At 38.7% G+C, this 72,089-nt stretch overlaps 2 protein-coding genes and 1 long non-coding RNA gene across 8 annotated transcripts in view; all 3 read right to left on the bottom strand.

Annotated features, from left to right (window-relative positions):
- Positions 1-12,647: 12,647 nt before the first annotated feature.
- Positions 12,648-17,416, bottom strand: LOC148853079 (beta-amyrin 28-monooxygenase-like). The gene is made up of 3 exons (XM_088943571.1): positions 16,305-17,416; positions 14,052-14,239; positions 12,648-13,142 (listed from the first exon to the last, which is right to left on the bottom strand). The coding sequence occupies exons 1-3, from the start codon at positions 17,272-17,274 to the stop codon at positions 12,843-12,845; spliced, it is 1,458 nt and encodes a 485-aa protein (XP_088799697.1). The 5' UTR covers positions 17,275-17,416; the 3' UTR covers positions 12,648-12,842.
- Positions 17,417-51,204: 33,788 nt separating this feature from the next.
- LOC148853078 (uncharacterized) lies at positions 51,205-60,897 on the bottom strand. Its single transcript, XR_016098737.1, has 2 exons — positions 60,331-60,897; positions 51,205-51,594 (listed from the first exon to the last, which is right to left on the bottom strand). It is a non-coding gene; the product is annotated as an uncharacterized LOC148853078 (long non-coding RNA).
- A 10,970-nt stretch (positions 60,898-71,867) lies between these two features.
- The window catches only part of LOC148853077 (midasin-like), a 5,940-nt gene continuing 5,718 nt past the window's right edge, over positions 71,868-72,089 (bottom strand). For all 6 annotated transcript variants that reach the window (XM_088946694.1, XM_088946692.1, XM_088946695.1 and 3 more), the window contains one exon: positions 71,868-72,089. This exon is cut by the window's right edge. The gene's annotated coding sequence lies outside the window, so the exon portion shown is untranslated.

The following is a 72,089-nucleotide window of genomic DNA, read 5'->3' as shown; positions in this document are numbered from 1 at the left end:
CCTAGTTGCTAAACCCAGTTTGGCACCCCTCCTGCTGTATTATCATGCTCCCCATGCCTTAGCAAACCATAGGTCGCATTTTAACCCATTCTTTTCACTCTTAACAAACTCTATCCGCCCCTAGCTACTAAATCCTCACCTTCCATCACTTCTAATCTCCACCATCCATTTTAGGGCACTCTCTTTTTAGCATTCTAACCCTAGGAACCACCTAACTTCTAATCTTCACCATTCAACCTTTAGCCATTAAAACTCAGCTTACATAATATTGGGTGCCTTCTCCTTTTCTTCTTAGCCTTAGGATCACCCTAGAACCATACTAACCCTTCATTCTAAACCCTAGGGCACCCATATTTTTGCTAAAACCCAACTGCCCCCCCCCCCTCTTTCTCTCTATTCCCAGTTGTGTCCACTCTTCTCTATAAAAAGGACCCCAGGGGCCCTATAAAAGGGGTTGGTCAATTAACCCAGCTAACAAGGCTAAGGTTTCTTGAGGAGTTCAAGGGTTGTAGAAGGGGAGGACGTCCAATTCTTGTTAGGAATGGTTCCTGCAAGTGGTGTTTCTGGAAGCATGCCATTAAACACTTCGGAACACCAGTTTAAACATTTATAATTTTGTTCTGATTCTCAAACAACTACTAACACAGTAAAGTGATGAGAATGGATTGTATCCATAGGGAAGCAAGGGAAAAATAATTATGTACTTAGATTCGGGAGAGAGAACATAAAGGGGAGTTGCAGAAATATAAAATTAATTAATTAAAAAGAAAAAAATGGAATTCACTAAAACCAAATTCAAACAATACTGAGAATAACAAGTGCATAAAAATAAATAACAGAAACAAATAAATAAAAGGAACAAAATAAAAATGTCTAAGAATCCGATCAGAGGTAGTAGTCTCTAGATCTCTCTTTCGACCCTCGAACTTCTTGAGCTAAGCCTTTCGTTTTACCTGGTCGAATTTTAGATCTACAGAAAAGAAATAAAACACAAATTAAATCTAATAAAAATAAATTTGTAGGAAGGATAAAAAATTAAACTGGAAATTAAAGAATAGAAAGCAATTCTAAAACTGAAGAACAAAAATGGTTGGGATTCAAATCCAGATGTGGTAGTAGTGGTGTTGGCGAACTGGAAGTAGGAACCCCTCCTCTAGCCTAGGCATCCTCCCCTTCCTCTACCCTTGAACTTTTCAAGATCAGCCCTCCTTCTTGCCTGGGTGAATTGACTAACCCCTTCTACAGGGCCCCTACGACCCTTTTTATAGAGAATGGTGGACACAACTGAAAATAGGGAGAAAGATGGGGGCAACAGTTGTGATTTTGTAAAGTTAGGGATGCCCTAGGGTTTCTAATGGATGGCTAAGATGGTTTTGGGGTGATCCTATGTCTGAAAATGGAAGGAGAGGGCACCCAATATTATGTATGGGTGCCTAGAAATGGAGGGTGTAGATTAGAACATCTAGGGTTGAAGAGTTAAGATTAAAAGAATACGTGGTGCCCTAGGTTGAATGGTTGGGATATAGGATGGAGGGAGTGACTGAGATTTAATGGTGAGGATTAGCATAATAGGTGGCACCCTAGGGTTTAGAAGCTACAAAGGAGAGCCCTAAAATGGATGGTGGAGATTAGAAGGAGTGGATGATGGATATTTCACATATGGAGTGGCCAGGGTTAGCTAAGAAGGAAAATATTAGGTTAAAAAGGCTACCTAGGGTTTGCTAATGAGAGGGGAGCATGGTAATACAATAGGATGGGCGCCAACTAGGTTTAGCAGATAGGAGGCGCCCTCCTGTTCTCAGTTCTTTACAAAATCAGCCCTCCCTCAGTTGGACTTCACACCAGCTTCCCAAAAACAACATTTCATCCATGAAAACTTCCCAGTTTTCTACCAAATTTGCACAAAGACCCTCAGAGGTCACATAATTGATTTTAACTTGGAAAAGAGTGCACTTTGACTATTCTAAGGCTGAAAATACTCCTAAATTGATGCCCTTAAGGCATCAAAATGCAGGGTTATCACACCATACAACTTAACCATTGCTAGTCCCATAGCAATGCAACCTTAAAATTACACTAAGTATATAGATCTTTTTCATCTCAAGATCCTCCCTGACTGAATTATTCAAGCATCCTAATTCTAACATTCTCAAACTCTGTATAGATCGGTATTAGGCTTTAGGGGGTAAAACTGTCTTGTTTTGAATATTACAGAAACTTGGCTTAAAAAAAATATTATTTACCCTTTCATTTGCAAACTGTCTTGATAAGATGAGATTGATTTTAAAATTAGACAGGTATTCTTCTTATTATTTCTAAGAATGATTTTCTACCCCTGAACTTATTTTTATTGTAACATTTCACCATTTTATGCGAATATTGACACTTGACTTAGGTGAAGAGACCCGGTTACTATGTCTAGGGTAACATTGACCTTTTATCCCCTCCTTTTTTTTTTTTTGCAACACTGTTCAGGGTAGTCTACTGTCTCTTAACAATTTGAATAATTTTGTCTAATTTCTCAATCTTTCTCTTCCTATCTTAACAAGGGCAAACTTGGGAGTATTTTTCAATTTCCAAACAGTTTCGACAAAATTCAAACAAGACCAATTTTGACTCCTATCGCTTGCTACCAACTTCTACAGAATTCAATATTCTTTTATTAGTTTCCTTAATTTTTTCTATTTGTGAATCTCTTTTAATGGAAAATTTTAAAAATTTCAATGAAACTTTAATTCTCCATCTTTAAAGGCTTAGCTTCATAATTCTTTTTTCTCTCTCTTTCCTCACCCCCAACTTAAATGCCATTGTCCCCAATAGCATGACGAGAATGATGCAAAGAAGATTTGGGCCAAATGGAACAGCGAGTAGGGTTTTCCTGAGGGGTTCAAGGTATGCTACCTGGTCTTGAATCAAGAAAAGAAACAACAATTCTAACACTACAGACAAAAATCAACTGAAAACTACATTGGGTTGCCTCCCAACCAGCACTAAGTTTAACGTCTTTAGCTGGACACATTCATGCACTGTTCCCATCTATACTCCCCGACTCACTTTCATCTTACAACAGACAGGGTTCAGATTGGGCTAACCATGGGGTAGGTAGGGCATCTAAAAGATCATCAATTATATCCACCTTGCACTCATCTTCCCCTAGGTTTAGATACTTAGAGGAACTAAAAATCTTTAACCGAACTTTCTGCTCCCCAAATGAAATGTCCATTTCTCCCGATTTATAATTAGTGTTTGCATTGGCTGTTGCTAGAAACGGACATCTTAAGATTATCGGGATGTAGTTCAGTTCCTCAGTTGGATCATATCTGGGATGATAAAATCCACTGGGAACTGACAATCCTCTACCCTGACAATGACATCCTCAATAACACTTCGAGGAGTCTTGACTAACCAATCAACGAGTTGCAGAATTATTGGGGTAGGATCTAACTCGTTGATCCTGAACCTGTCATGAATGGACGAAAGCATATTTATACTGAACCCTAGATCCAATAAGGCCCGATCGAAGGTGATTTCAGAGATGACACAACTTATGAGAGGAGCACTAGGGTCTTTCATTTTTTTGGGGAAGTTGGTTTAGGAGAACTGCACTAACATTTGCTGAGAGCATCATTTTTTGTGGGATCGATCATGGCTCCATCATTTGAGTACACAACTCTTTCAAGAACTTGGCATAGGTTGTGATATGTTGGATCACGTCGAGGAGAGAGAAGTTAATATGGACTTCCCGGCTCTCCTCGTTGCGGGTCTCATTTTTCTTTTGTACTGGCTCAGCTGTGAGTGCAGTTGGAAAGGTGACTACAGGTTGGTTCACTATGGGCTCTTCTTCTAAAGTTTCCTTTCATTCTTCTTCTCCCCCCAACTTAGGGTTTCTTGCTCCTTTTCACTAACTCTCTCACATGAGTCCTCTAAAATCCTCCCACTCCTTAAGGTTGTAATAGCCTTGGTATTTTCAAGTTGAGGGTCCTTAGGAGGTGGTTGAATCTGCTTTGGAGGAAAATCCAATTGCTGATTTCTAGGGTTCGCAACCAGTTGACTTGGCAGTTGCCCTACTCCTCTCCTCTTCTTGGCTTCGTCTAGCTGTCCTATTCGGCTCTCTAATCTATCGATGGACTATTGCTGATTTAGGATCAACTGCTGAAGCTGCATGAATTGATCATCTACTGTACAGGTCTGAGGAGGTTGAGGGTAAGCCTGATACAGTTGGACCGGTTGGTTCCTAGGGTACACCTGCTAGAATGAACTTTGTACTTGTGGCGTCTAAAATTGCTGGGCCATGGAGTTAGATGGATGGTATTGTTGTTGGGACTATGTGTAGGTTTGACATGGTTGAACCGGTTGAGTCCCAGGGTAATCTTTGTACTCCCAATGGGTCTGGGTTTCAGACCATTGAGAGTGCCTTTCTGGCAAGGGAGTTTCTTGGGCTTGGGCCCTATAAGTGAAGTTGGGCTGATTTTCCCACCTAGGGTTGTATGGGCTAAAGAATGGGTTAGCATTGGGTTGGAAAGATCTATTGGCCGCATGTACTTGGTTTGGAATGACTGGTTGACATGGGTCTGTCGTAGGGCACTAGCTAACATGATGGGTCGGGCTTGCACAGATGGAACATGATGGATAGGCTGACAAGGTTGGGTATGGGCCACTTTGTTGATGATATTGCAAGGACTTGGTCAATTCTATGGGCCATCCCATTAATCTTGTCTAGTCGTCTAGACACATGGTTCCAATTTATTTGTAGCTTAGGTTGGAAGTAGTTTCTCATTCCACACACTCCGGCCATTGAATTCATTTTCTCTTATTTTGTTTTAACCCCCTTTTTCTTCTTCTTTTTTTGAAATTTGAAATTTAAATTTTGAATTTTAATTTCAAATTTATTTTGAAATTTAAATTTTGCAATTTAAACTCAAAGTTGAAATTCTTTTAAATTTTTTATTTTCTCTCTTTTTTATGTTTTTAAATTTGAACTTTAAATTTTTTAAATTTAAATTCAAATTTTGATTTTGAAACTTAAATTCCTGAAATTTAAATTTAAATTTGAATTTTTTTACTTTTTTAATCTTTTTAATTTTCTCTTTTTTTTTTAATTTAAAATTTAAATTCAAATTCGGATTTTGAAATTTAAATTCCTAAAATTTAAATTTAAAAAAAAATGCAAGCAAATCAACCACACAACCTAGGGCTGATCTATGGTTTTCTAAACTAGTGGTTCAACCAATGTGAATCCTTTTAGGTTCACTTGGAATTACACCATTTCCTTTGGTTAACTAGGTAAGAGGTGGGGATGTGGGAGGCTCTCCTTGCTCTTGTAAGGGCCTAATTAAGTAACCACAAAACCCGCTTAGGCATAGCCGTTTAACCTCTTTCCTTAGACACCAACCGTTGGTTATGAAATGTAATCACAAGTTTCCCTAAAATTCAATACACCTTTGAACCAAATGTGAGGCTTCCCTAAAGGATCTTTCTATCCAAATTTTAAATTAGGTTAGGGTGAACCACATGTGAAGGGTGGTGAATTTTGGGCCAAGGAAGGGTGATGAAATCCCCACCTTATCTTATTTAAGTTGGATGCCCTTAAAATGGATTAACGGAAAAGCAAAAATAAACACAACAAATGCAACTAATTACAATGCACAAACAAGTATTTCTAATATGCAATTCAACAATATAACATAAAAGAAAAAAATAAACTAAGCAAGAGAAGCAATTAAAATGATAAAAAGAAAGAAATTCTAACACATTCACAACTAATAATGATAATTTAACAATTAAATAAACCTATATGATGCATACTCTAGAATATGAAACTCTAAATGTTGAAATGCATAAATGATAAAAAGAAAGAAATCCTAACACATTCAAATTTGAAATTTAAATTCAAATTCAAAAATTTAAACAATTTCCTCTTTAACAATTAATTATTCAATTAAAGCACTAATAAAAAGATTTACAACTACCAAAATAAATTCAATAAAAAATTTGATATTCTAAAAATTAAATTGAAAAAAAAATAAACAAAAGAAAATTATGCAACAATAAATAAAATAAACAAAAATTTTCTTCTTCTATTTTTCTATCTGAAATGAAAGAAAAACACTAACCTAATAAAATAATATTTCAAACAAGAAATTAAAATGAAGAAAGAAAAATAGATCTAGAAACAAAACTGAAGAAAAAAATAATACAAAAAAAAATAAATCGGATCTAGGAAATAAATAATTAAAAATTCGAAAATCACTATTCATCTAAAAAAAAAGAGTTCAAAAATAAAAATAAAAAATCAAAAGTAAAATGGAACGACTACACCTAAAGTGCAATCCAATTTCTCTTCTCTTCTTTTTCGTCCCGTAGTCCCGCAACGCTCCGATACCCCACCTTTTCGCTATTCCATCCTATAGAATCAAAGAGAAACAAGAATTAAATTGAGATAACGGTTCAAGTAATAAAAAAAAAAAAGAAAAAATAATGAAATAGATCCGGATAAAGAAAATAAAAATTTTCTCCGTGCTTCCCCGGCAATGGCGCCAAAAACTTGGTGTGATCTGGAGTATGTCGTTAACCACTTTGGAACACCAGTTTAAACATTTATAATTTTATTATGATTCTCAAACAACTACTAATGCAGTAAAGTGATGAGAACGGGGTGTCGTATCCATAGGGAAGCAGGGAAAAAATAATTATGTACTTAGATCCGGGAGAGAGAACACAAAGGGGAATTGCAGAAATATAAAATTAATTAATTAAAAAGAAAAAAAATGGAATTTACTAAAACCAAATTCGAATAGTACTAAGAATAACATGTGCACAAAAATAAATAACATAAATAAATAAATAAAATGAATGAAATAAAAATGTCTGAGAATCCGATCAAAGGTAGTAATCTTCAAGTGTAGTCATTCCATTTTACTTTTTGAACTTTTAATTAATTTTTTTTCTAGATCCGATTTATTTTTGTAGTATTATTTTTCTTCCATTTTGTTTCTAGATCTATTTTTCTTTCTTTATTTTAATTTCTTCTTCAAATTTCTATCTTATTAGGTTACTGTTTTTCTTTTATCTCAAATAAAAAAACAAAAAAAATAGAAAAAAAATTCGTTTATTTTATTTTATTTTATTTATTGCCGCATAATTTTCTTTTGTTTATTTTATTTTCGTTTTGTTTTTAGAATAGCAATTTTTCTTGTTAGAATTTATTTTGGTAGTAGTTAATTTCATTCTTAGCATAATTATTTCTTTTATTTTTGGTTTTCTATAATTAGTTGTTGCATTATTTAATTCCCTTTTTTGTTATTTAATTGAATAATTAATCATTAAATAGGAAATTGTTTAAATTTTCGAATTTGAGTTTAAATTTTGTATTTAAATTTTAATTTTAATTTTAATTCAAATCTGAATTTTAATTTTAATTTTCAAAATTTAAATTTAAAATTTCAAATTAAAAAATAAATAATAAAAATCAAAAAATTAAAAAAATAATTAATATTTAAAAAAATTGCATTTGCATTCCTTCATTTAGGGTTACATATGCTAGAGCATGCATCATATAGGTTTATTTAATTGTTGAAACCATTTTGTTAGTTGTGAATGTGTTAGGTTTTATTTCTTTCTATTATTTTAATTGCTTCATTTGCATAGTTTATTTTATTCTTTTATGTTACATTGCTGAATTGCATTTTAGAGACAAATGTTCATGCGTTGTAGTTAGTTTCATTTGCTTTGTTTATTTTGTCTTCCCGTTAATCTACTTAAGGGCATTTCCATTTAAATAAGATAAGGTGGGGATTTCATCACCCTTCCTTGGCCCAAAAATCACCACCCTTCATGAGTGGTTCACCCTAACCCTAATTTAAAATTTGGATAGCAAGATCCTTTAGGGAAGCCTCACATTTGGTTCAAAGGTGTGTTGAATTTTAGGAAATCTTGTGATTACTTTCCATAACCGGCGGTTGGTGTCTAAGGAAAGAGGTTAAACGGCTACACCAAAGCGGGTTTTGTGGTTACTTCATTTGGTCCTTGCGAGAGCAAGGGGAGCCTCCCACATCCCCACCTCTTACCTGGCTAACCAAAGGAAATGGTGTAATTCCATGTGAACCTAAGATGATTCACATTGGTTGAACCATTAGTTTAGGAAGCCCTAGGTCAGCCCCTAGGTCATGTGGTTGATTTGCTTGCATTTTTTCTAAAATTTAAAAATTCAACTTTGAATTTGAATTTCAAAATCTGAATTTGAATTTAAATTTTCAAATTTAAAAAAAAAATAAAAATTAAAAAAATATAATAAAATTTAAAAAATCTAAATTTCAAAATCTAAATTTGAATTTGAATTTAAATTTCAAATTTGAAAAAAAAGAAAATTAAAAAAATCAAATTTGAATTTAAATTTCAAATTTCAAATAAAAAACATAAAAAAAGAAAATAAAAAATTTAAAAATTTAAATTTGAGTTTAAACTACAGAATTTAAATTTCAAAATCTAAATTCAAAATTTAAATTTCAAATTTCAAAAAAAAGAAGAGAAAGGGGATTAAAACAAAATAAGAGAAAATAAATTCAATGGTTGGAATTTGTGGAATGAGAAACTACTTCCAACCTGAGCCACAAATTGATTGGAACAACGTGTCTCGTCAACTAGACAAGATTAATGGTATGGCCAAAAGACTTGACGAAGTCCTTGCACGTTGTCAACAAAGTGGCCCATGCCCAACATTGTCAACAGAGTTTGAGAATTCTAGAATTAGGGTGTTTCACTAATTCTGTTAGGGATGATCTTGAGATGGGAAGGATCTCAATGATCAGTATAATTTTAAGGTTGCATTGCTAAGGGACTAGCAATGGTTAAGTTGGGGGTGTGATAACTCTGCATTTTGATGACTTAAGGGCATCATTTCAGGGGTATTTTCAGCCTTAGAATAGTCAAAGTATGCCATTTTCTCTGTTAAATTCGTTGTTGTAACCTCTGAGGGTCTCTATGCAAATTCTGGAGAAAACTGTGAAGTTTTCATGGCTGAAATGCAGATTTTGGGAAGCTGGTGTGAAGTCCAACTGAGAGAGGGGATGTTTTTTTGAAAAACTAGAAGCAGGAGGGCGCCTCCTAGCTGCTAAACCCAGTTTGACGCCCCTCCTACTGTATTAGCATGCTCCCCACGCCTTAGCAAACCCTAAAGCGCCTTTTAACCCATTCTTTTCACTCTTAACAAACCTTATCCGCCCCTAGTTGCTAAATCCTCACCTTCCATCACTTCTAATCTCCACCATCCATTCTAGGGCACTCTCTTTTTAGCATTCTAACCCTAGGAGCCACCTAGCTTCTAATCTTCACCATTCAGCATTTATCCATTAAATCTTAGCCTTACATAATATTGGGTGTCTTCTCCTTTTCTTCTCAGCCTTGGGATCACCCTAGAATCATACTAACTCTTCATTCTAAACCCTAGGGCACCCATATTTTTGCTAACACCCAGTTGCCGCCCCCCTCTTTCTCTCTATTCCCAGTTGTGTCCACCATTCTCTATAAAAAGGACCCCAGGGGCCCTGTAGAAGGGGTTGGTCAATTCACCCAGTTAACAAGGCTAAGGTTTCTTAAGGAGTTCAAGGGTTGTAGAAGGGGAGGATGCCTAGTTCTTGTCAGGAGGGGTTCCTGCAAGCTGTTCAACCATTCTACCACTATTGCCATTGGATCTGATCAACCATTCTTTTCTTTTCTTTATTTTCTTTTTTGATATTTTCATTCTACAATCTTTTTTATTTAATTCTTGTTTGTTTCTCTACTTTGCAGATTTGAATCCATTTGGTTCAAGGCTAAGGTGTCTCGAGGGGTTCGAGGGTTGTAGAAAGGACGAACGCCCGATTCTTGTCAAAAGGGGTTTCTCCAAGTGGTCTGGCCGATCTACAGCTACCACCACCGGATCCGAATGCTGGATCAACTTTGTTTATTCCTTTTATTTCTTTTATTGATTCCCATACTTCATTAAATTCTGAACATTTAATTTCAATAATAATAGATTTTATTTTTGTATTTTTTGCCATTCCCGATTGCATTATCTTGTTTGGATCTAAGTATATATTAATTTTTCATTTGCTTCCCTGTGGATACGACCCATTCTCACCAATTTACTATGTTAGTAGTTGTTTGAGAAATGGTAAAAATTATAAACGTTTAAACTGGTGTTCTAGGGTGTTTAACGACATGCTTCTAGACACACTAGTGCATCTACAAGGTCTATGTATATTTGATTGTAACCATTGTATGCATCTAGGGAGGAGAACAAATGGTTCCTGGCATCAATAAGAATATCCACATTCAGCAATGGGCATTCATCTTTGGGGCAGGCCCCACTTAGGTCCCTAAAGTCGACGCAACACCTAAGGTAGGGGTGAAAAAGGTTAGTGCACTAGTCCTTTACTGATATTCATGAGCTAATCTATTAGGAACTAGGTACTAACCTTAGTTGACCATTTTTCTTTTTGATTGGGACCACATTGGCTAACCATTGTAGGTAAGCAATTGGTTTGATGAAACCCACTTTCAGGAGTCGTCCAACCTCCTTTTTGATCTTCAAAGCTATCTCTGGCTTGAAAACTCTCTATGGTTGTTATACAGGTTTGAACTTCGGGTCGATGCAGAGCGAGTGCTTGACTAGTGCTAAGTCCAATCCAGGCATTTGATCGTACGACCAGGCAAACACACCCTGGAATTTTGTCGATATGAGAGAAAAATATAGTTTTTTTTGTGTTTGACATGTATTCTAGTTTTGCGATTGGAGAAAAGAAATTCTTTGTACCTCTTAAGAGATCCAACAACTTCTTTATTTGTTTAGGTTCTAATCTGGCCGACACATACAACGACCTTTTCTCTACTCCTTCAATGGCCATATTAATTTCTTTTATGGGTTCTTCCACAACGCCATTGGAGTCTTGCATGTGCCTAAAGGTGGGTCTCTATTCTATCGAATGGGATGCAAGTGGCTGGGATCCTGACAATGCGGCTTCTGTGCTTGGCTTTTATGCATTGGTGATATGTGGATGGGACCAATGCCAAGCTGTGTATCATGGGTTGCCCCAACAAGGCATGATATGCCATTCTTCCAGAAATCACTTGGAACTCTTGGTTGATGTAGAATGGCCCAATAGCCACCGACAACTCAATTGACCCCTCTATGATAGACGCGTTCCCATTAAGGTTCATGACTTTCATGGGCAACCCTTTAACGATCTACTTTTGTATGTTCATGAACTTCAAGGTCTGGAGGGAAATCAAATTTACGGAGCTTCCCTAATCAATCAACGAGCACTGCATCTCATATCCCCCTATTTTGGCCATGATGTATAGAAGCCGGTTTTGGTGGGGGTCTATGGCTAGCATGTCGTTCAGGTCAAACTCTATGTGGGACTTGTCCATGTGATGAGGTTCAAGCGACCTCCTAAAGGCCTCTATTAATGTCTTGATGGCAAGTCATCGCGTCGTGGCACTAGCCCCCTACTCACTGAGGAACTGTTGCAAATCTGGGCTTTGCTCGAACCATTGGATCAACATGTCTGGACGGTCACCCCCTGACATTCCTACCACATTTATACTACCCCCTTAGGGATGTGCAGGGAGGGTGTTGGTCTCTACTTGAATCGACTTCCTCTTGACAAATTCATCTAACTTTACGTTTTGCACGAAAAGTTATCGGAGGGTAAAACAATCCATTAAATCATGGTTAAATCGACTTCCTAGTCGTGCCTTTCTTTCTCAGGGTCAACTCCGGGTGGTGGTGGTGGCAAGCTGATTACACGATCTTCCACCAGCCTGTTCATGATCATAATAACTTCACTTTTGCTACAGGCACAAGGGGGAGGGGCTGGTGGTAGTGGGCAGCTCCATCGATCTGGGTGGTGGTCTAAGAAAGTGTTTTTTCACGCTTTCTCATTTCATATTATTGCTAGCAACAATTTGCTGATGTGGCATTGAAAATTGCCTAGGTGGTAACAATGGAACCAAACAACAAATAATTCCATTTTCTCAGAAAATGATAGACCATTGCAACATCGTTTTCTAACATAATGGCCATGGGGAAATGGCATTAGTTGCAAACAGGCACTAAGTGAGCCTAGACCTCCTGCAAGCAAAAACTCCACTCATATAGCGTCCATCTGCACATTGGGAATATCTCATGTACATGTATATTAAATTCAAGGGGAGATTTTCGCAAATGTGTAGTAGTTGGACGCACATGTATACTTTTACAAGGTGTGCAGAGTTTTTGCTTGTAGCAAATCCCATTGCGTATTAAGTGAGCAAGGGTCATATCTCCTACAATTAAAAACTTTGTTCACACATCATCTAGCCAAACATTGGAAATATCTCCCACACATGTTCCAAATTTAAAGCTGGATTCACTTGCTTTGAGAGTGTCTGAAGATTACTATTTGCTCTTTGACTTTGAGAGTGTCTGAAGATTAACTTTCTTTGAGAGTGTTTGCAGGCAAAGTCCCCCTTACCCAATGCACCAAAGAATTTAATAAGTTGTAAGCGGAGACACCAGCTTGGGATGTTTTCTCTTTGACTGTTTGATTAAAATACAAACAGGGAGTTAGACTGTTTGCACTCTCAAAGACAAACATGTTATAAATGGTCTTATAGAAACCATCATGTACACAAAATTATGACGTTGTATGGGGTCTTTTATTTCATTTTATTTATTGTACACTCATCAGTATTCCCCACAAGAAAAGAAAACAAAAACTAGACAATACAGACTTTGCCCTATTAAGGATAGGCAACAAGTACAAACATTTCAGAAAGAAAACAAAGAAATACAAAGCTCGATCAGCATCCTCTTCACCAACTTAAGCTTTGTGAGCGTGAAGGCGGATGGGAAGTCCTTGGGCAGGCATTGGCATTGGGTCGACGATGATCTTCTCGTTAGGCAGAATTTTATCCCACTTGAACCTCTTCACCACATTGTGCATGAACACAAGTATTTCTAATCGAGCATACTCTTTCCCTGGGCACATTCTGGGTCCTCCTCCGAATGGAACATATGTATAAGGAGCTGGTCCACTTCCATCGAACCTCGATGGGTCAAACTTCTCAGGCTCCGGGAAGTACTCTGGATTCCTGTGTGTGGAATTGGCAGCCCAGTATAACTGCAACCAAATTCAATACGATCATCACTACTAGCTAAGAGAGCTGATTTAATCAATTATACCGGTTTTGGTTTCATGATCTTGTCCCGATTAATAATTGGATCAAGATTAGTTCAGTCGTTTTCAATCAATTAAAACCCCTTTTTTTTTTTTCTATTTTCATTTTTTGTGTCATGGGTCTACACAACAGGGGTAGCCCATCTGCCATACCTATAATCCCCCAACCATGGTGGCAATGGGACTTGATCTCATCTCTCTACTACAACTATCCAGACAGTAAATAATTTTGATTATACTTTGGTCCTGTTCGCTTTTCGGTAATTTATTTATCCGGTAAATGCAATTACCTAGGTAAGTTTTTCTTAAGAAACACTTATCCGGGTAAGTGTATTTATCCATGTTCTTTTATTTCTCATGTAAATAAGGTAATGACCATTTTAATCATAAAAATCTATTATTAAAAAAGGCATTTTTTTCCCATTCAGGTGTTGACAACTTTCCCCCTAGGTGAGAAAGTTATTTACCCACCTAGGAGATGGGTGATATCCAAAAAAATAAACTTTTCCTAGTCCCCACATAAATCTGAAAAAAGAACATGAGATTCTTGATCAATGGGAAACAACTTTCCACCGTCTCAAAATCTGAAAAAAGAATGCTCCTTTTATATTTAAGTCATAAATTTTATAGACAGTATATAAGATAATTTTGGTTAAAATTACATGTTTTATCAATACAGTATAATCGACCCAATTATCCCGATTAATAACTGGTTCCATTTCTGGGCCTAATATTATGGAACGAGGTTCGAAACTGGTGCACCCTGTTCCAAACCAGACCCAACCATTGACAGCCCTAGAGTAATTCATTCAGAAATAATAAATCAGAATGCAAGCTTATTAGTTTATTTACCTTCCATCCCTTTGGAACGGAGAAACCTTGAAAGGTGAAATCCATAAGGGCCTCTCTGAAAGCTCCCTGAAGGGGTGGTGCAAGTCTCATCACTTCACTTGCCACATTCCATGAGTACCTCATCTTCTGCAAGTCATCCCAATTCAACCTCTCGCCGGGGACTTTAGACTTTGAGATCTCCATTTGCTCTGCGACCCAAATTAAAGAACAAACTGATTTAGACTTTACAACTCATGAACTCATTTTTCAAATCATTAATCATTCCATTTAACTTTCATGGGGATGGGAAATGCTGCGTAAAGGGTCTGCCTCCTTGCGATTCCTTTAACTAATCCATTGATTTAATGACAGAATCTATCAATCAAATTCAATTCCCTGGAATTCTTGTATTCAATTCCCAGTTCAGTAAAGGCTTGTCTATTTTCAATAAATAAATAAATAAATAAATAAAGGAGAAACAACAATTTGAGAAAAAGCTCTTAAGGCTGTGTTTGGTTGCAATGGATGCAAAATTATGGCAGTGTAAATGATTTGAGTATAAATTCTGACCTATTTTTGTTTCAAATTTTAGCCTACTTTGTTTAATGGCAGTACAAATGAAGTAAATTAAGACACAAAATAGAATAAAGTAAAATTCAAAACAAAATTAAATAAGAATTTGCATCTTTTACATTTGCACTCCCATGCATTTATTTGTACTAGTGCAAATAAATTTGCACTGGAACTAAATAAGGAAATTTTGAAGTTTGTTAAAGGATTTTCTTTTAACTTTCTATTTTTCTCTTATTTCCATCAAATCAGTCATAGCCTTAGGAAAAAAAAAAAAAACTTGAACATTTCCTGAAGCCCAATTTGTTTGTGTACTTAACTAATTAAGGCAAGCTCTTTAATTTTCTGCAATCAAAAGGTGAGAAAGTATTAACTAACAATTCAAATATCCTAAGGCTCAGTTTGGAAAGTATGTAAATACAAATATATGCAATACAAATACATTAAAAATAATATAAAATGCAACACTTTGCACTCTACATTTTATATTTGTACTCCTTCCAAACTGAGCCTAAGGCTCTATTTGGTTGCATAGCGAATTTCATGCATTGGTATAAATGATAAGAGTGTAAACTAACAGAGTATAAATCATAGTATTTGACCTTAATTGATCTATTTTCTTTTAATAGATAAAATAAAAGGCTATTTACCAAAACAAAAGGAAATATAGAATGTAAAATGATATGGTCATATGGAAGAGATAAGAAGAGGAAGGTTATTTCTTTTGGAAATAGGAAGCAAATTGATAGAATTTCAACTTTATATGCAAAGAAATTAAGGTAGTTAAATCAGTTTTTAGGCTCAGTTTGGAAGGAGTACAAATTCGGATACATACAGTGTAAATACATACAAAATATAACATCTACATATTTGTATTTGTACTCCTTCCGATTTGGAAAGAGTACAAATACAAAATACGCACAATATAAATACATCTAAGGCTCAGTTTAGAAAAAGTACAAATACAAATATATACAGTGCAAATACGGGTTTAGTAAAATACAAAGTTTTGCACTATCAATGGATATAAATGAAACAAAAAAAAAATGCAAATTTTATATGAGATCAGATCGCAAATGAAAATTTAAAGGGTAAATTACTTCAACCTCCCTGAAGTTTGATAATTGCAATCATCTCCCTTGAACTTTTTAATACAATTGCAAGTAGACCCCCTCTCTATTAGAATGCTCTAACAAGAGATAGAAAATGTCCAAAACACCCATGCAGACCAAAATGTTTATTTTCTAAATTTTCTCTTCATATTAATCAGTACCTCAAACCTTTCAATTTCTTTTCCAACTTTACCCTTTATATCAACAGTTCAAAGGTAAAACTATATAACTTTAAATTCTCTTATTCTTTTATTATTTATAAAGTTTCTATTGATTTTTTCTGTAAAATTCAATCTCAATAGTAACTGTATGGGTATTTGGGACATTTGTATGCCTCTTGTTGAAAGTTTCTAGCAACAGTAAAAAACTTGAAAGGAGGTTGCAGCAATTTACCCAAATTTAAAACCCGTTAACAAACGAGGCCTAAATAATTAATTGACTGAAGAGATCGCCGAATCCGTCATCAGAGCTTTTACCATTTTAAGTCGTAGCAGAAAGAAGCGGACGTACGATTGAAGGTTCATTAAAAGAAATAAATTTTTACGGGTGGAGAACTGGAGTCTGAGTTCAGTGAATTCTGAATAGATCTTACCTTTGTAGACTTCATTGTAGATTTCAGGAAGCTCTGCGAGATACTTCATGACGAAAGTAATGGCAGCGCTGGCCGTGTCGTGGCCGCCGATGAGTAAACCCAAGATCTTATCGGCGATGTCTCTTTCGTTCATGAAGTGACCGTCCTCGTCGGTGTAGAGGAGCATGTGAGACAGTATATCTTGCGTGGGCGAGGCCCTGTTCTCGGCCAGATCGATCTTTCGTTGCTTGATGATAGCCAGAAGCTCCTTCCTGATCTCGTTGGAAGCTTTGATTCCTTTGTTGAATGGTGTCCCGGGAAGATTGATGGGTATGGAAATGATACCAGACGCCAAGGCGTTGAACGGGTCGGCGAACTTAGCGACGTGATCGGGATCTTCGATGCTCAAGAAAAGTCGGCAAGCCAACCAGAAGGTGAAGCGCTTGGCCAGCGGGAACACAGCCACCTCGTCCCGGTCATCCCAGCCGGCCTTGAAGTGTCTCTGTGCGATTGTGTCCATGATCCCGATGTACCTATGCAGTGCTTCGGGTTTGAGGAACTGGGGAAGCAATTTTCGCATCTTTTTGGCTTCCTCTTTGGAGGAGGTCTGGGTGGAAGACGGGAATATCTTGTCGACGGAGCGTGGCCACCAGGCGGTGACAAGCTTGTTCTCGTTGGAGAACAAGAACTTGTTCCCGTTGGGGCCGCAGACTACTGCGGTGTTCTCGCCAAGCAACGAAGTCTTGAAGATTTCCTTGGAGAACTTGGCCATCCGGTCGAAGAAGAATTTCTCAGGGATACCTTTCCGCCCCAGAGAAAAGAATTCGATACTTTCGCCGACGAGCGGCAGGCCCATCCGGCCCGGCGGGAGCTTTTTGCCGGGTGCATGGGAGGTGTGGTTGTAGACCAGGAAACGAAGAGAAAGAGAAAGGAAGAGAACAACCAGGAGAAGCAAAGAGAGGAAGAGCAGCTCCATGTCGTTGCTGCTCATGTGGTGAGAGAGATGATGACTGACTGATGAGTGAGTACTCAAGCTTGAGAATTGAGATGTTCTCGGCAATTTGAAGGGGCTTAAATAGGCTCATGATCAGCTTTAAACAACCTTAATCTGTTCATCAAGTCAAACAAAGTGCACTTGAAAATATAAATCAATAAATATATATGTTGTCAGGACTGGTCTAATATAGTGATATGTGCTGGATTGGGGTGGCCTCTCATTTTAATTTCCTTCACTACTACTTTCTTTAATTTAATTTAATTTAACATTTTTCTTTGATTAAATGATTATAATCACTTTGGGATAGTGGTGAATTTTCAATTTTTCATATTCCAATAATGACCCCCCCCCTTTCTGCTAAGTTGAGTGTTGCAAAAAGTTAATATATCAAAATATTTATTGAGAAATTTCTATAAAATGGAAATTGTAATGAAAAAATAATCTATTAAAACGCAGAATTAAAACAAATATAAAAGCTCAGAATTAAATTGAACAAGATAGATCTTTACTAGCTAATTTGAAATATAAAAATCTTAACACGAAACTGCCACGTTAAGTAGTGACTACTGACCCAATGAAAGTATTTAATATTGTTAAAAAGACAACGTGTATATAATGGCAAATGCTACGATAAATCTCAGCCATGTAAAGCTTACTTTATATAGTCGCACATCCCATGAATTTAACAAATTACTTGCATCTTAGGGAGAAATTACCTTTTCCACCTTGCGTTTTGTAACAATACTTAAATCTCCCCTAATTGATCTCTATAAAAACTTCCATACTCCAACTATAATAATACTGGGTAGGGGTGATCATGGGCCGGGCTGGGCTTTGCACTTATCATCAATAGCTTAGGCCCGGGCCCAGCCCAATACGGGGTTCTGGGCCTGAAGCTTAAGATCTAGCCCAGGTCTAATACAGGCCCAAGCTGAGCTGGGCCTGATTCTGGGCCAATGTCTTTTATATATATAAAATATTATATTTATAATATTTTATGTTAAATGACATAGCATGCATATAAACTTATTTTATACATTATATAATATAAAATATGACATATAATATAAATTATACATGTCATATTATAATATTTATATATAAAATAATAATATAATATAAAATAACTTGTAAAAATATGTATACATTATATACAAAATGTGTAAGTTCAAATATATGCAGGTTGGGCTGGGCTTGAAATATTAAACCCAAACCCGGCCCTAAAATTTGTGGGCTTGATGTGGGCCCCAGCCCGAGCCGGGTCTGAACACAAAACCCAGGCCCAAGCCTGAAATTTTTGGGTTGGGCTGAAATGATCACCACTAATACTAGAAAGGCAAGATACCTAAACAAACTTGATATATTATGTATTATAAAAGTTATAATTAATCCATTAAATTAGTGCAGGTTTTGATTAGACAAAGTTCTTATATTATCAAACCTTTTTCGGCATTGTTCATTAGAGATAATTACTTAAACTATCTCTAAACTATCTGATAGTTACTTAAAAGTATCCCTCAAGTTTAAAACCCTACTTAAGTTATTTTTAAACTTTCAGAAATTCGAGATTTCCTAACAGGATGCCGCAAAATGGACAAAAAGTCTATTTTGCCCCTAAACTTAAGTTCCACTTTTGTTAACCAGTTTGGTTAAAAATCTTTTCTAAGCAAAATAGGAGAGGTTATTTCTCTAGTGTGGTGCCTTTAACCCTATCACGGCAAAATCAATTGCCACTAGCTTGGCAAACGATGAAACGGCTAGTTGTAAAATGTAAATTACTGCAAAGAAGAGTAATTTGTACTACATACGTCCCCAAAAATTAGCAAAACAAATAAGAAGAAGAAAAGAGGGAAGAGATGAAATGCTGAAATCTAGAGAAGAAGAAGAAAAAGAAAGAGCCTCCCAAGCCAGCTAGTTAGCCACCTGATTCTAAAATATGTTGATAATGAAGATCTCCATCAAAAAGATCTCTCCTCCGCAAGTAACTTGAGATAGTATCTTTCTACTTACAAGGAATATCCATCTTTCTTTTTGAGGTAAGAGATGACAAGAGACGATCTCCCTCTATGATGATAAGAAACTCCCTGTAGTAATTTGTAGCTTGGGCATGGGCTTCTCATACAGCCCAAGCTTTAGCTTGGTTGATGGAATAAGTGCCAAGTTTATATGCTTTGACCGCTAAAACCTTAATTATCAAGATAGTCCTGGACTATACAGGCCATTGAACATTTTCCATCACTATTACGGGAGACATTTTTAATATAACCATAGTTTAGAGCATTCCAACTAATTTGTTTCCAAAACTTGTGGAATGTGGTAAGTTACCTAAGAACAGGGGAGTCTTTTCCCTTGGTACCTGTAGAGTTGGAAACCCACTTAGATTAGCGCGGGTTCTATTAAAGATACCAAAGTTGTGACATTAAAAAGGTATAATTGGGTTCTATTACATGTAAATTTGTATTTTTTCTTTTTTTTTTTTCTAATCGAATTATTTCTTTCCATGAAAGAACTTTATTAGGACCAATATTTACTGAATCACCCAAAAGGTAATTCACTTTATTAAATGGGTCTCATTGTTCATTTCATCAACATCAACTGAGCAATAAAGGCGTACATGGAGGTTGAACTTAAACTTCCCTATCAGCTAAATCCATCCATTCAATCTAAAGATGACATTCATAATAAAGTCGTAACTGTAATTTCATGTCGGACCGAGTTTGCATTATGTTTGAAACTTGGAATGAGGTTTTTGTGCTAGGTCAAAGTATAAGGGAGAAGGTCAAATCGAATTTGGGAGATCAGAACTCGTAGGCCCAATGTACAGTTCAGCCCAGAGCATTTTTGTAAGTTTACAATTAAACTGCAACGTACTTTTCTAAACTGAATTCGGGCGAAATCATTAAAAAATCATGTTAGGGTGAAGACAAATCCGTACTAAACCCGGTCACTTCTCTCTGAGTCAAGTCGCGTAGGAAATAAAATCTGTACATGGTAATCATCCTACGTTCATATTAGACTTTATTGTCGATATATTCTAACATGGTGGCTGCCAGAAAAGTAAAACTGGGATAAATAATTTAATTTTCAAAGTGAATGTCAAGAGGGGTGATGAAGTCAGCAATATTTTGAGACATGACCTTACTTGCATTCACATCTCACCTACCCAAACTGGGGGGGGGGATCACTCGATCCACACTTGCACAGTTCAAACCAATACCGTTAGCAAGAAGTCTGTTCCTCCTTCAAACTAAAGTCCGTTCGAGACCGGAGACTGATGATCTCGGATTGGTGCCACAGGACCAAACATTGTATAGCATGGGTCCAACGTAAGATGTGTGAAAAGGAGTCAGACGACAAATCTCATGGATTTGAGTTGTGCAATATTATTTGTTTTCACTAGTTATTCATTTGGGTTAGGTAATGTCCATGGTGGAACCCACAGTTCGGACTGCTTTTCTGTTAAGCCAGTTCTGACCGATTTTATTGACTCCAAAAACAATCCTTAAAACTTTTGGTTTTGGTGAGTGATGAGCAGGGTGCACATAAGTCTCACTGACCACACGATATAGATCCTGCAGTTCCTATGGTGATAAGTCGCACATAAGACTCAATGACTTGGTCATTAATCAACAACTGAGGAGTGACTCAATTGTTAATATATATATACAAGTCATTGAGTCTTTGAAAAGGGGGTTATTAATGTGATGTGTATTAATTGGATGGAATCCGAATCTCATTCCTCATTTGAGGGAATCGTCATTTCCTCCCCTCTTGCGAATGAAATCCTCTTCCTGTTGATTTAAATTTTTATTTTCATTCATTTCTATTTGAACCAAAGAGACTATGAGAATATACTATTCCGATTCTAATTTCAGAGAATTTCGATTCCGATTCCAATTCCAATTGCAATTACGAATCAATTGAACCCTAAATACCAAAAAATAAAGAAAAAAAACTTACTCATTAACAATTTACTGGGATGATTGGTAAAATTCCCAGCAGCGTGTTCCTAGACCAGGTTGGAATTGGATGAGAGCACATTTGCTGCAATGCAACACTCAGTTACCAGCTCGGATCTCCTGCCCACAAGAACCCAACTCATAAGACACCAGATCTTTGTATTTCATTTGAAGGTTAGAAGGTTTTGTTGGATATATCACTAGTGTAGTTTTAGCACAAACTTTCTTTGTTGGATATCTGTTAAGGTTTTTAAAATCGAACCGGACAATGAATCGGTCAGGGGTTCAGTATCTGGGTTTAAGGTTCCCACCGTTCTGATAAAAATAAAATAAATAAAATAAAATAAAAAATGGTTAAACCGTTGGACAGTTCAAATGATTTAACTACCTGGGTCAACGGTTTATTGACCAAATCAATAGTTTTTGGCAAAATAATGGTTTTAGGGTATAACAGACTGGTTCCTGATTTTTCCAGTCTGACCATCCAGCCTGATCCAATTTTGAAAACCATGATATCTGTTACATGAATTGATTGAATGCCATATTCAACTAGGGTGGGCTTGGGTTTGAAAATTTTGATAAAATTTCAATTATCCCAGCCCGAAAGCCGGGCCCGATGCTGTTTAAATTTTTCAGATCGGGTGCCCAACTTGCACCCGTAGGTTCAACAGTTTGAGTGTTCTATTTATGCTGCGCTTTGCATCAAAATAAGATTTTTTTACTCCTTGTTCCTAATGATTCTACGGTACCATTCAGACTTTCAGATTGGTTCAAGTTTCATAAAATTGGTTAAATAAGATCTCTTTTTGTGAGTTGGCTATAGACTATATCCTAGTCTGATCCACCCACTTATAGTCCAACCAAAACCACTCATTTGAGTAACGGGTAGAAGATGGGTTCACTTTACCATTAGTTGGGTCATCTGATGAAATGGATTACACTGGGTTGGACCCATTGAGTGGATAGCGTATTTAAGTTTTCAACCTTACATCATTTTGCCAACTGAGTGGTGGTTTAATTGGTATGCATGTTAGCTGGTTTGTTCCATCATAAACATAAATTTGATTGAGCGAAGATTAGCTGAACATGATGGCTGTTCAGCGGGCTGTGGAATCAATGATAGGGTAATAAAATTTATGGATTTATTACTGACATGAAACTTTATTATTGGTTCCATAGCCCGCTAAACAGCCATCATGCTCAATTAATCCAAACTCGATTCGGACTCCCACAACCATTGACTTTGAGAAGAAGAATTATTAGTGGTATATATCTTATGTCGGTGTTCAAAGATAAAAATATAACAATATATACTCAAATTTAATTTTTAATTTTTATTTATATAATAGATTTTCATTTGTATTTCAAGGGAGAAAATGTGGTAAAAATGTTTAATCTTATTTTATCCCATTTTCAAAATAGAAATACAAAAAGCCAAATAGGTCACTATGATAACTTATTCCATTATCTGCTATCGTAATCAAAATGATTCAGTTTTGATTAATTTAGTTCTGAACCTAAAGAAGAGCGGCCGCAGGAATTGAGTATGTCAACATCCCATTTCTTATTTAATTGAAATATTGAATATTTTTATATATAATTCCTTTCTTTCTTTGCGAAAGAGGGACTCTTCTCACAATGACTCATACTTCAGCACGGACTCCGGATCTCCTGTCATAAGAATTCCGTTCACGTCTATCCACAATACATTATTTTCGTAAATTGAGAACAGAGTTTGTGTATGCGAGAAATCCAGACTCTTTAGCACATGCCAGAACGGTTGGGAGGATAGAATGGGCCTGCGCCAAGCACGATTTTTTTATGAAGGAAAAAATATGCATGTTATTATTATTATTATTATTATTATACATTGACATATAAAATTATAAATATTATTAATGTGGGCTGTGCCATGGACCATGTGGACCGGTGGGTCTCAACCCCCTGACCAGCCCAGACGGGTGGTGGGCTGTTGGTCAGACCATTGATCCATTGATCCGGTCAGGCGGACACAGTTCCGGGTCTGGTCAATCTTTAACCCATTATATTAGAAAAACATCATTGATTTGGAACCGGTGACCCATTTAACCTTCTCACTGGGTTACCGGTTTTTCTGTTTTTTTTGTAATTTTTATTACAAGGATTGATTCGTTGACGCAGACAGTTGATCCGGTGATAAATAAATAAAATAAATAAGACAAAGACGGAGCACGCTGTTCATATGCTTTTAGGTCAGATAGATAATGATGTTTGGTAAATAGACTCTATCGTTATTTTCAATAATTTATTATTATGCAGTGACTAGTGATGGTCGCCGGTGTGGAGCTGGGAAATTCCATTTGTAGTTCATGAGGAAGAAAGAATTAATTAATTAAATACTAGTTTGACCGATACTCTTTGTGGCTGGTCATGCACGAAAAGTGAAAATTATTTAATAAATAGAAAAAAAATTGAGAAATTCGCTCTGTCACTATTGAATGACTTGAGGTGAGAATAGGGGAAGGGCCTGTTTGTGAGGGCTGAAGTTTTGATTGATAGAAGACAGTTATTTGGGCTATATGGGCTCTTTAAGTGAAACCCACCTAAGGTTATGTTTGGTTTGATAGAAAACCTAGTCAATGACCCACTTGGGCCACTGATCTGAATTATTTCAACTTTTTTATTTAAAATTAGTAATTAATTTTGAAAGTTTGATTATAAAGGTCAGTTGTGGGTCCCGCTTTATTTGGATAAACTTTTGCCTTTTTAGCTTTGGCTATCAGAAAATAAAAATGAGTCAAAATGGTATTTTGAACATTTGGTATAAGAATAGATTTTAAAAATATATTAAACTAAAGGCAAAACACAAAGTATGGGATCAGTATTTTGATAAATTTTGCTTAATACCCTAAACCGACCATCCAGTTCGAATGAATGGCTTATTCTGATTTAAAAAAAATAAAATAATTAAAATAAAATGGCCAAAAACTGTTGTTCAGGTTGATGGATTGACGGTTTGATTGTTCGAATCAGAGGGTTGCTGACCAAATCAACAGTTTTTGGCCTAAGAATGATTTAAAAGTGAAACAAAACCAATTATTTAACAGATTCCTGGGTCAACTGGTCTGATCTGGTTTTGAAAACCATGTTCTCAATGGAGCTCAAGAAACTGAAGTGGTTTAAGCATTCTCATCTAGGTGGAAATTACTTCTTTGGTACGATTCCCTATGTCTTCTCTAAGATTAGAACTAATGTCATGAGCAAGATCCCTCCAAAATTTGGGTCATTTGAAGCCACTGCAACTTTGACTCAAAATAATAGAGTATTTTTTTTCAAAAATATCTCAGGGGTCGGTTTTAGTTTTAAAAAAAACTAACGAGATGATACGCCCAATAAAGAACATATGTATTGTATCGAAACTTTGAACTACGGTTTTCGAACCACCGTTGGTCCAGACAGTCAGACTGTTTGGCCTGGGAATCATCTAGATAATCGGTTTTGTTTTACCCCAAACCCAGTCTCTGGTTAAAAATTGTTGAATTGGTCAATGATTCATTGACTCAGGCGGTCGAACCGTCAATCCATCAACCCGTTCAATGATTTTTGGTTTTTTTTTTTATTTTTTTAATTTTTATTGTCAGAACAAACCATCTGTTCAACTAAATGACTGAACCGTTAACCCAAAAACCAATGGCCAGAATGATTCCATTTCCGAATCGTTTTTTTATAACCATGCTTTGAACAACCTTGTTTCCATCAACCATGCATTGCCTTTGCTGCAACCACCAGATGAATCACGATTTGAGACTTTTTAACTACAACCACATTGTTGCAATTGATAGATGAATTGTGAACTTGTGATCATTATGTTGGTGGCTTGGGCAACAGCAGCGTATGTGGGTGCAAGCGTAGACTATGGCGTAGGCTGGTGCAAGATTCTTGGTTACTGTTTCGGTAATGACTTTGCTTTGGATGAAGTCATCACCAAAACATGCTTGTTGGAAATCAAGGGGTCTGTTCTTGGAAGTTGCTCTGCATTCTGTTTGTAGGCTTTTGATGCCATCTTTAATTCATTAACTGAATAAGAGAGACAGAGTCAGTGAATGACACATGCAAACATGTAGCGTAGAAATTGATAAACAGGGAGAAAATTGGAGAAGATAATAATATAATATTGATCATTTGATCTTGTGCTTTTTTTCGTGACTGTACACTGTTTATTTAGCAGTCTTTTTTATTATTGAAAAAAGTTATATTAATTTAGAGAAGTTCAATGTTTTAAGGGTAAATTGCTGAAATCTCTTTTTGATTGTTGCAAGTAGGTTTCCATTGTTAGAATCTTCTAAAAAAAAGCATGAAAATGTCTAAAATATTCATATAAGTACATTGACCAAAATGAAATTGTTTCATTTTGCAAATTTTCCCTTTAATATCAATCACTCACAAGTAAAGCTACAACTTTAAATCTTTTTTCTTTTCCCTTTTCATAAAGTTTGTATTGTTTTTCTTTTATTCTGTAGAAACCAGCCTTAATACTAATTGCATGGGTATTTTGTAGGGGTGTCCATGAAAAACCAAAAAACCGAACAGAATTGAGAAAACCGAACCGCAAAATGCGATTAACCGAACCAATCAATTTGGTTTCAGTTTGGAATTTTTGAAAAACTGAAGGACTGGCTCGATTTTCGATTAACCTACAAAAAAAACGATGGTTAACTGACATATATATATATATATGTCACATATTTTCTATATATAAATATACTATATATTATATATTTTTAAAATATTTATAATATATTATATATCATTTATAATTTATAATATAATATTATGCATATATTTATATAATATATATTATAAATATAAAAGAACCAAAAAACCGAAGAACCGAATCGGTCAAAAACCGAAACCAACAGACTGGTTAACTGGTGGTACTGGTTCTGTTTCGGTTTAGAGAAATGGAAAAACCAATACCACCGGTTTGGTTTGCAAAATATGCCCATGATTCGGTTAACTGAATCGTGGACACCCCTAGTATTTTGGACATTTTCATGCCTCTTTCTAGAGGATTCTAACAGAGGGGATCAACTTGCAATTGTGTCAAAAAGCTCAAAAAGGGTGATTGCAATTACCAAATCTCAAGGGAGGTTTTTGCAACAATCCAAAACTCTAAGGGAGGTGATTGCAATTACCAAATTTCAAGGGAGATTTTTGTAACAATCCAAAACTCTAAGGGAGGTTTTATCAATTTACTTATGTTTTAAAAACCAATATGGAACTGGAACCTCTTTGACCACTAGTTTCCAGGTCAGTGGTTCAACCATTTGATTCGAATGGATGACCCATTCCAATTTAAAAAAAATTAAAATTAAAAAAATTAAAATGAAAGGACTAAAACCATTGCCTGTGTCAATGGTTCAACTACCCGGGTCAACAAGTCATTGACCAAGTCAATCGTTTTGGCTAAAAAATGGATTAAGTGTGGAATAGAACTGGTTGCCTAAATGGTTTCCAGGCTGAACGGTCCAACCATTGGGTTAACAATGGTTCTAAAACCATGCAAAGGATAGACTTTGAAATGTAGGTGGTATTATACAATGAGAGATATAAAACTAAGTTATCTATGCAAAGAGATTCGTTGTGCCTAAATTGGTGCGCCCTTTAAGGAGTCCTAATGAGACTAGGGGTGTACAATCAGTCGGTATGGTTCGGTTCAGTTAGAACCGAAGGCCTAATGGACCATTTGGTTTGATTATCTCTCCCAACCAAACCGACCCTAACCGAATTTAATTTGGTTTGGTTCAATTTTTGGTTCGGTTTTAATGATTAACAAAAACTAGTTATTAATCTTTAGTCTAGGTTTTAATGAACAATTAATGCAACTACAATGAACAATTGAGTGACTAATTATTAAAACAACTAAACTCATTCTTCAAAAACAATTAATGAATAATTAATAATTAGTCTAGACTTTAATACTCTAGTTGTTTAGAATCACTAGGCTATTTAATTAATATTATTAATTAAAAGCTAGAATAGGCCCAACCTCCTAAAGCGCAATGGGGAATTGCAAATTGATCATTACTCATTGAAAAAGATAATAATTATTAATTAATAAGTATTGATGAGGGGTAATTTGGTCATTCGAATCACATTGCAACACGTGGCTTCTAAGTGATACCTTGGCACTATATAAGTAGATCGCCTCGGCAAGTTGGCTAGTAGCACCTCACCAAGGCCGACCTAAGGTACCCAAACCTGACCGACCTAAAGGACATTCGAGCAAGGAGCAACCTACCTCAGGAACCAACCAAGCCAGGAAAGGAACTACTGGTGACCTACAAGACATGCTCACTAACTTGTCACATAAGATCCGTTGCTAGACCGAGTTCTTCGAAATATTAATGAGTCGACTGTTAGGCTGACCTACCTACATCACGCACATTAAAGTCAATTGGACGGACCTTAGACCTCTACGTAGATTACATAACTGATGTCATTACTCTCTACCAGTTAGCTTAAAGGAAACAGCTCTACGAGAGTCTGGGACCCGTTACAAGAGGTCTCTAACCACTTGCATTTATATAAAGGTCTTATTTCCACTTCAAGAGATACACGTGATTAAGCTCTTACACTCTCTAATTTCCAACAAAGGAAATTTTCAATTCAACGTCCGAGTCACCTGCCATGTGAGAGCCGTCAGATAGTGCACCATCAATTGGCATCACCTATTGGAAATGCTACAAAAGGTTAAGTTCTCGCCTCTCAACAATTTTTAATTGCATCCATGGCTTCTTCAAGCAATTAACCATCCAACAACAACAACAATTAGGTCACTAGAGGACACGACCAACTCGGGCTAATCCCAGAAGTTCCTTTAGTGACAATTGGACAAATTAATGTACCTTTGACTCCACCAGGTGTCCCTTCCACTCTGAGCCCGACCTTTCCACCATCTCAGGTGAATGCGCATCCTCTTGTGGTCGAGCCCTCTGTGGCTCCTGTTGGAGTTTATGTATGCTAGTTCTATGACTTGGTGGAATGTGTTCGTGGATTGAGCAATCAAATAAGGGCCTGGGAAGATAAGTTTGCCATCATAATGGAGGGGGGCAACAATAACAACAATAACAATAATAGACTCAGCAACAGAACCAGTGAACACAACAGCAGCAGCCACAACAATGACAAAATGCCGAGTTAAACCCTAACCCGGCTCCTGTTCGGGTTCCTAGTTAGGTTCCTAACCAGGTTCTTGACCAAAACCTAAACCAGATCCTGGTGGAAAGCTGAGCTACCACACCCATTGGAAATAAAGCTGCCAGTTCATCTGAATGGTCCAAGAGGAGGCACCATAGACATATTCACCACGCCTCAAAGAAAAGTCAACTCGCTCCATCTGTAAGTGAGATGGACAAGAATAATGAAATCAAGGAAACCAGCTAGGCAAGCACCTCATCTAGGTGGCCAATATCTCGCACCTTGCCACTAGCCCTCAAGATACTCACAGCCCCACGGCCCAAAGACTTCAGGGCCCCTAGCCTCAAGTGCTACAACGGAACAACAGACCCTGTGGACCATGTTGATAGTTTCCAAGCCTTAATGCAACTACATGGGGCCGATGGCGCAAGCTTGTGCATAGCTTTCCCAACAACTCTCCAAGACACAACTCAGCTATGATACTCAGGATTGGCCTCCGGCTCCATAAAAAGCTGGGATTAGTTCACCAATCTATTTACCACTCACTTCGCCATCAGCAAAAGGTGTCCTAAATCTGCAATGACCAAATGAGACGTTCTATGAGTATATCAAAAGATTCAACCTGGAATGTCTCCAAATCCCCAACCTTGACCCGACAATATAGCTCACCACCATAGTGAACAGTGTCCACCACCCTGATTTGCATTGGGAGATCGAGCTGAACCCTCCCATTTCAATGGAGAAGTTCCTTTCCAAAGCAGACAAGTTCACTACAGCAGAAGAAGCAATAGGATCCCGGTTAGAGTTGTCCAGGAAAAGGAAACGAGAAGAAGAAGAAGCAGACAACAACAAGCAACAATGAAGGAGTAAGTCGCCAAAGCGAAGTCAGTCACCCCACAACAGGCAAAGCAAGTCACCAAGAAGAAAGAGCATGTCTCACCAATGGAGTTCAAGATCAAGCTAACAATCTAGAATCCCACCTGTACAAAATAGAAACTATACCGCCCTAAATGCAAAAAGGGGCAAAATTTTAATGCACATTAAAATAGCTGAATATGTAAAGTGGTCATTTTAAATGCAAAAACAGTTGTAGTAGGGTGTACAACCTAAGATATTTCATCAAAAGAGAAGAAACTGGCCGACCTACCGAGCAATGCAAGGAGGCACCTCAGATCAGTAGGGAGTAGGAAAGAGGCCAAGCTCCCCAAGACCAATAGCCAACAGAGCAGCATGTCCATGGAGTCATTAACATGATCACAGGAGGGTCAATTGTAACAGGGTGTACAACCTCAGTAGGAAGAAGCTCAGCTCGAGACCTCAAACATGACAGTGATAACCCGCCAAAGTGCCTCCGTAGAGAAGAAGTAATCTACTTACGAAAGATGACACTCGCGACATACAATATCCGCTCGATGGTGCTTTGGTTGTGAGATTAACAATACTTCGAAGTCAAAAGAATTCTGGTCGACTTTGAGAGCTCGGCCGACATCATCTTCCAAGAAGCGTTCAAGCGGATAGAGCTCGGAAAAATTGATCTATAGCCCACCGACGTACCCTTGGTTGGCTTCAACAGAGAGGTAGTCCGGCCCCTTGGTCGGGTGAGGTTTGATCATGACTTCCTTGCCGTTGCAACCCTCTCACCTTATAATGTCATCTTGGGCTGACCTATCCTGCACTCCCTCCAAGCTATAGTGTCGACCTACCACCTGGCGATAAAGTTTCCTACAACGATTTGAATATAGGTGGTATTATACATTGAGAGATATAAAACTAAGTTACTTATCTTTGCAAAGAGATTTGTTGTGACTAAATTGGTGCACTCTTTAAGGAGTCCTAGTGAGACTAGGGGTGTACAATCAGTCAGTTCGATTCGGTTCGGTTAGACCCAAAGACCTAACTAACCATTCGGTTTGACCATCTCTCCCAACCGAACCGAACTGGACTACAATTTAAAACTGAAATGACCCTAACCGAATTCAATTTGGTTTGGTTTTAATAATTAATAAACAACTAGTTATTAATCTTTAGTCTAGGTTTTAATGAACAATTAATGCAACTCCAATCATTTAATGCATAGTTGAATGACTAATTATTAAAACAACTACACTCACTCTTCACAAACAATTAATGAATAAGTAATAATTAGTCTAGACTTTAATACTCTAATTGTTTAGAATCTCTAGGCTATTTAATTAACTATTGCTAATTAACAGCTAAAATAGGCCCTACCTCCCAGCACAATGGGGAATTGTTAATTGATCATTACCCATTGAAAAAGATAATAATTATTAATTAATAATTATAAAGCATTGAATAGAATATTATATACTTAGGTAAATACAACCACTAATTCAGTTTTTGGTTCGGTTCAGTTGAAAAGCTCAACGAACCGAACCAAAACCGAAAACTGAATTTTAAAGAAAGAAAAACTGAACCAAATTGATATCTGAATTAACTGAATCGAACTAGCTTATTCAGTTTGGTTCAATTCGATTTTTGGTTTATCAATTAAATTTGAACACCCCTATTTGACACATGATGTGTATTGCATGGCTTAGTTGCACATTATCTATAGGAGATGGAGTCGGTACTGTTAAGTTTTATAAAAATAAGGTAAAAGAATGGAAAATATTTATAGTTTATTGGGGACTCCATAGCAGTCAGATCTTCTTCTTGTTCATAGTCTTTGCTCAAATTGACACTCCAAGGATAGGGATTGGTGTTATGACCCTGATTGTTCTTATTGCCCTAAGTTTGTCTTCAATATTTAGGCTTCTCTCTCACGTTAGACTACAACATATTTCTTGGATTGGTGGTGGCAATCTTCATCTTGATGGAGGTGTTTCCCTAAGGGTCTGCTTGATTGTTGAGAAAATTGGACTGAGAAAGGATGGGATGAGAAATATTGGGATGAGAAAAGGAAATTTTTTTGTGAAAAAATCCACTTTCTAGTGTTTGTTTTGCAAGGAATAGAATTTGATAAAAAATAGCTCACAATTGTTCAATGGAAATCAAATCAACCAACTTTGATAAAATTTCCACTCGGATCACTCCATTTATCCTTCACAATTGCTTCCGCACTAGAAATGTTGCTCAAAACTACCCAAATCCTTCATCCATGTTTCATCTACTCCATCTAACTTAGCACAAAAGAACTCCTTGAGTCTTTCAAGTTTCAGTCAGCAACGAACAGGTTTTCAAAGAAAATCACTGAAAAGTACACAAAAACTCCACTGTTCTCAATGATTTTTGACTCATTGAGATCGAGATTCTTGTCCAAGACACAAAATTGAAGTTAGTAAAAAAGAAAAAAGAGATGAAACCTAGGAAAAGCTGATTAGAAGATTAGTTGTAGAGAGCTTCACAGAGAAAGAATAACAGGACTTTGAGAACGGTTGAAGCATTGATTCCTATGGAGAGTCTAATTTTGGTCAATAGGGTCGTTTCATGATGTTGTGAACCTTGTTCCAGCAATCTTCTTTGTTTTGATAAATGGAACTCAGTCGTCAAAAACAAGGTACGCACAATCACAAACCAAGATGTCATGGACCAACAATCTGTCTCTTTTTCTTCTACTTGAACAACAATCCCTCCAGCAATGAAACCTCTTCAAAATGCCTTCACACCCGCTAAGGATTGGCCGTGGTTGCCTGGGTCATGGCAACCACGACAACCAAGTTCCCGTGAGTGCTCAAAGCTTTTGATTTATTTACTGATGGGAATGGAATCACGACAACCAAGTTCCCATATGCAATTAGGTTCAGCTGAGCACCATAGTTATTCACGGCCATGGCAAACGCAAAAACCGAGTTCCCACCTTGGGCACTTTAAGGGCATTTATTGAGAATGAATTGGAGGCATTGGAGACATCCTGGTATTGGCAGACGAGGTGAAGAGAAGAGGACGCATTGGAGACATTCTGGCATCAGTAGACGAGGTGAAGAGAAGAAGAGGAAGGGTTCGTTCACACCATGAGTTGCAAGGTCTGATGCAGTTCAAGGTAATTTTGGTTTGGTTGCAAAGATCCCTCCTTCTCTCCATCTCCCTCTTTCCGTCGCTGACGATCTTTAGCATGAGAATGAGGAGGAGCTTTCCGTTGCTGATGACAATTTTGTCCGCTGCGAGTCCTCAATTTCTACCGACGACAACGTTTAGCGTGAAAGTGAAGAGGAGCTTTCTATCACCAATGGCAATTTTGGCTGCTGCGAGTTCTCGATTTTTGCTGACGACGACCTTTGGCGTGAGATTGAAGAGGAGCTTTCCGTTGCCGACAAAGATTTTGGCTGCTACGAGTCCTCAATTTCTACCACCGGTGAGGAGTAGGCGAATGAGCGAACAGAGAGGAGGTTATGGTGGGGATGCTGGAGGAGGATGCGGTGATGATCGACAACGGTGGTGGAGGTGCTGATAATAAGAAGATGGTTAGTGGTGAAGAGAGAGAGAGGAGATGATCGACTTCTTGCTCTGACAAAGCCCGAGTAATTTTCTTAGCGTTTTCTTTTCTCACCGGGGTCGCACTGTTTTGGTGCGACCCCGCTCACTTAATTTTGGGATCCCGTGTCCCTCTTGTTTCTCATCCCAAGACACTGTTTACCAGTAAACAAACACAAGAGATGGAGAATAATTCGGGAATATTCCCTTTTCTCATCCCTTTCTCACCAATCAAACAAACCCTAAGTATAGTGTGGTGGGTGATGTACATTTCGATTCATCTTCTATTCTATTGTATTATCAAAACTAAAGGTAAAGAGAGGGAAATAATCTAATTAAAAGACATATTCAATCATGAAGTAAATTTTTATATATAAAAACAAGTATGATATCCAAATATATTCATCCAAATTTATTAAAATACAAGGAGAAATAAATAGAGAGCAAGGATCACATTCTCTCTATTTGAGGTTTAGGCCCTATATGATTTTACCTATTTAATTACTTATTTCAATAAGTACTTAAAAAAAGTGTTGAGACCATACATTAAGTGGAAAATAAGCACTTATTCCTGGCAAATAAGTTAGGAATAAGTGCTTATTTCAAAAAGAAGCCCTTGAAAAAAAAACGTAATTCAAAATTTTTGGGACAGTCTAGTCCTTGAATGTTTTTATAATACCCGAAATGGCCCCATGATGGAGAAACCCATTTTCCTTCTCAACACCTAGCTTTAGAATTCTTTAAAAATTTTACCCTACCAACAAGATTATCACTGGATGGTTTACTCTTTAAATTTTATCCATTAAAATTTAAAGAGAGGGAATGGGGAAGAAGCATTGGCATATTCAAGAACAATAGAAACGTCCTCCTATTTCTTGGACACTTCCTCTCTAAAAGGATTACTAGACCCTTCAATTGGTTCAGTCGTTTTAGGGATTTTTTTTCTCTTATCAATCAATAGATATTCAAGTCTAGAGCTTAACTCATTGAGTATATCTGATCTCGTTTCCACCGCAGGTGACATCATTGGCATTTGTTTTTTAGGGTGGAGAATCGAAATCCCTGAATTTGTTACCACAACTGGGGACACTTGGTGATGGAGGGTGATTTGGCCCGACCTCATAGCTCAGGTACACGTAGGCGTGACCTAGCTCAAACAGTGACTCAGCATGACAGCACAATGGACAAGAGCACAGCTCAGTGGGGAAGTCCCACCGAGTTCAACACGGCAACTCGGCAGGTAAACTACTCATCGAAAGCCACCTCGCCTGCACCTCCTCCCCGGGGTCAAGGGACTTCGGGGGGTCCCGAATTCGGGGCACCCTGACTGCTTTTGAGACCCGAGCTCCTCCTAATGGACCTCATGCCACTCCCAAGCAAGAACGCATTGATTCTTCTTTGGACACCCCGAGGCACAAAGACCTCGGGTCGGCTAGTTCGGCATAACCGGCTGCAGGCAGCCCATCACTTAAGGGATGGCCTAACTCAGGGCAATTCACTGGAGAACAACTCGGTATACCATAGGAGGGCTTCCTGCCCAACCGCCGTACCTAACAAACCTGCGAATTGCAGGCATGTCCCCTCGCCGTGCCTGCCACCTTTAGGAAAGCGTCCCACACATGACAGACACGTACCTTGCACGACGGCCCTGCGTGTGCCACCTCAGCCCTGCCTGTAGTGGCTATGGCAGACTGACAGTGGCAGTTATACCTGTCTTGTCAGAAGTCAGAGGGCCGCGAGCAACGGAATTCAGCTATAAGGAACTTACCCTCAAGGAACAAGGTATATGAAAATCACTAGCGCAGCCTACACTCTTAGCCTTCGTTCTCTCTTTGCTTCCTGTATGCAATACTAACTTAAGCATTGGAGCGTTCCTGCCGGGAAACCCCCTGGGAGTTCTTCCTCCTTCCTCTTGTTTCAGGTACATATCAGGAGCCACGTGAGCACTAGCTAGGAGTGATCGGATTGTGCTACATCATTTGGTGCCGTCTGTGGGAAACGGTTCAAAAAGCCTTTCTCTCTAAACTTTTTCAGTTCCTTCTTCTTCCTTGAAACAACCCAAAGCTCATGGCTTCCTCTAGCAACGTCAGACGAAGCATGAAGATAGATAACTCTAGGGAACAACCCCAGCTTCCTACTATCTGTATCGGACAGTTCACCGTCTCCCTCTCAGCATATGGAATCTCTAGCTTTAACATGCCTCTCACAATGGCACCTGTCATTGCCCCACTTCTTGCTACACTCGGAACAACATTCACCGAACCTTCAGTCGTGCCTCCGGCGACCAGCCCGAACCAACTGGAGGACCTATTGTAGTGCATGAGGGCCATGCAGGCCCAAATGCAACAGTTCCAACAGCTCCAGCTCTATCAACAGCACGTGCTGCACTAGGTCTCCTAGTACCAGTATCAGCAGCAATTCCCTCAACTGCCCCAACCTCAGCTTCAATAGCCTCAACTCCAGCCTCAACACCGGGTCTCGCAGCAAGCCAAGTCTCTCCGCCAGAGCGAGCACTCCGGTCAAGGTGAGGCCCCCCAAAATCTCCCAAAAAACCAAGCCTCCCCCCACGGTAGACTGGAGAGACCGGCTACCCCGATATCACCGCTGGTGGACAGGTCCGGAGGACCCCGGCCCGGTCGGTCAACATTGCCCCGATAGTCAAAGTTTGGAAACCCGATCCTTGTGATTCGGTTCGAAATCCTAGCAGCAGACTCCAGGTAGGCCCCTTCTGTCCGTAGCCATCACCAATGGACCGGGCTACCTTTGGCACAAACTGTTCTGGATAGCGCGAAAGTGAGCAGCACAAACGTCGAGCCCGTCAGGAAGCAAAGGCGTCGATGCCAAGCTCGCCGATCTGTCACCCGTGATTTGCCCGAGCTCATGGGCAAAGAAGAGGTAGGCTCGGCCAAAGCCAAAGCTCCCCTTCTCTCAGTTCCGTCCCCCCTGTCTTCTGAACTCCTGGCAGTCCCGATGCCCAAGGATTTCAAGCTCCCCCCTCTTGATAAGTATGACGGGTCATTCGACCCGAATGATCATGTAGACACCTTTCAGTCATAGATGCACCTAGCACAAGCCAGCGAGTCGTGCATGTGCATGACCTTCTCCCCTACATTCAGGGGAGCAGCCCGCACGTGGTACTGGAACTTGGCGCCCAGGTCAATAAGAAGTTGGGCGCAGTTCACCTAAGCCTTCACGTCGCACTTTGTCACCAACAAGCGGTGCTCGCGAACTGAAGAAAGCATCTTCAACATAGCACAAAGGGAGGGAGAGTCCATCAGGAGTTTTATCAAGTGGTTCAACGATGCTTGTATGCAGATACCACGCCTGGACCCCGTAGTACGCCTTGCAGAGGCCAAGAAGGGCATGAAGCACAAAGAGTTCAAGTGGCACATGGTCTTCAACCAACCCGCGACCATAACCGAGTTTCTAAAACTTGTGGATAAGTTCATAGCCACTGAAGAGGAGATCAACCAGAAGTGTGAGGGTGCACCCAAAAAAAGAAAAAGAGAAGAGCCTTCCAGTCAAGGGGACACCCGAAGAAAAAAGGAAACAATTCGGGGTGCGAAGCCGGGTCAATTGTTCCGAGCTCCTACACTGGACTGAGCTGGTTACACCCCACTGAACGCAAATCAGCCCAAAATCCTGATGGCGATCAAGGACGCCCCATACGTGAAGTGGCCACCCTATCTGAGGTGGAATCCCAATGAAAGAAATAAGAATTTGTATTGCAGTTTTCACAAAGACCATAGTCACTGTATCGAGAGTTGTAAAAACCTCTACGACGAGATAGAGAAGCTCATCCGTCATAGATATTTGAGAAACTTTGTGCAAAATAATAATAATAATAATAATAATAATAATAATAATAATAATAATAATAATAATAATAATAGAATAGGTCGGCAAGGGGAGCACGGTAGAGATGCTCCGGAGTCCAGCAGCAGGCCGGCTGAGCAACCGCAGAGGCAGCCTCAAGAGGAGAGGCCAGTTCGGGGGACCATCTACATGATAGTGGGAGGTTCGATCGTTGCAGGTTGCACCTCAGCAGCAGCTCAAACATCAGCTCGTGAGGCCGCTAGGGAAGAGCAGAACCCCCTGAAGCGGCCGAAGATGGGAGATCCAATTTTCTTCACAGAAGGCAATGCGTTGGGGGTCCACTACCCCCATGATGACACACTCATGATAAAGCTAAGGATCAACGACTTTGAGGTCAGGCGCATACTCGTGAACTTAGGCAGCTCGGCCGACATCTTCTTCAAAGCTGCGTTTGACCAGCTTCGGTTTCAAAGAAGCGATTTGAGGCCTATGGAGACCCCTTTAGTGGGATTCAGCAGAGAGGAAGTCCGCCCCCTTGGGAAAATAACAGTACTTGTAGAGATCGGCACATGGCCTTGTGTGGTGAGATTCGAACACAACTTCCTGGTGGTAGCGACCCCCTCTCCCTACAATGCCATAATAGGTCGACCGATCACCCATGTCCTACGGGTGGTGGTCTCCACTTACCACTTGGCTATGAAGTTCCCAACAGGTTTTGGTGTGGGAGTAGCGCAGGGCGACCAACTCGAGTTCCGCAAGTGCTATGTTGCCGCCCTAAAGGGGAAAACCAAAGTGGCCGATGACCTCGAACTGGAACGACCCATGGAGCAAGGCGAAGAGCGAGCCACACCCACGAAAGAAACAGTCGCGGTCCCGACCTCAACAGCAGACCCAGCTAGAACGCTTCAAATTGGTGCTTCCATCCAGGAGCACCTACGATCCGAACTAGTAAGTTTTTTACTTCAAATTTTAGATATTTTTGCATGGTCCGTGATATAAATGCCCGATATAGACCCCAAAATCATAACTCACCAACTGAACATTGATCCTGTAGTTAGGCCCATTAGATAGAAGAAACACAACCTAGCCCAGAACGGTGGAAAGTAGTCGACGAGGAAGTTGAGAAGCTCCACGCAGCGGACTTCATAAGAGAAGTCCACTACCCGAGCCGGGTAGCCAACCCCGTCCTGGTAAAGAAGGCCAACGGCAAGTGGCGCATGTGCGTCGACTACACCGACCTAAATTGGGCTTGCCCGAAAGACTGCTTCCCACTCTCCAGAATCGACCCTTTGGTGGACGCAACCTCAGGGCATGAGTTGCTAAGTTTCTTGGATGCCTATTTGGGCTATAACCAAATCAAGATGGACCCGGCGAACGAAAAAAAAATTGCCTTTATCACGGAGTTCGGCCTATACTGTTACAAGGTTATGCCCTTTAGGTTAAAAAACGCAGGGGCAACCTTTTAAAGGCTTGTAAATAAATTGTTTGCACCGTTAATCGGCATAAAAGTAGAATGCTATGTAGACGACATGGTCGTCAAAACTCAATTCTCACATGAATTAATAAAAAACTTGCATTCTATTTTTGAAAATTTGCATGAGTTTAACAAGAGATTAAATCCGAACAAGTGTGTGTTTGGTGTGACCTCAGGTAAATTCCTAGGATACATCATTAACCGGCGTGGCATTGAAGCCAACCCGGATAAAATTAAGGCCATTTTAGACATGAGACCACCCCGAAAGTTGAAGGAGGTTCAGAGGTTGAATGGCCACATAGCCGCCCTGAGCCACTTCATGTCTAAATCGGCAGGCCGCTGCCTACCATTCTTTAAGGCAATCAAGAGCAGAGGGTTCGAGTGGACCCGAGGCTATCAGCTCGTGTTTGACGAGCTCAAGAATTACCTCACTAGTGTGTCGATCTTAACCCAGCCCGAGGAGGGCGACGTTTTGGAACTGTACCTCTCGGCGAGCGACGAAGTGGTCAGTTTGGTACTAATAAAGGAAGTAGATCGGGTCCAATGACCCATCTATTATGTTAGTAAAGTATTGCAGGGAGCATAAATGAGATACCCGGAGATGGAGAAGCTAGCATACGCATTGATAATTGCAGTTCGGAAGCTCCGCCCGTACTTCCAAGCTCATACTGTTATCATCCTTACCAACAAACCTCTGAGGCAAGTCTTGCTTAAGCCTGAGGTCTCTGGTCGGTTGACGAAGTGGGCCATTCAGGTCAGCAAGTACGACCTCCAATACAAGCCGCGAACTTCCATTAAGGCCCAAGCCTTAGCAGATTTCATAGCTGAATGCACATTCAGCTCTGAAGTTCCCAATCCAGTTGAGCGCGAGGCTCCCACCTCGGGTGAGCCCGAAGCTCCCGGATTGGTCGAGTCCAAACCCCGTGAAGTAGTAGCTAGTGTGGCACCTCTCCTAGCTCGACCAACCGCGAGCTGGGATGAGGAGCCCTGGATCCTTCATGTAGATGGCTCCTCAAACCAACAGGGCAGCGGTGCTAGAATAGTTATGCACGGCCCGAGCGGCATAAAATTGGAGTACGTGCTACGCTTCGAGTTCAAGGCATCTAACAATGAAGTAGAATACGAGGCATTGATAGTTGGACTAGCTCTAACCAGAGAAGTAAAAGCCAAGCACATCATTATCTGCAGTGACTCCCAGCTTGTGGTCAACCAGGTCACCGGTGAGTATGAAGCTCACGAGTCAACCATGATCGCCTACTTAGCCAAAGTCAAAAAGGCCCTACTCAACTTCCAGTCACACTTTATTAGACAAATCCCTAGGTCAAAGAACACTAAGGCCGACGCCCTGTCCAAGTTATCCAGCACCAGCGACATCACCATGAGAACTGTATACATAGAGGACCTATCTCAGCCTAGCATTCTCAGGGGGGCAGAGGAGGTCGCTCCCGTCGTTCAAGCAGAGCCGAGCTGGATTGATCCACTCGCGAGCTTCTTACTACATAGGACCCTTCCTGCAGACCACAATGTAGCCAGAAGGGTGCAGCGCCAGGCAACCAAATATGTCATGATAGACGAACAACTATATCAGAGATCTTACACACTCCCCTACTTGCGCTGCTTGTGACCTACCAAAGCCAAGCTCATACTCCGCAATATCCATGAGGGTCTGTGCGGTGGGCACTTGGGGGGCAGAGCCCTCGCCCAAAAGGCACTTCGACAAGGGTACTATTGGCCAACAATGAAGGCAGACACTATTGAGCTCGTTAGAAAATGTGACAAATGCCAGAGACATGCCAATATTCACCACCAACCCGCTGCCGACCTCAGGTATCTCACTAGCCTATGGCCCTTTGCGCAGTGGGGCATCGATCTACTTGGGCCATTCCCGCCAGCAACGGGTGGAAGAAAGTTCTTAGTAGTGGCGGTGGACTATTTTACCAAGTGGGTAGAAGTCGAGCCCCTCGTGATGATCACAGCCCGAAATGTCCAAAACTTCTTTTGGAAGAACATCGTATGCTGCTTTGGACTACCTCGGGTATTGATTTCTGACAATGGCAAATAGTTCGAGGACATCAAATTTCAAGATTGGTGCCGAGACATGGGGATCCAATAGAACTTTAATTCGGTTGCGCACCCTCAAGCAAATGGTCAGTTAGAAGTAACGAACAGAGCCATCTTCCGCGGACTAAAGGCACGGATGGACCAAGCTAAAGGATTGTGGGCAGATGAGCTACCCAATGTCCTGTGGGCCTACCAAACCATGGAGAAGACCGCACGGGAGAAACACCCTTCAATCACACCTACGGCACCGAAGCAGTGATCCCCGCAGAGATCAAAGTACCTACACTACGACTAGAAGAATACAGTGATCATACAAACGAAGATGAGCTACGTACCAACCTCAATCTACTCGACGAAGTAAAGGACCTCGCGTACATTAGGACCGTAGCCTACCAGTAGAGAGTAGCTCGGTACTATAACGCCAGGGTCAAGAAGCGAAACCTCCACGTTAGCGACCTGGTCCTTCGTAAAGTTATGGTACCTTAGCCCGGTGCTGGCAAGCTCGGGTCCAACTGGGAAGGTCCTTACCGAGTGAAACGAGTGATCGGGGAAGGAACATACAAACTTGAGACCCTTGAAGGGAAACAAATACCTCGAGCATGGAATATTATCAACCTAAGACAATATTATTTGTAAGAATCAAGTAGGCCACGAGCCACTCCCCAAGCCTAAGGGCCAGAATACCGAGCTAACATGACATCGGCACATAAGACCCAGCCGCCACTTCGGCTTGGGTGAAATCTAGGAGCAGACTACGGGTCCCTTCTTAAGCCTAAGGGCCACAAGAAAACCCCAGCTGCCACTTTGGCATAGCAAACTGACAAAAACCTAGTTATCTCTAACCCTTAAGGGAAAGACAGCTCGGTTATGAACGCTACGGTGTCTATAACCTTGCTGCTCTTATTCAGCTCGGTAACCCAATAGCCCGGGGTAACCAGCGCTACCCAAAGTAACACAACTTTCACTCAGTCACCCTTACCGCCAACTTTGTGGCTTGATAGCTCGAGTAACTCATACATTAAATTGACCAGCTTGGATTCCGCTCACACTTAGAAGTATTTTTGCACTCAGAGATACTCGAAAGAAACTACGTTTCATTAAAAAGAGAGTTCAGGTACAAGAGTTTTTACCCAAGCTCAAAGGCTTAGGATGGTACATTCATAGTTTAGAAAGGGAAAAAATTAAGCTACAAACATAAGGAGCAAACTACTTCGGGGACTCGCCGCCTCTATTAGGGAACCCCTCGGGGACAGTGTCTGGACCGACGTCCTCTGCTCCATCTTCGGGACCTTAATCATCAGAATTAGGGTCGTCTTTTGATCGATGCACGATGTCGTTAGTGATCTGCGAAGTAGTGATGGCGCTTGTGTCTAGCTTGGGGTAGAAGTGCCTAATCAGCCACCGACTAAGCTTGAAGCCCTTATGGTGGGCCTCCGTTATCACATCGTCGAATCTCGAAGACTTGACGTAGTCAATGACGGCTTGGGTCTTGGCCTCCTTAAGAGCAACTTTGAAGATTGCAATCTTCTCCCTTATGTCCTCCTAGAGGTACCTCACTTCATGCTCCTGCTTCGCCTTCGCTTCCTTGAGGCCTTGCACCTTGAGCTTCAAGGCATCCCGCTCAGCCTTGAGGCTGCTCACCTCGAGCCCTAAGGCCTCCTAACCAACCTTAAGGCCGTTCACCTCGGCCCTCAACTTGTCCTTGTCTCAGGCCAACTCCCCCTTCTCTGCCATTAACACCTCGATGAAGCTCTTTTGAGCCAAGGCATCACTCTCTAGGCAGTGAACCTGACAATGAGCTGCCCTCAACTCAGTTTAGGCTACGCGAGACGAATCCTCAGCCTCCAGAGCCTGCCTCAGATGCCGATCTAATTGGAGGGTCAAGGTGTGAATGGCGATGTTCACCTGCAAAAGAGAAATCGGTCAAAAAAAGAGAGAGAGAGAAGGAAAAAGAGAAAAAGAAGAGAAACTCACCACCATAGTATGAGTGGCAGCTCGGGCGCCGAGCTGACCAGGAGTGAGTTCGGCCCACTCGCTAACCTCCCCCGGGTATGTAGCAAGCGTACTCTTCTTCAAGCTGCACTTGGGGTTCAAGACAGATTGGCTCCCCTGACCCTCCGAGCTGGAAGCCGTCATCTCCACATTGTGAGTGGAGCTCTAGGAGGTCTCGGCGGCATCTTTAGTAGGATGAGCCCCGATAGTAGCGGCTTTAGCCTCAGTGACGCTTTCCCTGGTAAGTTGGGTAGGCTTAGCAACGGGCTCCGCCGTCACCTTGGGCCCCTTGGGCACAACCCCCTCTTCCAAGTCTATGACGGGCACAGCTACCACCTCGGGCCCCGAGGCAGAGGACCATGGAAGTCGAGGCTCGGCTGGAACTAGCGGGGACCCAATGCGCGCCTTCTTTACCACGCGTTTCTTCCTCTTCATCTGGTGGAAGAGTCTCTGGTTGTCTATCTTTTCTGCCTCCATAGGACCTGCGGTGAAATACAACATCAGTAACTCAAAGGAATTATATGAGCAAAAAAGCCGAAGTGGGAAAAACCTAGCCGGACTCAAGCTCGCTCAGACGAGCTTCTCCTCATAGGTGAAGTCTTTATAATGCAACCCGATCTTAGCCAGTGACTGGAGCTCCTTCTTGGTCTTCCCATCCAGGATGACACTAGGGTCTTGAATGGCTATCCTCCAATTGGTGGGGAAGGGCCACCCCGTGCTACTCCAGACTACAAAGTAGTCCCGCTTCCAAGCTGGGACTTTGCTCGAGAGCTTGTGCATGAGTTTAAAACTCGGGTGGGGGGACAGGTAGTAAGACCACCTATGCCCGGGGAGAGCACCCAAAATGCTCTTCTTTATAGCCAAGATCGTACTAAGAACATCTAAATCTATAGAAAGGGAATGATCAAAACAAAGAGAAATGGACCCCACCACATTCCGTACGGTGTTCAGGTGGAGTTGGTCCAAGGTAATGTTAAAGTGTACCAACACCTCAACGATTAAAGGGTGAAGTGGAAGTCTGAGTCCGACTATCAGTTGCTCCCTGAAGATCACGATCTCGTTGGGACCGTGCTCCCATGGGAAGTTGCTGGTGGGAAGACTATATGAGTACTCGCTAGGGAGGCAAAACCTCTGTATGAGGTCCTGAAGCCTCTCCGAGGTCATTATGGAAGGCCCAAACTGATCTGGTTCCCAACCTTGGTGGGAGGTAGATGCCAGATGACCCGAAGCCACCCGTACTTTGGATGGCTGGGTAGCAGAGGGAACATCCCGAGCTGAGGTACCTACCTTAGGCTCGTCGATGAGACCAGACTAACAGAAAGAAGTGAACTAGAAGGGAAAAGGAAGCTCGGGAGGACTTACCAAAGACGCAATTGGACTGGAAGAACAGAACGAACTAGAGGACCCGAGCTAAGAAACCCCTAGCGTGAGCTCAAACGCTAACGATGAAGGCTTTGTGGTGGAGAAAATGGCCAAGGGACCCCCTATTTATAGCCGCAACCGCGGATTCTTCAAGGAAAAAATGATTTAGCACGTTTTTGACGTCCACGAAGTCCAAGTCGTGTGAAGTCCGCGCGTAACCCGAACGCGACCTGAATCTTTTTTCGTTCAAGCCAAGAGCTAGAGCGATACAGTTGGATGGAACGCGCGACAACGCAGTGCACCGACACCAAATCCTCCTGGCGCGTCATGACCTCCCCGCGTTGGGTCACCGCCGCCAGCGCAGGGAGTGGGGGGCAATTGATGGAGGGTGATTTGGCCCGACCTCGTAGCTTAGGTACATGTAGGCGTGACTTAGCTCAAACATTGACTCAGCATGACAACACAACGGACAAGAGCACAGCTCGGTGGGGAAGTCCCACCAGTTCAGCATGGCAACTCGGCAGGTAAACTACTCGCCAAAAGCCACCTCGCCCGCACCTCCTCACCGAGGTCAAGGGACTTTGGGGGGTCCCGAGTTCGGGGCACCCTGACCCCTTTTGAGACCCGAGCTCCTCCCAATGGACCTCGGGCCACTCCCAAGCAAGAACGCACTGATTCTTCTTTGGACGCCCCGAGGCACAAAGACCTCGGGTCGGCTAGCTCGGCATAACCGGCTGCAGGCAGCCCATCACTTAAGGGACGGCCCAGCTTAGGGCAATTCGCAAGAGAACAGCTCGGTATACCATAGGAGGGCTTCCTACTCAACCGTCGTACCTGACAAACCTGCGAATTGCAGGCATGTCCCCTCGCCGCGCCTGCCACCTTTAGGAAAGCATCCCACACCTAACAGACACGTACTTTACACGACGGCCCTGCACGTGCCACCTCAGCCTTGCCTATAGTGGCTATGGCAGACTGACATTGGTAGTTATACCTGCCCTGTCAGAAGTCAAAGGGTCGCGAGCAACGGAATTCAGCTATAAGGAACTTACCCTCAAGCAACAAGGTATGTGAAAATCACTAGTGCAACCTACACTCTTAGCCTTCGTTCTCTCTTTGCTTCCTGTACGCAATACTAACTTAAGCATCGGAGCATTCCCGTCGGGAAACCCCCTGGGAGTTCTTCCTCCTTCCTCTCGTTTCAGGTACATATCAGGAGCCACGCGAGCGCCAGCTAGGAGTGACCGGATTGTGCTACATCACTTGGTGATGTTCTTTGTAAGTGGGAAATTAAAATTCGTGATTCCTACAAAACTAGGTGCATTGAACACTGTTTCATCATCATCATCTTTCAAAGTTGATGAGAGCTTGCAGAGTCGGTGGTTGGCGATGGGAAGACAAGTCTTCAAAAAGGCAATTATGGTGACCATTGAGACTCACATGCTTCTTCTCAGCTATTGAAGAGAGAGGCTCCACTTTGCAAAAGTGACAGAAGAAATGAACAATGTTGTGTCTGTAGAGAAGATTGTCCACTTAATGTGTATGCTAGCCCACATGGCTAAAAATGTGTATGTAAAATAGGGGCTAAAATTATCATCTATGCTAAAATAAGCACTTATAGGGAAAGTGTCTCACCAAACATCCCCACCTCAATAAATACTTAAAATACCCAATAAGTGGTTTGGAAAATGGGTCGCCAAATAACATTAAGTGGTTCTCCAAATAAATACTTAGAATAACAAGCAACAAGTGCTTACTTCTCAAACCACTTAATCACCAAACATAGCCTTAGAGCCATGCTTTCACAACAATCACAATAGAGTTTGGAACGATCTTCAAAGTAAAATTCAAAACAAATTAAAATGTGGAGAACTCATTTCCAAGAAAGTGGATACTAAAAACAAATTAAACCTGAATTAGTGGCGTAGTACGGAAACAAAACACATTGCTTCAAAGAAAAGAGCAGAAGTCGAACTACCAAGAAGAAGAATTCTTCACTGAAAAATTAAGAAAAAATTCAATATCAAAAACTATCTTAGCCTTCCCCTAGCTACTCTTTATATAGTCATACACCCTTATGGCTCCTACGGGAAAGCTTCCTAATCTATGAAAACACTCCATAATAAAATCCTACTAAAGTCTTCAAAAATAAAGTCCTAATTAAGTAAAAATTTGGAAATCATGGTCTAATACTAATTTGGTAATTATGAACTAGAATATAAGCACTAGCTCGGTAAATTCAAACTAAGACAGAAATTCTGCGTTGTCGCTATCTTGGTAAATTTGAATTAAGATGGAAGTTACGTGCTGATGCTATCTTGGTAAATTTTAACTAAGATGGAAATTTTGTGCTGGGGCTAATTTGATAAATTCGAATCATAATAGAAGTTATGTGTTGGCGCTAACTTGGTAATTAATTATTCGGTTGGATTAATGATATCATCCAAGCTTCTTATGAGTCTTGGAGTGGTGCCAACTTGTATAGAACTTATTGGCCTTCTCTTATACTGCATTATCCTCCATGGGTTGGGGAGAATCCGCCATTGGATTCAAATCATCATCTAACTGATCACCAACATATGGTACCAAGTGTTTGACATTGAAAACATCATGGGTATGTATATGGCTGGGTAACTTTATTCCATAAGCATTCTCATTGATGACTTCAACTATCTCATATGGTCCAACCTTCCTTGGTTCCAGCTTTCCACATTGCCCAATTGATAGGCCTTATTCTATTAAAATGGCCCAAACATAGTCCCCCGCATCAAATACTACTTTCCTCCTATATGTACTAAGATGGGTCTTCAAAAACCAACTTTGTAAATGTTTACTTAGTTGGTCTAAATTACATACTACGTCATTCTCCCTGGTTGGAAAGAATCTAACCTTGAATTCAGGTTTCCATTTAAGAGGCTGTCAACATATGTTGTTGCATTTGCACCATGCTTCTTTGTTTCTAACCCTTTTATAGATAATTGGTGATGTAAGCCTCCAATACGAATTGAGATTTGTTCATTGTATATCTTAAATTTTAAAGTATATTTCTTATACTTCACTAGACATTAATCTTCTTTTATTAACCCTTTGAACATTGCAAGAGTGCTTGTTAATAAGGATCTTTGTAGACATGCATGTAAACAATGTGATCATAATCCCCAAAATGATAGGTATTATCTCTATCATATTAAAATTCATAATGAATGATGTCATATTCCTCCTTAGTAATTGGTTCTTCATCATAGATTGGAGGTTTGTTCCAATCAACAAATTTCTCTTCAAGAGATATTGTTGAGGATAATGACCACACCTCCTCTAGAACCTCTACACCTTTCAACTCAAACCCCTTATCAGTTAAAGCATATGCAAGACCTATCTCCTTTAAGGCACTTGTGAATTCAATAATGGCAAAAAGGCTAGAACCCTCCTCAGGTTTCGATTTAGATATAATCACTTTGATGGACATAAGGTCAGGATTTTCCCTTTAAGCTCAAGAGAGTAGGTGTTCTTCTGTCCACGGGCGCCCAAGTAGCAAATGGCAAGCATCTATGCATGCAACACCACACGACACATGATCATTATAATTATTACCAATAGAAAAGCTCACTAGACATTGTTGTGTGATTGAAGCATCATTCTTCCTTTTTAGCCATGCAAGCTTGTAGGGGTGAGGGTGTTGATTATTGCTAATAGAAAAGCTCATTAGGCATCGTTGTGTGGTTAAAACCCCATTCTTTCTTTTTAGCCATGCAAGCTTGTAGGGGTGAGGGTGTTGTTATGTTTTTAAGTTTAGCTTGCGAATGGCTACTTCCACTATAACTTTTTTACAACTTCCACTATCAATTACAAGACTTGCAACCTTCCCACCCATAGTACACATGGTGTGGAAAATATTATTTCTTTGCCAATCCAATGATTCATCCCTAGGAGTTAGGAATGATCATTGCATCACCAAAGCCTCTCCCACATCACCATACATCATTTATCCCTTTAAGGTTTCTTCATCATAAGGGTCAAACACAGGTGGGTTGAGTAGTCAAATCATTCCAATTGGGTTTCACTCTCATCTTCTACAAACATTGCCCCTTTTCTTTTATCACCCCCCACAGGTTTAACTGATTTATGGCTTGGTTCACCACACTTGGAACAATTCATTCCAGGTGAACCCACCTAGTTTTGATTAGGCCCACGTCCTTGGTTTTAGTTCAGTCTACGGGACTGCAGCTGAGTAGTTGAACTTAGAAGCGGGTTGGGATTACTATGTGGGGGTGGTTTGGCCACATAAGTTTGGATTTGACCCAATTGGTTAGGCCAGCTGCTTTGCTATTCTATGGTTAGAACATGTTGATGTGTCATAGAAACATCATAGCAGTCAAGTAGGCCTAATATATCCCAGATATTTGGTCTCAACCCACCTATATACCTAGCCACCGATTGGTCTTCAGTTTCAATATACTCATTTTGGGCCACTAATAAATGAAACTTCTTTGTATACTCATCTACTAGATCAATTTCTTGCTTTAGAATTTGCAATTTTTTATAAAGTAAACGAATATAATTATGGGGTGGAAATTCTAACCTCATTTTTGCCTTAAGTTTCTCCAATGTCTTAATATTTTTATTGCCTCTTCTCCATCGCATAACCTTCAATTGATGCCACAATGCTTCTATTCATCCTCTAAACTGAGTGATTATTAAAGACACGATCTTATTTTCCAAAACTTCCTTGAATTTAAGGACTTCTACCAAAAAGGTCCAATCCACGAATTCTTCTAGAGTCATGCCTCCCTGGAATTCCGGGATCTCACCCTTGAAATCTGCTTCCCACCGTCTCTAGTCACCATCCGCAACTATAACCAATATGGTTGCTTGCCTTGATGATGAAAGGAAACGTGTGGAGATACTTGTCTCGGAGTCATTGTCCCCTCGCAACAATTTCAACTCCTAAGCAAGTGCCTCAACTTGTCTTCTCAGCTCTGCTATCTCCCCTTGTGTTTTATTATTGAGTTTCTACTCCATGATGTGAGCTACTTGTTTCTTCTTAGGAACCATAATCCGAAGAAGGATCAAACATGAACTCTGATACCAAGTGTCGTAGTATAGAAATGGAACACATTGAAAAAAGATTCAAAGAAAAGAGAAGTCGAACTACTAGGAAGAAGAATTCTTCATTGAATAATTAAGAGAAAAATCAATATCAAAAACTGTCTTAGCCTTCCCCTAGCTACTCTTTATATGGGCATACACCCTTATGAATCCTACAAGAAAGCTTCCTAATCTATAAAAACACTCCATAATAAAATCATACTAAAACTCTTCGAAAAGAAAGTCCTAATTGAACAAAAATTTGGAAATCATGATTTAATACTAATTTGGTAATTATGAACTAGAATAGAAGTACTAGGTTGGTAAATTCGAACTAAGATAGAAATTTCGTGCTGATGCTATCTTGGTAAATTTGAACCAAGATGGAAATTTTGTGTTGGCGCTAACTTGGTAAATTCTATTCAAAATAGAAGTTTTGTGCTAGCACTAACTTGGTAATTGATTAGTCGGTTGGATTAGTAACATCATCCAAGCTTCTTATGAGTCTTGGAGTGGTCCCAACTTGTATAGAACTTATTGCCTTCTCCTATACTACATCATCCTCCCCGGGTTGGGGAAAATCCGTCCTCAAATTCAAATCATCATTTGATTGATCACCAACATATTGTACGAAGTGTTTAACATTGAAAACATCATGGGTACGTATATGGCTAAGTAGCTTTAGTCTATAAGCATTTTCATTGATGACTTCAACTATCTTGTATAGTCCAACCTTCCTTGGTGCCATCTTTCCACGTTGCCCAACCAGTAGGCATTCTTCTGTTAAAATGCCCCAAACATAGTCTCCTACATCAAATACTACTTTCCTCCTATATGTACTAAGATGGGTCTTCGAAAACCAACTTTGAAAATGTTTACTCAATTGGTTTGAATCCCATACTACATCAATTAGTTAGATCCAAAATGCATTTTAACAATAACCATATACAAATTGGATTTCCTTCCCACTACTCTCTATCCACACTCTACCCACTTTGGGTTACAGCCATACATCATCATCTTGTATTGTGGGATGTGGGCTATAGAATACTATAGGTAGAGAAAGTAGGAAATCTGGGTTCAACCACATATGAGGTGATTATTATGATAAATACTTTATTTTGAATTAAAACCAAAAACTTTTTGAGGATATTGACATCCCTCCCCCCTTAATCCTCAAGCGTGCTAAGAATGCTTAGTGGGGAAATTTTAGAATTTTTATAAAAAACCTCCATCATAGAGAAAAAAATTCTTGGAAACCTATTGTTCGGAAAAGCCCAAAAAGTAAAATAAATTTTGATACTTCTTGCATTAACAATGGGAATTGTTCAATGGAAGCTATTGCTAGGGACCAGCTTGGGAAAGTTACCAATATTAAAGCTCTTTGTCTAGAGCACTCAACAATAAACATGGCTGAAGCTTGGATTGCTTGCATTAACAATGGGAATTGTTAAATGCTAGCAATTTCTATGGACCACCTTAGAAATGTTATCAATGTTAAAGCTTTCTATCTACGACACTCAACAATAAGCATGGTTAGAGCTTGGCACATAACCTGGCCTTAAATTCTAGAGACCACTCATCATCATTGAGATCGCCTCAAGGCTTGTCATCTCTTGTTTGTAGAAAGTGTTGGACCCTCCGTGGAGACTAAAGAACACCATTGAAGACTATGGAGAGTTGAAGAACCACTTCGAGAAGGGCATTACCTATAGATTGTGTATCGCGAGACCAATCAAGTTGCTAACTGGTTAGCCCATGAAACTCATTCGTGTAGAGTAGTTTTTTTATAATCTCAACATCCAGGATCTGCCTTGGACATTGAGTTATATTTGTGCTAGCAATTTCTAGGGATGTGCTACCCCCCGTTTTGTGTAGTCCCTCCTATTTTATTAAAAAAAAAAAAGAAAAAAATAACAAACTATCGTGTAAATGGAACTAACCACCCCCACTTCTTTCATGGATATGTAGTCACATGTCTTAGAAGCTAACCCACTTTTCTATGAGAATACAAGATTCCACCTTTTTCGACGTTGTTTCTTGAAAGAAAAGGATAACACTTGTCTAAGAGAGAAGCTCTCCTGCTTAAGGGCTTTGTTTTAATATATACTAGCAAAGGGTTCCTGTGCTCAACACGGGTAAGAAGACTATCAATTGGTAAATTATTTATGTTTAACTAACCAAATTGTGTCAAATACATTTATAAAAATTATGCATATAATTTATGAACAATATACAAAATATCACCTTCACTCAACAAAAATTGCATGTGTTCATATTCAACACATGGAATCAAGAGGTTCCCCTTAGCCATTAGTTTTATTCTCTCCGTGTTTATTTTGTTGAGTGAAGGTGACATTTTGTTTATTTTTTATAAACTGTATGCATAACTTTTATATTTTATAAAAATATTTTTAACACAATTTGATTAGTTAAACATTGATAATCTACCAATTGACAGTCTTCTCATCCGTATTGAGTATGGGGCACCCTCCACTAGTCTTTTGACTAAAATGTAGGGGGTATTCAACAACGTGATTGATTTCTACCACATCAGCAAAAGCATGAAACAAAGAAAGCAAAACCAACCATGTTATTTATCAAGCTATATAATTTTCAGTCACTTCATCCCATCGTGATGTTCCACTTCTTCCATGAGCCTAATAGTAAAATAACATATTGTTCACCAAGCTATGTAATATTCAGTCATTTTATCCCATCATAATGAGCTAAACAGCAAAACTCCTATCAGCAAAATTAATCTTACAAGGAACCTTCTCTATAGCATTCATGTCACCATGAGAGGTTGGCCTCAGCCATTGTCATATGCCAGAGATTCACTTGACATGATCAAGAACATCCTGACCAAATTATTTCCTAATTCAAATTATTTCCTGCAATTTAGATATCAAAACTTGATAGCTTTGCTGATATGTTAACAAGATGTCCAGTTACCTATCCAACAAAACCAAGACCATGAAAATCCAATGTGGTTTTGGAAAGCTATAGCCCATATGTAAGAAGGTGTTGGTTTTATAGTTTAGTGGAAGTTCATTCCATTATATGATTAGGGATTAGATATTAATTGGATTTTTATTGCTTCTTCAATGGAAAATTTTCTATTTGAGATCCTATTTACAAGAAGTAAGGTGTAAAGTATTGGAATGGTCTTTGTTTATATTTATTTTAAAAGTCAATAGACCATAACTGATATAAAAATAACAACAATAGGATTTAAAAACTGATAAACCATTAGTACGGGTTTTCTCTAAAAATAATGATGAGAACTATTAACCAAATTAATCAGACAAGGTAGTGTCATTTCAGATTCATTCCAAGTTAGGGACTTTTGGAGGGAGAGAAATAAAATAAATTTTTTAATAGAAAGCAAAGAACTAATAGAAAGCTTGTGGTGAAGGATGACCATCCAATGATCATGTTGCAGAATTCAATGCTGAAATCACATGGGAGAAAATTTTGGGATTTCTCCTCTTGGATCAATTGGGTTTTGGACCATGAAAGATTTAATCTTTTGGGTCTAGATTTAATGCATTACCTGATTTTAAAATTCACAATTGCAGAATTTGATATGGTGTTCACACCCAATCCAAATCTTCCTCAAAGCACTGCAACCAGTTGAAGATGGTGAAACCTTGAACTTGTATTCTTAGATTCTTTCTCCAAAAGTTACAGCAGAAAAGGTCCAACCTTTCTGATGATTTTGGGCAAGATTTTTTACCTAAAACCAATCTGGAAGAGTGCTAGAAAGATTGAATAAAGGGGTCGGTCGAATGGGGTTCAAAACCCTAGTCAAAAGCTCTCACAAGGTGAACTGGAATTCAGCTAATAATGAGAGGATAGGATAGCTCCGACCCCTAGGTGTCCCAATCTATTTATAGACTTGTGGAGGGCCGCATGATCCCTCTCCTAATCTAGTTGTAACTCCTAACTTGTTTAGGATAAGATTAGAGAGAGTCCAACACTCTTAAGTCAGCCATTATAGTTGAAATCCATCTAGCTAGTGTAACTATTCAAATCCTAGTCTTACGAGACTTCTCTAGCACATAGTTTGACTGAGACTCTAATGTGAGACTTATAATTATCCATTATCACTCTGATAGTTCTATAAAAATTCTTATCCAATTGGAAAATTATCGTTTGTATGGTGTGGGATCCACGACTCAATGGGAGAGCCAATATGTCACGTGCTTTATTTAAGCTAATGGGGCCAAATACTTAAATTATATTAGCCTCATAGGCTAATTCAACCCATGCTGAAATGGGTTTAAGTAAAAAATGCCCATAAAGTGTCTAAACACTTAAACTACTCGGGACCTTACCATCCTAAAGGCCCATTATATGACAATTAAGTCAATGCAACCCAATTAATCACTTGCAATTAATCTTTCTACTAAAAATACATGACACCATATTAAGGGAAGGATTTTTTTCCTCTTTGTCCTTGTATCATGGTGTCCAACTTCCAACACCACTTGGACTCTTCATTGAGGATTTAGATAATTCTATAAATTTAGGAGTCCAAAGAGGAAATTGTACAAAGTATTCTCTATGTCATGACACAGTAACAGATCTTATCACATTGATCATCATTTGGCATACCATCCTTGAATGCACCAACATACCCAAATATTTGACCCCAAAAGGATCTCACCAATTAGTATATCAAAGAAATACAAGTTTGATACTCAATCTGATATCAATATCAAGTATAGAGATTAGGAGAAACACTAGTTATTCCACCTATCATAAAGTCTAGGAACATGTTGGGTTCAGTCCAATTCAATGTTTCTTATAAATACTTAGGCCACAAGCCAAGCAGCCAAGATCCACTTCTCCACAAACTTGGGTGGTGTGAGAATGACAACCTTGTAAGGATAGACTTCCCCAAGTGTATCCACTGGTGTAAAGATTTAAGCCCATATTAAATTAATTATTTGATCTCATACATAATACTAATATGAACCAAGGGTTATATAGAAAAACAACCCAAATGACACATGAAATGAATGTTCCTTTATTCATAATAAATTATGCAAAATACATCAATTGGAGTTGAGTGCATACACACTGTCTAGCATGTGGTTAATATTTATTTATTGTTATTGTATTAACCAATGGGGAATCCTAATTTTGAAGATATGGTTATATCACTTTCTAGAGGCAACTTTTATACTCTTTAGATTTAGATTTTTAAGATTTTTAGCTTTGGTGCCACTTCAACTAGATTTGCAGATCTTTTTTTCTATTAATAAAAGTTTCACTTTATCATTAAAAAAGCATTGATTTAAGAAGAGTTAGTCAAAAGGGGTTTGACGACAAAAGCATGGAGATGTAGATAGATCCAAGGTCTTAAAGAAATAAATTTAAGTGAAGCAAAAAAACTCTACCATCCAAGTGGTCAACACCAGATTTTTCTTGGTCCCTTCTCTAACCCACTTCTCACACTCTGGATTCCTAATCAAGCCTCACCAACTTCTTTACAATGTGCCAAAACCCTAAGAAACTAGATTTCAAGTCAAATACCCTTAAATCAACCATTAGATCTACAAGATTTTCTTTTAGTGATCACAATTATGCCACATCACCACGCTTGTCCCCCGATCATTTCACCACATGGAAAAAATAGTTGAACATCCAACCACACCAAATTTCGTCCCTAAACTCCTTGATTCGTTGCTCATCCATCAAAGTATCCTCTTCAATGTGTTTGATACTATGACACTTCCCGAGCCTAAAACCCACAATTCATACTTCCCTGATGTGATTAAACCTCCCAACAACCTCACAATTCAAATATGTACCACTCTACCAAATTTTAACTCAAAATCCCTGCCTTTTACCCTTCATTAAGCCAAGTATATTTTTTGGTAAATATCATTGATTAAAGCATACCAGCCATTGATCTTCATCATTCTAGCCTTTTTTGACTAATTAGACCTTACCACTATGTCTAGAAACCCAAAAATCCTGAGCATATCAAATTTCATGACCAAACTCATCCGTTTGACCATTAAACAAGCAAAATTTCATTTTAGGCATTGTCATTAATTGATAAACCATAAGCTAAGAACTTATCTGAACCAAATTTGGCAATCCACATAATTAATAAAAAATCCATCATTTTGGTTAGATCCAGGATGCCCCAAAATGGCTACCCACCAAATTTCATCTCAAAATTCTCCTATTTAACCCTCTATCGAGCTAAGATTCCATTTTGATAAATCTCATTGATTAAAAGCATACCATCCATAGATCTCCAAAATCCAAGCTATATTTGACCAATCAAACCATACCACTATGTTTAGAGACCCAAAAAAACCCTTGTACATCAAATTTCACAGCCTAACTCACCCGTTTAACCGTTAAACTAGGAAGATTTAATTTTGCCAGATTAGATTAAACTGACACATCAGCTATCCCAACCTGGGACCTCAAGAGGGTGGAAGATGAAATTAACCCCTTACTTGACCTTTTAAAACACCTAGACCAAAAAAATTAAAACAAGTAGACTTAAAAATCCCAAAAACCCAAAGATACCCCCACTTAACGTTAGGAAAAGACAAAATAGCATTTATAGGTAAGTCAAATTCATGTTTTTTTGCCATTAGCAGCCCCAAATATTAGACTACAATGCCCGGCACACCCCATCTCTCATTGGACACAAGAAACATGTAGAAATCCATCTTAAATCGAGGTAATATGTTGTAGAAATCCAATCTCTATTGAAACCCAAACTCTATAGTTGGGCAATTTTCATATCCTTTTCCCCCTTTTTCTCTATAAATAAAGACCCAACTCAAGCTTAAGGGGAGAGACCTAAAAGAGCATTTTCCAACCTTGGTAGTGCCCCCACTTACTTGAAATCCCAAAGCATTTGAAGCTCAGACCTCAAATCTGCCTCTCTATCCTCAACTTCAAGATTTGAAACTAAAAACACTCTATCTTGTCCAATATCTCATTCAAGCTTCATTTTAACTTTTTCTAGCTACTGAAAAACTCCCATCAAGGTTGCACATGACAGGTAAGTCTTTCATTCTACTATTTAAACTTGAATTCATAATCTATGTTTTTTTGTTCAGTTTTGGGTTGCTTAAAGTCCTAAAACCATAGGGAATTTGCATTCTCAATTTCCTCCAGATTGAGAAAAAGAGGTAGAGAGGCGAGGGTCTTAGGTAAATTAGTATCTAAACCTGACAACATCACCTGAAATCAATTTTGGGAAAATTTGTTAATGTTTCACTAGATTGCAGGAATTCTTATCAATCATTTTTACTAATTTTTATTAGAATTTGAGTCTAAACCATTCCCGCATTGAATTGCTATAGCAGTTTGGAGAAAGGGATGCCTAACAACTTCCCTTTCCCAATCCTTGGAACCCAAAAGCTCTTAGTTAAATGCCTTTCCTAGTAGAGAGTAGACTCACTATCAAGGTAATAAAATTAAACTTTCGAATGTGAAAATGAGGGCCCATTTTCACTAAAAATAGGTGGTGACTCCTTTTGTTTGAGTCAGCCATGAGCTTCCCGGAGCTTACAGTTGGTGACTCTACTAGGGAATACAATTTGGACCTTGACTATGAGTTGTTTAGGCCTAGTTTCGCACTTAAGCATTGCAAACAGTTAAGGTTAGAACTTAGAAAGTTAAAGTTACCAGTTCTGTGATTTGAACTAGAAGTACCCTAGAGAGAATTAGCACGATAAACCTTCCTAGCTATCCAAATTGCACCTTCCTAGAGCCCCATTGTAGCCTAGAAGTCTAAATCACACCTTCTTAGAGCCCTATTATAGTTCAAATGTCCAAAGTGCACCTTCTTAGATCCCATCGTAACCCAGAAGTTCAAATTGCACTTTCTTAGATCCCCATTGCAGCCCAAAAATCCAAATCACACCATTTTAGAGCCCCATCACAACTAAGATGTCCAAGATCACACCCTAGAATATTTCAATCGTGGATTAGAAGTCCATGGGTGGAGGTTTGAAGGCTAGCAACCTTGTTAGAACCTTTAAGTTTAGAACTCCCCTAACAACATCATGCATTGCACCTAAAATACCCATACTTAAAATCCTTATATAGGAGTAGGATAGAAGAACCTTAATGTAACTAGGACTAGAACATTAAGAGTGTTGCACCATGTGGTTGCCATCCTTAGAAGTAGGACCAAAATAAACCTTAAATCCCTTCAAGAAAAGAAAGAAGTTTAACTTAAAAGCATTGAAATACTTTTTAATCTATCAAAACTTACACTTAAGCTCAAATTCAAGTGATAATGATAATGACAATTCAATCAAATTTCATATCAAAATCCAGTACACAACCTTTATCTAAATCAAAATCCAATAAATTTTTAAAATCTAAAACTCTCTTTCAAAAGGCCATTTTTATATTTCATTCTATTTAATTTGCCTTAAGGCAAAGTAGATGCATGACTCTATGAGTCCAGCTCTTAAGAAGTAGCATCAAAAGGCCAATTTTGACCCCTTTTTATACTTCATCATGTGTCCATCTTAGGAATGGCAACGGGGTAGGTTTGGGGCGGGGATCATATTCTTCGTCCCCAACCCCGATTATAAAAGTAACCCCTGTCCCCATCCCTTATCCCAGCTAGGGATAAAATTTTTCCTCCATCCCCAATCCCCGAGGGGATGGATTCCCCGCGGGGACTCGAATCCCCGAAATTATTTTAGATAACAATATTTTTTTGAAAAAAATAAATAAAAATTTTAAATTATAAATATTTTTTTAAATATGTTTTGATATATATTATATAATATAGATAATATAAAAATATATATTTAATATATATAATATAAATAATATATATACATAATCAGCGTCACCCCTGGCCCCAACCCCGATCGAGGATTCCTACTAATCCTCGTCCCTATCCCTGCCTCATCAAAACAATCCCCATCCCCGCCCCCATTGGGTCGGGGAAGTCGAGTCCCCACCGGTGATGGAGAAAATTGCCATCTCCAAACCTTGAGAGGTAAAAAGGCCATCATCTTGACCCTCTTTCTTACCTAGAGTATTTAGTAGGTACACATATGGCAAGGGTCTAACCCTCCCTTGAACGATATCAAAAGATGATTTGCTTCTAAATCCTGGAGTGTTTAGTAGGTATGCATATGGTAAAGGGTCTAACCCCCCCTATTTAACTAATACCAAAAGATACTCCACTCCTTTACTTGTTGTAACATCAGAAAACCATTGTGGTCTCAAAATCCAGGAGTATTCAATGAGTACACATATGACTAAGGAACTAATCATCCTTTAACTGGTATTAAAAGATACTTCCATCTGCTTCATTGAAATGCGTGTATTTTTCTAATGACACCTCTTCTAGTCATGTTTACTATTTGGTTGGGCCCTAATTGTTTAAAATAAACCGAGAGTGTTACAATATTGGCTAACTCTCTTCTTTATTGATAGCAAATGGACCAAGCCTTCTTTGAATATTCAAGATGTTGTGCACTTCTTTGTAACTGGAATTGTGAAAAGGCATATGGCATCAGAGCCTTAGGAGGGTCATCTCAACGAGAGATGTTATGAACCTGTCATTGGTGCGGTTGGAGTGGCATTCGGTAAAGGCAGCCTTTGAGTTCTAGCATCGAAAAAATATGGTCTTCTCTTTTGGGAAAATTGAGATGTGCCCAACATTAAAAGAGGTGGCTTATCTTTTGAGAATGCCCATTGACGATGAGATTGCCTTTCCAATTTCCAAGCAAGGATACAAAGCTAGCCTCTGTCAATTCATAGTATGTAAGAAGCCCTAGATACAAATGGAAGATAAAGAATCCATCACAGTCCAATTCCTCCTAAATTGAAGCACCCAAGTCTTTAGTTCATATAAACCAAAAAATGATAGAGAGAGATAGAAAAATGCCCTATTCATGGCCATCATGGGTCATTTTCTCTTCCCACTTGACTAGAAAAGGATCCATGCAAGACTACTGGCAATATTACACCAAGGAAGCATTGTCGATGACCTTAGTCTCCATGATCTTAGGAGAAATATTATGAGGTCTAACCATGTTACAAACATTTAGAGAATGGTCATTCCATGGATCCCTTCAGATCTTGCAATTGTGAGCTTCAAGAAGCTCATGGCCATCTTAAAAAAGATGGAGTTGCCACCCATTTTTCAGATGAAATGGGCCCTTATTTTTATATTTGAAAATTTGATTTTATTGCCTTGACGATGACTCCATTCTCCATGGAAAAAGGCACACAAGCAAGAGATTTTGGGTCCCAAGGATTGGGAAAGGAAAGGTGTTAGGCACCCCTCTCTCCAAGTTGTTGTAGCAGTTCTCAATACGAGAGTTATTTAGGCTCAATTTCTAGTAAAATAACTAATGAAAAAGATTGCTCAGAACTCTTGAAATCTGGTGTGAGCGTCAGAAAACCGGCTAACTTGCCACTTGAGCTAGAAATGGAGGTGATGGGACCTCTGAAAATAGTATCAAGAGATTTGTTTTTTATTTGTAGTGACTCCAAAATCTAGGCACTAATTACACTAGTCCAGGTAAGACTCGGATGGGAGAGGGAAGGGATTAGGCACCCCTCTCCCGGGTCCAAAGGTGGGGCCTACATGGTATTCCATAACAAGTATGATCACAGATATGCAAATAAACAATTACTTAACTGACTAAGGGAACAATGGAACAAATAAAGAACAAAACATTACAAAGAGAATTTCCCTAATTTATTTTTGTTGTATTTTGTATTATTTATTTATTTTATTTTATGTTTCCTTTCTATTTTTATTTTTTGTTTTTATTACAAAGAGAACAAAACTTCATATTTTTTTGCTTTTTTCACATTTTTTGGGATCTTTTATATATACATATATTTTTTTTTTACTTTTTATTTTTATGTTTTTTATTTTTTTTCATTTTATTTTTTTTGTTACTGTTTCTATTTCAGTAATTTGTCCCTCCCCACTATGTTACCTAAATGAGTCCTACTTTGCACTTCTCCACCTGGCCTAATTTATTTATTTTGGTATTTTTTATTCTATTATTAATTTTTTTTTAATTGTTTTAGTTGGTTTTTCTAGACTAGTCTTCCCCTCATTTTGAATCCGCAAGTGGTAAGGTCATCTTTAATCTGCTATCCACTTCTATTCTCCACCTTCCTCCCTTTTTTATCTTTATTTTTATCATTTTTTTGTCATTTAGTTTTATTACTGGTTGATGTAAGAAGCTCCATGATAGCAAATGTCTGCTATAGCCTCCTTAGTTCAACAAAATGATTAACTGGTTCCAAAATCCTTCCCCTTAATATTGTGAAGCTAAAAATCAACAAATAATCCAATTATAACAGATTTAATCGGCTAGAATGAAGAAAAGAACAAGCAACCATAACAATTCATTGTAACGAAATGATTGAAAGAAAAGCTATCAAACAGAATTGATCCTTCAATGAGAGAAAAAGAAGATATAAGGAAACCAGTAGTATTATTATCTGCAATATATTCAGATAGAAAATCCTAACAGTGGCAAATCTTGGTAGGTTCCAAAGACTGTAAAGAAGCCCTTTCAGTAAAAGCTTCATTACCGGCTTCGAAAAGCATCCAGATGCATATTGCTTTGTAGCCAAATGATTAAAGAAAAGAAAAGGAAAGGAAAACAAGGGAAGAGAGAAAGAGAAAATGTATAGCAACAGTATTACCAGATCTGATTTTGGCCTGAACATAGTTGGCAAGGCAAAGGAACTTTGGCTAGGATTACGATCTGAAATTTACAACTACAACTGGAAGTGTGCGTCTAAGTCGACAGTTTCACCAGAAGAAGAGAAGAAGACGACTTCAAACAATCACAATTAATACTATTTTGCATGAACTGAAAAGAGGAATCCAATGACAATGGCTAGTGTTGATCCCGTTTGATCAGTAGGGAAGATGAGGACAGGGGTGTGGCAAGTGATTGGGGATTGGTTCTGTGGTCAGTGGGGTGATACGAACGAAGAATGAAGAGGGATGAGAGAATAGAGGGAAGTTAGGGATAGAGAAGGGTGATTTCCTTTGTCACTGTTCTACCTTCTTCTAGAGGAAGAAGATGGTGAATAATCCCTTCTCCCCATAGTGACCTTTTCGGATTTCAAAAAAAATAAAAGAAGAAGATGATGATGATGAGAGAAGGGGAAGAAATCGGACTGAGAGGGGGTGTCATCACTACCTCTGCTTTTCGATTCAAACGAGGAAGAAGAAGAACCATCCCATTCTTCGAATTCTTCTTATTAGGGCGAATCATTGTTCTGGTTAAATTTATGATGAGCATTAGGGGTATTTTCGTAATTTTGGAGAAGTATAAAGGTAATTTTGTACTTTGGGTTACAATCAGTCTAGGGGGTTGGACTGGGGTCCTGGTTCAATGATGGGTGGTTTTGGATCAAAAAGTAGAGGGTTCAGATGGGTCTGACCACAGAAATTGGATTTATGTGAGTAGGCTAGTGAAATTGAGCAAAATGGAATCTTTTTAGATAAAAGCGTAAATGAGGGTATCTTTGGCTAAAATTATACAAGGTAGGGTGGTAGTCTGAGGTGATTAGTGGGGTCAGATTGGCCTAAATGGGCCCAGATTAGGCAGATCTAGAAAGGGTTCAATTTAGTTAATTTGGGGCCTTAAAACAGAATCTTTGTGTGATCAAGGGGAAAACAGGTCTGTTTTGGATGAAGTTTCATAGGGTAGGATTTCTAGAAAGTCTGAGATGATTGGTGGTTGGATTTAGCCAACTGGGTCCAGATTGGGCATATTTGTAATTTGTTCAATTTAGGACCTTGAAATGGAATCTTGGTGCAATTGAAGGGTAGACGAAGGTATTTTGGGTTGAGATTTCACAAGTGGGTATTTGGGGTGTCTGGATATGATGATGAGGTTTGATCTATCTTTAGAGGGCCAAGGTCCTAAGAATTTAGGTCAACGAGATGTTAGGATGGAATCTTTGTTTAATGAACTAGCAAATGGGGAAATATTGATTTAAAACTTCATAGGCAGGTGTTTTGATGCATCCAGAGTTTAATGGTGTGGTTTGATTGGTACGTATGTGTTAGGATCAAGAGAATCTAAGTTCCAAGTGTTTAGGCTAAAGAAAGGTGTCTTGGGAGGTATCTTGGAATTTTTGCTTGATGGAAGGGTAAGCGGGGGAATCCTAAGCTAAACTTTTATGGGTAGGTGTCTTGGGAGATTTTGGGTTTGATGGTTGTATCTAATCTAATGGTTGAGGTGTAAGTGAGGGTTGATTAGGACCATCGAATAGGTTTAACAATGGATTTGAGGGTTCTCGAGGTGAATTTCAGGTTTTTGTGGTTTTGGGTGTTTCGGATGCATCGAAAGGGTCTGATCAAGGATTTGGGGTGAATTAGAGGTTCAAGTAGTGGACCGAGCAAAAATCAGGTGTTGACATCTGGTGAAAACATTCCAAACTTCACTCATAACTGATTTGAAGTGATGTTATCAGGTCTTAGGTACTGATTTCCCTAAGACCCTCACCTGTCTACCTCCTTTCTCAATCTAGAGAATACTGGGAATGCGAGTTCTCCATGGTTTCAAGACTCTAAGTAACTTAGAACTAAATAGTAGAAAGTGTAAAAACTGATATGATTTAAAGATTATATAGAAAAGAAAATGAAAAGATTGTATAGAAAAGAGAAGAAGAGAATGGTTGAAGAGAATGGAGAAAAGCCAAAACAAAATTAGGTCTGGCTGCCCCTTTCATTGTCTTATGTACTAAAAATAAAAAAAGGACACAATAATAAGTATACCCTTAGTAAGTCGACCACTACTAAAACATAAGAGAATACTCTCAACTAAACATAAACCAATGGACCTTGGGCCCAATAACTCTAACTAGACATTATAAATAAAACAAAAGATAAACTAATGGGCCTTGGCCCTAATTATTCTAACTAAACACTATAAATAAAAAACAAAGGATGCTACCAGCGCAATCTCAGCACTCCCCCTCAAGTTGGGAATAAATGTCACACATTCCCAACTTGTGTAGATTATGCTCAAGCTTGTTTCTTGCAATACCTTTTGTGAGAACATTAACTAGCTATAAGTCAAATATAACATATGATAAGCACAATTCTCCTAATGTCATTCGTTCTCTTATAAAGTGTCTATCTACGTCTATATGTTTTGTCCTATCATGCTTAATTGGGTTGTGGGCAATATTGATTTCTACTTGATTGTCATAGTATAGCATCATAGGTTCTTTTGTCATGACGTCAATCTCTCTTAATATAGATTGGGCCCAGAGGAGCTCTAAAACACCATGTGCCATGTCTCTATATTCAGCTTCTACACTTGACCTTACTATAACTGATTGTTTCTTGCTCTTTCATGAAACTATATTACCTCCAACAATAGTGCAAATTCTTGATGTAGATCTCCTGTCATCTAGGCATCTTGCCCAATCAACATCATTGTAAGCCTTTAACTTTAAATGTCCATAGTCAACAAGATGTCCCTTCAAATAGACAAATATCCTGTCAATAGCCTCCCAATGCTAAACTCGTGGAGTATTCACGTAATGACTTGCCACACTCATTGCATAAGAGGTATCTAGCCGTGTCATGTATAACTATAGAAACTGGCCCACCAATCTCTTATATCTCCTAGCATCCTTCAATGGATCACCATGTAAAGAATATATCCTATGATTTTGATCTTGCCCCAAGTTTTCATGTCTCTTGTACTAAGTCCGAAACACACTTCCTTTGTAAAATGAAGATCTATTCTTAGATTTTGCCACCTCATTGCCTAAAAAGTACTTCATCTCTCTGAGGTCCTTAATCTCAAATTCCTAATTCAGGTTTCTTTTCAAAGTATCAATCTCACTCAGATCATTTCCTATGATACATTGTCATCTACATACACTACCAACATGGATACCAATGATCCCCTCCTTTTCACAAACAAAGATTGAGTCTGAATATAGTCAAATACAATCAATGCACTTCTAAACCTATCAAACCAAGATTTGGGTCATTGGTCCAAAACCATATAAAGACTTATTTAGCCTATATACCTTTCCTTTAGCCACCTCGCTATAAAAACCAATTGGAAGGTCCATGTACACCTCCTCTAGCTTGCATGTTTCCATTAAGAAAAGCATTCTTTACATCAAGTTGGAGAATGGGACAAGAGTAGATAGCAACTAGTGATAGGAGAGTCCAAACAGAACCCATCTTTGCAATTGATGCAAAGGTCTCCAAGTAGTCTATCCCATAAGTCTAAGTGTACCCTTTTGCATCAAGCCTTGCCTTGTACCTTTCTATGTTTCCACCATCTTTGTACTTTACTATATAGACCTATATACATCCAATTGTCTCTTTGCCATCAAGTAAATCCACAATCTCTTATGTCTGATTTTTAATCAATGCTTTCATTTCCTCCAACATAGTTGTCTTCCACTCAAGTTTAGAGAGAGCCTCACTGGCATTCTTGGTTATAGACACAGAGTCAAGGGAAGAAAAAAATGCCCAATAAGAAAGAAATAACCTACTGCAAGAAAGGTAGTGTGAGATGCAATGAGCAGTACACTTCATCTTCCCTTTTTGGAGAGAAATAGGAAGATCTAAGTCATTTGTAATGGTGTTAGCAATAGGGGTGGTAGTATCAACAGGAACTGAACTATTAGAGGGAACAAGATGCATACATGGGTCTGTGTCAATTGAACTTGGAATCTCCGATAAGTCGATAAGGAGTGACATGGGTTCATCTACTATGGAATAAACCTCCATGTGTTGTCATGCATAACACTGAGAGTCAAAATGCATTAGAGATGGCAAAGTTGGCAGAGTAGGTGGATCAGACACTAGAGTGGACAATGGAATAGGAACAAGAAGTTGTATAGATTACGCACTTCCTTCCCCAAAACACTCCGCCTAAGAACTCCCCAATAAAAAAAGGTGTGGACTCAGAAAAGGTAACATCCATAGTAACATGTTGACTCCCTAAGACTAGATCATAACAACAATACCCCTTTTAATTGCTTGCATAGCCAAGGAAAAGACACTTCTTTGTCTTAGAATCTAGCTTTAAGCTATGAGGACCAAGAATATGTACAAAGCATACACATCCAAAAACCCTAAAAGGCACATGGAACATCTCTCCCTCAAGAAAAAGAAGGCTGAATGAAGTATTGTATCCAAGAACACGATAGGGTACCAATTAATTAAAAAACCTGTTGTAAGAACACCACCCTAAAAATGAATTGAAACTGCAGAGCTCACCATCATACCTTTTTCTTTTTCCATAATATGTTTGTTCTTCCTTTTTGCTATGCCATTCAGTTGTAGAGTGTATGCACAACTACTCTAGTGGGTTACCCCATGCTCCAATAAATATAATGCTAGGTTTTTCTCAAAATATTTCTTTCCATTATCCGATCTAAAAACTTTCATCCATACCCTAAACCGCATCAACACCATCTAATGGAACTATTGTACCAAAGAGGGTACCTCATCATGAGACCACATCAAATATATCCTAGAGTATCACGAGTAATCTTCCACAAACAAAAGAAAATATCAATAGCCGCCCATATAAGAAATATAATACTATCCCTACACATTAGTATGAAGAACATAAAAAATGGAAGAACATCTTTTATTGCTTGCTTTAAAAGAATGTCTACAATGTTTTCGAAACTAACAATCCTTCACTCTAAGCTAGTCAATCTAACAAACTCAGACAACTCTGGAAGGATAAATTAGACCAGTTGAATTTGTTGTTTTTGTTGGAAGGGTTAGGGTCCATCATATGGATAGCCGAACCATGCTAGATGGCTGGGAAATTTTTCAAAAATTTTCTAATCCTTCTGTGAATTGAGTTCCCTGTGTTTTGAAAAACCATTTTTTAGGATCAGTCTTTCACTAAACCTGACCATATTCGAATCCACACAAAGAGGGAGATTTATACCTGATACGGATACCATAAATGCAGATCTCAAAGTGGAAGTTCACACCCAAATCAGTCCTAAAATCAGCATCCACTAAAGATGGTGCAATGTATAGGTGAAGCTGATTCAACAATACAGTTTTCAACAAAACTACAACCCAACTGCTTAGATCGAATTGGGAAAAGTGAGCTTGAAAATCCTTTGAATTTTTCTTGCAAAAATAAGAAGAAAATTGATCTCTATTAGTCCTTAAAAGCCTAGGTTGTGATAGGATTTCTTGGAAGACAAAAGAGAATAAGAAAGAACAAGAGAGAGTGGTCTTCTAGTATGATCTGCCCTCTTCTTCTTTTATCTCCTTATGGAGAAATATCCTAATCAAATTAGGAGATTATTCAAATATAATTTGGATCTGTACTTTATTAAGAAATAAGCCTTATCCTCTTAAGAGGATGGGTTCTCCATACCCATTTCCAAACCTAGATTTGACCCAAAGTACATGGCAACTTAAATTCTCATGTGACGGTTTACTTAATCTTATTAATTATGGGCCTTAGGCATATTTTCTTCTAAAGCACATGACCCAAGATGTTGCATGGCCAACTTAGGCCTGATTTGTATTGAATGGGACCCCAAAATGACCTCACATAAGTCCACATAGGTTCGACCCAACCTCAATGAAAAGGCTTAGCAAAATTTACTGCTAAACGTAGTGAACCTTGAGCACATCACTATAGTCTCAATATGGGCCCAACATTTACACTTAAATGATTCTTGAAAATCCTATGAAGATCCAAGGATAATGAATTTAAGTAAGTGCAAACTCGTCATATCGAGAGCCCTAAGGTACTATGTTAGAGTCTTCCATTTTAAGATAATTCCCTCCCACTACTCTATGATGCCCTATCATGTCATAAAGGTATTCCACTATCACAGTGAAATGGATAGCCCAATTTTATGGTGCATCTTCACCTACTAATTCAGCTAATTTTCACGCTAATGATGGAAGGCCTTTAAAGATATCATCTTATGACATTTCCTATCTCATTGCACTTATATTAATCATGAGAGAACATGTATACCAGTTCCTAGGTTAGATTTAGGTCATACCATAATGGATCCCACTGACTTTCATAAAGTCAAATTCAAATGGACCCTTAATGGGATAGGGTTCCCATGAGTTTCCTTTAAAGATATCATGGTAATAATGACCATTCATCCATGATGTTCCTGGAGAACTACATAAGTGAAAGCATGGGCTAAGCACTTATGGCCCATGGACGAGTCACATCCATTTAGCACATATCATACATATACATAATTGATCCATATCAATTCAAAACTTTTAAAACCCATATCCATGTGGATTAATACATTATCAACCCATTAATGGACAAAGTTATCCAATAATTCTATCTTGCCACGAGGGCTAAATTGCAAAAGAATAATTTGGCCCATATACTCGTCCATGCTGAAATGGGCTAGTCTTGCTTTAATCTAACATAAAAGGGTTTTTCAAGTATAGGCCGAATTAGTCTATGAAATGGGCCATCAAACCTCTGGCCTAAAATCAATTTTGGGTCACTTAAGCAATGATCCAAGGGGCAATGATTAGACCCCAAAGAACCATAGGTTGGGCCCAACAAGATTGGACCACAACTAGGTCAAGTCGACCTAAGGTTTGATGTCCAAAACATGCATCAATTCATATAGGTAATGATCTAAAATTCTCAATTGTGATTCACAATCATATCAGAAAATAAATAGCATATAATAAAAAACAAATAGCCAGGGCTGATAGTGTGATGGTCCAAATCCAACCCAGACAAAAACTACATCCCTACGAAAATGCAATCTACATATCGATCTTTGTCTTCTCTGCACGCTTCACAATTTCTCTGATGCAAAAAGAAATAGAAAAACCCTAATGTCTACTACTTACAACAGAAAAACCTAATGCATTCATTCTAGAAAAGAAAAATAAATAATTACAGACTAAATAATGAGATTAATAAATCCGGTGTGCACAAATCTTGCCACCATCAAGATTTCAATCACCATCACACTTTTAACCTAAGAATTCAAAAATCCATAATAGAATAATTCTATAATATTTTAGAATATATATATATATAAATTTCAGGTCATTGGCCCACTTTGAGAACCAAATTCTTAGAGATTTCTACTGACTACTAAAATCGGATAGACTAGTTCTTATCGATTTGAGTTTTTGCTCAAATTTGGTTTGGTTCAGTCCAAGGGCTGAACCTATTGCTATGATATTGGAAGGGTTATAATCCATCATATGAATGGCTGAATCATGCAAGATGACTGAAAATTTTTTCAAAAATTTCCTAGTCATTTTGGGAATCGAATTCCCTAAGTTTCAAAAAACAGCATCTTTCAAGGTTGGTCTTGCACTAAACCGGACCAAATTTGAAACCAAAGAAAGTGGGAGATTTATACCTGAAACAGATACTACAAATGCAGATCCCAAGGTGGACGTTGACACTTAAATCAGTTCTAAAGCCGGCCTCCATTGAAGATAGCACAATATATAAGTGAAGCTAATTCAGTAACACAGTTTTCAACAAAACTGCAACCCAACTAATTTGATCGAACTGGGGAAGGTGAGCCTAAAATCCCTTTGAATTTTTCTTACAAAAACTAGAAGAAATCTGATCTCTATCTGTCCTTAAAAGCATAGGTCATGATAGGGTTTCTTGGAAGACAAAAGAGAAGAAGAGAGAACAAGAGAGAGTGGCCTTCTAGTTTGGTTTGCCCTCTTCTTCTTTTATCTCCTTATGGAGCAATCTCCTAATTAAATTAGGAGAATTATCCAAATCTAATTTGGATCTAGACTCTATTAAGAGATAAGCCTTATCATCTTAAGAGGATGTATCTTCCATACCCACTTCCAAACCTAGATTTGACCTAGTGCATCTTAAGTTGTCATGTGACAGATTACTTAGTCTTATTAATTATAGACCTTAGGCCCATTTCCTTCAAAGGCTCACGATCCAAGATGTTTCATGGCCAAATTAGGCCTATTTTGTATGGCATAGGACCCCACAATGACCTCACATAATTCCATATGGTTTCGGCCCAACCTCTATTAAAGGCTTAGCCGAATTTACTACTAAATGCAATGAACTCTTAAACACATCACTATGGGCCCAATATGGGCCCAACATTTACACCTAAATGATCATTGAATTCAGTCATCCTATTAAGACTGAAAGATAATGGACTTAAGTAGGATAAAGCCCATCAAGTAATCAGCCCTATAATGGTCTCTTATACTTAACCTCTGGCCCATAATGATCAAACACTACCTAGTAGGTAAGGACCTCTCCCCTGGTTGTAAGGTACAGTGTCACACTCTCTATTCAGATGGTTCCCTGGAAATAAAACCTTTTGCCAATATTTTCATAAAATTTTAATATATATCATAATTATATTTTTCAAAACACTATTGAAAGTCACTACTAACAATTTAGATTTCCATCAGAGTGAGTGTAAACCCTATCATTCACTTTGTCTGACAAAGGGACCAGTCCTATCACTATGATCACCCACTCAAAGTGAATTCTTAGACTCCCCCAACATACCTAGGTTTTGACTGTTGATGGATCTCACTAATTGGCATATCAAAGATGTCCAATCCAATATCTAATGCAATACCATAATCAAGTCTAGGGGTTATGTGTAACTTTCTAGTTTTTCCTATCAATCTCCAAGGTCTAAGGCATAACTGGAAAATGGTTCAGGTTCAGTGTTTTATGCAAACACACATTGCATGTGGTTCAGGTCTAACCTTAGTAGTTGAGACATCGGTGTCAACCTTAGCAGGGTAAAATCCCCAAGTCTATCCAACAGCTGAGAATATTCTAAACTAATACGAGTCTCATAATTGTCTAGTTTAAGGGGTAATTATACAAAAGCATACCTATATCAACATGAAACAATAATGTACTTTTATTCATTTACAATAAATGTATCTATACATCAATTTGATTGAAGCTAAAGGCATACACTATCTAACAATTTTGTTGAGAGTCTAGATTAACAAAAGACACTAAAAAAAGCAAAATTTTATTAAGTAGAAAACTAAGTATACTGAGCTCAAGGTTGTACTGGCCATCATCAATGAGGTATTGGATAACATACTCCAATTGCCAACATTCACTAGTCCCTTATCTTGGTTCTTGATGGTAGGCATAGTAAGCCATTTGGATGGGTCAAAATGGGACAATTGGCAAGGTAAAATGATAAATTCTTCACTTTTTTGTCTTCAATGGTTGAGGTGGTGGTGTAGGATTTGAGTTAAAGGGTGGCATAAAAGCTAGTGGTGTTGCTTTTGTGTGAGAGATTAGACAATCAACTTTGAAGGTTAACAGGTTTACTACTTTTTGAAGTTCCTCATTGCCTTGTTGGATTTTGAGTTAATCTCTAGGTAAATATGGTCATATTTCCTATTGGAAGCATTAGATTTTAGATTGAATGTAGACATGCATGGAATGAATGTTAGTGAAGCAATGCACAATGTAACGCAAAGGTGATGCAAGTAATACCTAGACTATATGAGTTGTTACCTACTTTTATAATTCTATGGGGGTATTAGGCTTTGATAACAAGTTCCTAATAGGTTGTTATAACAAGATCCTGAGAGGTTGGGAAATTTAAGAACCAGGTTCAGTGATGCAAAATGAAATGACATGCAATATGCTCATGCAAAGTGCGGATAAAAATAGCGACAAATCATGATAACACTAATTTGACCCTAGTATGCACCTAGGACTATCAAGATTACTATGGATCAGTTAACTAGATCTTAGATCCTAAGTGAGAATGGGTTGAAGTTAAACTTAAATTGGCAAGGGCATAAGACGTTATGGATGAAGTTGAGGTAATAGACTTGGTATGAAGTGATAGGTGTTGGTCAAAAGCCAGGCACCAATTCTATACTTGTGTAGTTGATTGTAGAGGTCCTAAGAAGGTTAGATATGTAAGTGATTAGATTGGACAACTTCCTTGGAGTGGGTCAAGGGAACCTACAGATGATGTAAAGAGATCTAAGGCCAACTAGACCAATTTTATGCAAGGAAAATGCCTTGAATTAGTCGACCTCTATTAAAAACCAAGCAAAACATTTAAAAAGTGAAAACTGAGGTTGAACTTGAAGGCAAACAATTCTGTTACTCAAAGAAACCATGACAAATCTTTTAGGATTTGATCAAACTTAATTTACTTTGTTGATTTTGGTTTTTATTGATAATTTTAATGGAATATTGATTTTTGGGAATTTTGACATAGGTGACATGACTTGGGATTATTACTACCTTGTGAGTTAAGAATTAACAATTTATCTTGGGAAAGAGACTTTATTTAACAATCCTTATAGTAGAGTTTGATGGTTTGAAAAACTCTATATTTTGATGATTTTATTTGATGAGGTTTTGGACCATTCTAGAAATAGATTCTTTTTCACTAGTTAGATGTTAAGGTTTAAGAGGGATGCTTTTTGATTGATGGGACAACCTTTTTGACTAGTTAGAAAAAGAGGGATTCTTTTTTACTCCAAGAAGATCAGGGTTCTGGGTATGAAAGGGAATATTTTTTAATATTGGTTAAAAGCGATTAATCCCATCAGTATGTCCATTTAATAGACACCCTTACATTGATGAAACAACCTTTTGATGTTGCTTTACAAGATTAAACTCATTGGGTCAAGCATCTACTCATTTTGGATTGGAGAAGAGCAAAGAGAATATTTGAGTTTGAAAGTTTATAAAGGAATGTAAGAAAGTCTTTTTGATACTGGCCGAAGAAGCATTATTCTCTACACAATATGTATATGTATTGGACATCCTTGATTTTTGGAGGTATTAAGGTCAAATTAACCTTTTGGTGCTTCTTCCCAAGAGTGAACTCATAGAGTTAAACATCTACTTGGCCTCACTACAAGAAAAATGGCTTTTAGTGGCAGTCCCTAAAATTGCTGCTAGACTTTACTGGCAGTCGGCAAAGTGCCGCTAAAAGAAGTGTCGCTACAAGTTTCTAGCGGCAGTTTTTGTAGTTGCCGGTATAAAAACAAAACTGCCGCTACAAAATACAAAACTACGCTTTTTTAGCGCGATTGCCGCTAAAAGTATACTTTTTTTTCAAACAACCCATTTTTTTATAATTTTCTTCAAACTACCTGTTTTCTTCATATTCATTTATACCGAAACAAAATACAAAAAAAAAAAAAACATCAATTACAATTAAATTAAAAAAAAAAACATTCTCCATTCAAAATATTTGAATCACATGCATTTTAATTTCAATTTGATAAATTCTTAGTTTGTACAAGAATTCAGTGGGATCTAAACCAATCTCTCTTTCAAAATTTCAGCATATTGTACAGATTAACGGTGTACACACAGTGAGCTTGTTATTAATTGGCAGTTCGATCACCAAAGACAGAAGTAACATTGCAGATTGTTAGATCAGTATCAATTGTTTCCATTTCTCCACGCTCT

This window comes from Nelumbo lutea, chromosome 5, assembly GCF_056320005.1.
Source record: "Nelumbo lutea isolate HS-2025 chromosome 5, American lotus-T2T, whole genome shotgun sequence".
Taxonomy (NCBI): Eukaryota; Viridiplantae; Streptophyta; class Magnoliopsida; order Proteales; family Nelumbonaceae; genus Nelumbo; species Nelumbo lutea.
The sequence above is the reverse complement of the archived record's forward strand: the minus strand, read 5'-3'. Positions and strand labels throughout refer to the sequence as shown.

Coding starts and splice junctions, on each gene's coding strand:
- LOC148853079 (XM_088943571.1), bottom strand. CDS start 17,274: ATGAGCAGCAACGACATGGAGCTGCTCTTCCTCTCTTTGCTTCTCCTG. Junction 14,240..16,304: donor CTACAATGAAGTCTACAAAG/GTAAGATCTATT, acceptor TTTGGGTCGCAG/AGCAAATGGAGATCTCAAAG. Junction 13,143..14,051: donor CCGTTCCAAAGGGATGGAAG/GTAAATAAACTA, acceptor ATTTGGTTGCAG/TTATACTGGGCTGCCAATTC.